Source organism: Castanea sativa, chromosome 2 (assembly GCF_040712315.1).
Source record: "Castanea sativa cultivar Marrone di Chiusa Pesio chromosome 2, ASM4071231v1".
In the NCBI taxonomy this organism is placed as follows: Eukaryota; Viridiplantae; Streptophyta; class Magnoliopsida; order Fagales; family Fagaceae; genus Castanea; species Castanea sativa.
This window is the reverse complement of record NC_134014.1, coordinates 14,991,959-15,064,047: the sequence shown is the minus strand read 5'-3', so window position 1 is coordinate 15,064,047 and position 72,089 is coordinate 14,991,959. Positions and strand designations below refer to the sequence as shown.

The following is a 72,089-nucleotide window of genomic DNA, read 5'->3' as shown; positions in this document are numbered from 1 at the left end:
GATCAAGATTCTAATGAAAATGGAGTGCAAGGCCAATATAAAAACAAAAACATTAAGTGACGAAGGGAAAATTTTAAAACGTAGAAGGGCCAAAATTAAAATAGCCTCAAACTTTAAGGGGCAAAAGTGTACTTTAGGCTAAAATTTAAAGCTCAATTTCTTCCTTCATGTATATATGTATACTCAAATTGACCCTTCATGTATGATGTCCTTGGAATTTTCAGGATCGAAGACGCAGGAGGAGTCAAGCAGGCAATGCAGAGCAAGATTCTCAGAGAGAGAATTCTGACATGGATAGGATTGACAATCCAGATTTGAGATCAAATGGCAGAAGGAACCATCGGGCATAGACAATTTGATTAAGCCAATCACAGAATCTGATGAGAGATATTGGTTGAACGTTGAATCTTGCATTCTTTGAAACTTATAAATTCTTATGCCTGCCCTTGTTGAGATCAAGGGATGGAAACATAAACTAGTGATTGCGGCATGGTTCATATTCTGTTCCTTTTTAATACCTAGATTTAGATGTTGGGAAGAAGATTATTTTGTTTATGAAAGTGGCAAATGTAACAGGACACCCCTGCCACAGGTGGTGTGTACAGGTTTATGGGTATCTTAATTTTTTTTTTCCTTTTTATTCATGCTTTTTTGGGTCATACTCTTAGCTCATTCTAGTTCAGGAAGATTTATCAATGGAAATCCCTTGCTGTGAAGTGAACAATTGGAAGGGAAACAAAAGGCTGATTTAATGATTAAGACTTTGAGAAGTTTTATTTTTACTTGCAGGATACACTCGATACAATTGATCTCTTTCCCCACCCTTTTTTGGTCTGATTACTTTATGGAAAAATATTGGTGGCTTGCCAATTATTTATCCTTTCTAAATGGTTCATAGCATGGTAAAATTGTACTCAATCCTTTCACATTCATAGTAGATTCTATCATAAATTTAATGAACATGAGAGGAAGGAGCCTCATTAAACACCATATTTTGAGAGTAACTAGGAACTACTCTTTATTTGGGTGATGAAATAATTTCTTGATTGAATGGCAAAAGGGAGGTGGTATATTGTGTACCCGGCATATATGCCGGGTACACAATATCATTTTCGAGCAAAAGGAGGCACATTCAGGCCCCAAAACGTGTTTTATATCGGCCTAATATTCTTAGGTTCAATCCAGGAGGATCCAGCTAATTTTAATCACCAAACAACTCAGACAAGCAAACATACACCCCCACAGGCAAAGAAGTGGGACCAAGAAAAAATAAAAGGAACTGCACGGACAAGAATCTTGACTCGTGCCACAAAAGTAAAAAAGAAAATATATTGATATAACACCGACACTTGAAGATGTATTTCTCGTATTTCTTGTGAGTAGGGCATATCAAGATGAGAGAAGTGCTATGTCAGTATTGTTCCTATCAACCTCTCATATGATATTTATCCATTGAGTTTTTTTTTTTTAAATGATTAAATCTATTCAGAAATTGTTACGTGAGTTATTTGGTATACCTGTACTTTTTTCTTTAATAGCCAAAAAAAAAAAAAAAAATTATGTTTATAACATTTTCATAACAGATCATAGATACAAAATCATAAGTAGTCAGTTATTATTCACCTAAATTGTTTTTTTACCAGCTAATAATAGTTGTGGCAGTGTAAGCTTAGCATGGCCTTTGCGTTGGAAGGAAATTAGCCCGTGAAACTTTTTCTGATGAAGTTAAAAGAGAAGCAGGAGAGCAACCAGAACACATTTGCTCGTAGCACAGATGCATGCATGTGAATTATTCTAATGGCCGCTAGAACATCATGTTCCTTTTCATGCCTTCATCATAGTTGTTATAAGTAGCAGATTTAAAACACACATGGCAGAATTAGCATTCCTCTATTTCAGGTGAAATGAAGGGTATTTTATTTAAAATTTTATAAATAACGTGACATCATATACATCTTTAGGTTTGTAAAATTTAATTTAGACTCTGAAATATACTATCTTCAAAGTGGAGAGGATCGTGATCTGTTGTGATGGATCGTTTCATTAAAAATGGTCAATCTACTTTGCTTCTCTTGTATTCCAGTTGATAAAACAAACAACAAAAACATTCAAAAATAACATTTTCCTCCATTTGAAGCAACTGTGAGGATCTTTAGTCCTCCATCCCCTCAAGTGGAAAAGTTTGATGTTCATCATTCAAGTGAGAGAAGTGGACCTCAAGGTTTGCACACAATATTGTTTTCATCTTATCATATCAGATTTACGACTTCAGTTTATTAATAATTTTGAAAGTATCAGAAGGAACTAGATGAACACATACACCCATAATTTTAATACATTAAGGAGTGTGTCAATTGACTCGATTCACTTCACACCATCCTAAATGTCACTTTCTAATTAAGCATTTAAAAGCATGCCTGTTGTCCCCAACATGAAATTTCAATAACATATCAAACAAGAACTGAGAAGCATAGGGAAACCACCGCATACCCTAGGTGCGATGGTCACTCCACAAGTATAAGTTTTTATAAGATGGGGTGGGACACAAGAGCAGGGATTCAAATCTCAAAGAAAGAGCTTCACACATACACACACTTAGATTAGACTAAAGTAAAATTTTATCTTAGATAAAATAAAAAATAATAACAAAAAAAGGGACAGGATGCAGCATGATTCTCATAACTGCCTAGCAAAAATACACAACAGTTATATTTTTTTGGGGAATCAAATACACAACAGTTGAAACAAATATGTTAATGCTATTGCATTCCTAAAAAAAAGCCATAGAGCAATAAATCACCCATAGCAGTTCAATAAGCTAATGCTCTCAACAATCAAATCATCACGTGTAAAATGATTACATAGATTACAAACATAAATCTGGTAGGCTATTGATGACTAAAAGGTACACAAAATGGTACATGATCTAAAACACCCTGTTTACAAAACAAATTTCAATAATATATCCTGCAAGGAAGATTAGGTTGTCAGGAAGAATTCACAAGCGCTGCGGTGTTTCACTTGGGGGACCAGATCGAGGGTTCAATAGAGGCTGTAGAGCTTTAACTACAATGCTCATATTTGGCCGAAAATCAGCTTCATATTGCACACACAAGGCAGCAACAGCAGCCATCTGTTTCCAGCATATACCAAAATAGAAAATGTGACTTTTAGAGAATGTGAAGTATGAAATCAGCTACAAGTTGTCACCAAAGTGAAGACATTTCTTCAGAGAGTGACTCAACATACTTTATCAGATATTCTAAAAATATTAAAAAAAGAGAAGGGTTGCAATATGCCGATAGTTTTTTTCTTTTTTTCATCTGTCATTTACAAATTAAAATACAAAAAATTCAAATAGCAAATAGTAGTTTAGCATTTTGCAATTCCAGAATATAGCCTTTATTACCTTTGCAACTGCCTTGGGAGGGTATTCCGCATTGAGTCTAGCATCAACACATTGCTTCACCTTATCTTCACTGAGTTTTGGTGTTGCCTAATTTAATCCAGAATTGTAAAAGAATCAGGTTGAATAAAACCTGCAAGCCTATAACCTAGCAAATCTTTCTCTCTCCAAGCAAAAACAAGACAAAAAAAGAGCAAAAGCACCAGATATAAATTACTAGCATAACTAAGGTTTAGTACCCATGTCACAAGGCTCTGCTGTCCACGTGGCAGTGTATGATCAACAGGTTTACGACCAGTCAAGAGTTCCAGTAGGACGACTCCAAAACTGTAAACATCACTCTTTGAACTCAGCTGCCCAGTCATTGCATATCTGCCATTCAAAGTCAGAAAACTTAGGCTTGATGTATTTTGGAAAGGTGTCTACTTCAAAGTGACAATTAGAAGTGAGACAACATGCCCAATGAAGTATTCGGTAAGCCACAATGACCATTTATTATTCAGGTTGAATGAGTTCATACTGACTCTTGACCCGTCTGGCATTTTCTTTTCCTCTTTCCAGTAATTTCATTATAATAAATGGGTCATGTTTACAAGTGCCCTTAGGGAAATTGTTAATAAATCATTTTAAGAAAGTTTTGACATCACTTTTATGGGAAATATAAAAAGTCGGTAAAACAATTTTTTTTTTTTTCTTTTCCCGTAAAAAGTTTCTATAATTGCTTCCTAAACCAATGCTCTTAGGGCATTTGTTAACATTTCCCATAATTAATTAACACATTATTTCTCCTTGTTCAATAAGATGAAGACTGCGATTTTATATTATGTTTTTCATTGTAATTAAACACAAAAAAGATGAGAAGCGTCCATCTGAAACACCCAGGAAAATCTTACTCTGGAGCATGATAACCAAAGGTGCCGAGTACACGAGTGGAATGAAGGCGTGCTGCATTATCAGGGGCTTCGTTTGACAAATCAAAATCAGCAATCTTTGCGACATCATCATCAAAAAGCAGTATATTGCTGGACTTGATATCACGATGGACAATATGAGGTTGTGCCTTCTCGTGTAGATATTCAAGCCCTTTTGCTGCCCCAACAGCAATTTTAACTCTTTGTGCCCATGACAGAACTGGGCCTGGCTGTGCTCCTTTGACACCTTTTCGTCCTGTATTTACAAATTGAAAAACATTTTCTGTATCAGAAAGGTTATAAGATATCTTGTTACTCATTCATTAAAAGATAGGAACCCACAAAATTTGACTCTGACACTAATGAGTTGCCTGCCTACCAATAGATGTTAACTCTCCTTGAGTGGATTTTACAACATGGTCAAAGAGTCCTTTGAGTCAACTCAAATTAAATCATTTTCTCAAATTAGTCTAAAACCACAAGAGTCAATAACTAATATCCATTATAAAATAAATAGTTCAGCAACCAATAAGAAAATGCTATACACACAAGTTCAACAACAACAACAACCAAGCCTTAGTCTCAAAAATTTTGGGGATGGCTATGAATCCTCAACACAGAACCTTAGCTGTTTTTCTATCCTATCCAAAGTCATACTCTCTGTTACCTCCTTCGTTGGCATGTCCTTTTTTACTATTTCTATTGATGTTATTTTAGGTCTTCCTTTACCTTTTTCCATTCTCTGTAATTGAATCACTCATCTTCCTCAAACTACATATGACCAAATCATCTCAAGCAAGACCCCATCATCTTTTCATCAATAGAGGTCACCCCTATCTCAATGGGGATTTTCTCATTTTGGATTCTATCTTTTCATATATTTTCACTTATTCATCTTAACATTCTCATTTCAATTAATTTTGAATCCTATCTTTCCTTTTATTTCCACTTGTCCATCTTAACATTTATCATTTCTACTACACTCATTTTATGAACATTTTGCTACTTCACACCCCAAAAATCAGTACCATAGGGCATAGCCAATCTTATAGCAGTTTTATAAATTTTCTTTATAACTTAATAGGTATTCTATGATCACAAAATACTCCTAACACGCTTCTCCATTTCATCCATCCTACTCAAATCTTATTTAATCTCTCCATTCTTATAATTATTGATCCAATATATCAAAATTTCTCTCTCACTCTCTTAACCATCAAGTTTACAACTCCTTCAACTTTGTTTCTACTTTTACTAAACTTACATTTCGCGTACTCTGTTTTTGTCTTACTTAGCCTACTCAGCAAAAAGCCTTTAGATTCTAAAACATCTCTCCAAATTTCCAACTTGACATTAACTTAATGTCTGGTTTCATCCGCTAAAACTCTATCATTTGGAAAAAGCATAGGCCAAAGGACTACATCTTGAATCAATCTAGTGAGCTCATCCATTACTAGTGCAAAGAGATACAAACTTAATGTTGATCATTGATGCAAACCTATAGTGAATAGAAACTTGTAATGCTTTCATTTGCTCTCACGCTAGTTACATATGCTTAATCAACTTAATATACATCAGAGGAACTCCTTTCTTTTATAAAACTCACTAGTAAACCTCTCTTGTTATATATATTCACTCGGCTAAAAACACTGGCCTTTATTTCTATAGCCATTCCGAAATTTAAAAACAATAAAAAATTCATCAATCATTAATTATATTGGTGGATACACATTCTTTTAAAAACAGAAGAATAAAATATTACTTACCATGAAGAATATCATGAAGAGACCCATTGGGTGCATACTCATACGCAAGGACACGAAGAGAGCCATCAACGCAATAACCAACAAGCTCGACAACATTTTCATTTTTTAGTCTTGATACCATGGAGACCTGTGAAGTTTTACATCAACTTTCTAAGCAAAAAAGAACACAGATAGGAGAAAAGTACCCGTTACGAGCATAATGAACTCTTGTAGTACCTTTGCTAGAAATTCTTGATCAGGCTGTTTACTGGAGTCTAACTTTTTAATGGCTGCAGTCTGCCCACCATTCAGGACACCATGATACACTCTTCCATATGAGCCCTCACCAATTAAAGCCTTTGTACCAAAATTATCCGTTATATCCTTCAACTCCTCTACTGGAATGGCAGGGACAGCAATAGGTTGCATAGTTACAGTCTGTTTATCTTTTGGCACAGCTTCTTTGGCAGCATATCCTCCATTATTTCCTGCAGGATTCATGTTGACTTAGGTTCATGGAAACAAATCAGCAGCCATAAAAGGCAGATTAGAAATCAAATCACAATCAAAAAGCACCGACAAAATGATAACACATGATAATGGCTAGCTATAATTACACATTGTATAGCTTCCCCCCAAAAAAAGATTGGTAAATACACAAGCAAGGAGACGGCACAAACAAATCACACAAAACAAGCATGGTTAAAATAAAAGAAAAAATAACAACAAACAAGTTGCTCTAGCTGATTTCAAAGCAGAAGTTAAGGAATATCAACTACAAACTCCAATGAAAAGGAACCATGCTTATACATTTTCCACCCAATTTTTTTGAAAAAAAGAAAAGAAAAAGAAAAACTCAACCAATTTGAGTGTAAAGGAGTAGGTTGGTCCAACCAAAAGAAGGAAAACATAAGCATGGTTTAGGAATATTGAATCACCTGCTGAATTATTTGCCACAAATGGTCCAGTATCAGCAGCTTTATGGATATCATTTTCTTCACAACAACCGAAGCAGCTCATTGTCCTTTCTCCTAAAAATAGATCTCAATTTTGCTTTTCTGAGCATCCAAAGGAAAGAAACATGGAACATAAGTAAGCAAACCAAGCAAGTTTAAGCATTTCAAACAAAATATTCCTCAAAGGAAAATGCCTCCAACAGAAAATTTAATCATTTTGAGATGTATTGCTATAATGAAATAAAAACTTTACTATAGGTGCTCCATACCCTGGAGCCCAAACATAATATATTCTCAGGTCCAAAAAGAAACAAGCGCCTTAATATGTGGTGGATTGTTAGGTTGTCAAAAAAGGGGAAAATAGAAGAAGAACAACAGCAACAAAAAATAAAAATTGAAAATTAAAAACAAACGGGGAGAAAGAAAAGAACACTGATACTCTGATTTCAAAATTGAGAACAAAAGCCAAAGGACCACACCTTTTCTAATCTCTTTCAAACACACAAATGACCTACTTATGCAAGTGTGGGAACTGTGGCAAATAATGACATATAATATTGATTAGAAAAGCAGTCCAGTAACTGATATCATATGCTACCCTGGTTATCAGAGTTTAGCCTCAATGGCATAAAAATTATCAACTTTAAATAAAAAAGGTAATTCGATGTCACATGACAATAGCCCTCTAACCAAAGATATTGACATAAATAGAAATGGATAAAAAACTAGTCTTACTAGTTTGTTATCATATAGACATATAGGATGAGTTTCTTAGGCCAGAAAAAGGGCTTCTTTTGTATTTTCATCAAGTGGTTGTTCCTATTTTCATTAAAAAGAAAAAATTTACAAGGCATCCAACAACAACAACACAACCAAGTCTTAGAGCCAAAATTTTGGGGTTGGATATGGACCCTCAATAGACTAGTAACAGTTCTATTCTATCCGAAGTCAATACTCTTTGTTATAACCTTAATCAAAACATAAAAAAAAAAATTTAAGGCAAGTAGAGATGACATAATTAGCGATAAATATCAAAAGCAAGTATTCTAATGTCACCATCATCGATGAAAGTCAATGCCTAATATCCCACCTAATTACCTATCTACCAAATGAATGGAATTCAAGAGCAAAAAAGAAATTGCATAGTACAAGCAATCAGCAAACGCCAATAAAACTCACATCTACACACCAATCCCACAACAAATCATCCCATTATACTACACTTAAGAGAATTTAACACATACAAATGCAAGATTTTATGAGCCATCACACAAAATCCATTTGCTACATACAAGAACCACATAACATAAAATTCTAAACTTTTCCCCTCCACAATCAAAAGAGAAATGGCCCCAAAAACCAAAAACACCACAAACTAATCAAAACACAAATGAAACATAGTTCCAAGAACTGAAAAAGAAGTGATGGGTAACACAAATTAAAGGGCTTTGAGGAAAATTCAACATAGACCCAGGAATCTACAGTCAACAAAAGACTCACCTTCTTTGGAGTATAAGCAGATATGCTTGAAAGTTGTATTCACTATTCACTAAAATCCTTTATAAATGTTACTCAAAATTCTCAGTATATACTGTAAAGTACGTAATTGAAAGTGATAAAATAAAGCCGACTAAAGATGCAAAGACAGGAGAGAGATAGAAATTACACTTGCATGGAAATTTAGGAAGTTGGGAAATTGAAAGTGATGGGTGTTCTTGTCCTACGTTTACCTATTTCTTTTTTGACTAGTGTCTGGACTTTAAAGATTGGATATTTGCAAAGTGAGCGGTTCTGTTTTTTTTAAGGCAGTTAATGTCCTGCTTTGTATTGCCACCCCGGTCTTTGGGCTTCTGCCAATTTCTTTGTCATAACAAGCCTCCAAAAGGACGTTTTAAACTTGTACTAATAATTTAATGTAAGAATTAATTTTTTTTTTTTTTTTCGCTAGGAGAATTTAATACTATTCTCACCAAAAAAAAAAGAGGAAAATTATTTATTCTGATGGAGTGTACAATACCATCAATTTAATTTGGTTGAAGTGATCGTTTATATGCTACGAGAGAGTAATACGTCACTGTATTTCAAAAGTGTTGTGTTGAATAATTGACACAACCATTTTTATATCTATTGATATGGATTTATTGGGATTGATACAATAAAAATAGTGTTAGTGATAAAAAAAAATATTTAAAATAATGTTATTGTAAGCGTGTCGATATTTATGAAAAAAGAAGCTGTAACCTGCTCTTTAAAAATATCTTCCTATATGATCGTTGGAGTCTTTTGGCTAAAAATTGCAAAAAACGAAGTTTATTATTGTTATAGGTACTGTTCAAAGTTATTTGGTAAAATGAGAAGAGAGACTGAATTTCGGCAACTGTATTGCCGAAATTGCAAGAAAAAGTAGAATGTGTCAGGGGAGAGAGAAAATTGAATTTCAGTAATGACATTACCGAAATTTTTGTCCTGCCCTGCCTGCCCGTGAAGTGCCCAAAATACTGAAATGGAAAACCAATTATGGCAATGGCATTGCCGAAAATGGGAGGAAAAAAAAAATTGTGGCAACCAAGTTGCCAAAAATTGAGGGAAAAAAAAAAAAATGTTACGTCCACAATATTTTTCACAATAAATTACAAGTGGTTAGTTGTTATTGGTTCAAATTTGAACCTAACACTAAGATAACTTTTTTGCCCCAATAATAACAATAAGTAACAACTTGTTATTTATGATTTGTTGTAAAAATATTATGAAAATATTGTGGATGTATCATTTCAAAAAAAATCGTGGAGCTGAAATAGAAGGAAAAGAAAAAAAAAAAAAAAAGTGGCAATGTGGCAATGCCATTGCCGAAATAGAGGGGGAAAAAAAATTCCCTCTATTTCGGCAATGGCATTGGCACATTGCCACTTTTTTTTTTTTTTTCTTTTCTTTTCCTTCTATTTCGGCTCCACAATTTTTTTTTAAAATGATACGTTCACAACATTTTCACAATATTTTTACAAGAAATCATAAATGATAAGTTGTTACTTATTGTTATTATTGGAGCAAAAAGTTATCTTAGTGTTAGGTTTAAATTTGAACCAATAACAACTAACCACCTGTAATTTGTTGTGAAAAATGTTGTGGATGTAGAATTGTTTTTCCCCCTCCATTTTCGGCAACTTGGTTGCCACAATTTTTTTTTTTCCCCTCCCATTTTCGGCAATACCATTGCCACAATTGGTTTTTCATTTCAGCATTTTGGGCACTTCACAGGCAGGCTCGCGAGTAAGGACAGGACAAGAATTTCGGTAATCTCATTACCGAAATTCAATTTTCCTCTCTCCCCTGACACATTTTACTTTTTCTTGCAATTTCGGCAATACCATTGCCGAAATTCAATCTCTCTCCTCATTTTGCTAAATAACTTAGAACAGTACCTATAACAATAATAGATTCCGTTTTTTATAATTTTTAGCCAAAAGACTCCGATACGTTGGGTTTTAGATTTTTTTTTTTTAAAATTTTTAATTTACAATTTATCTCACAATAAGTTTTTGACTCCAGATCTCTATGGACCAAAACCTATTTCAAGTTTCAACTAGTAAAACGTTTTATTGTACTAATTAGTCCTTTGCTTTCTTTATTACCCCCACCGGTTCCTTTCCTTGGGTGGGCACTTTTTATTTAAAGAATACTGTTTGCCCTTAAATGTATCATATGACTTTTCTTTTTTCTTTTTCTGGATGATCTAATTAGGGTTCATCACAAAATTAGACAATACATTGTAAACTTTAAAAAAAAGAAATGGAGACCATGTATTGTATTTGTAGCAAATAAATAAATATTGGGTTATTCAATTACAATTTAAAATTGCTCATTAGAAGGCAGTGAGGAACTTGACAGTGATGGATGAACACGGGACACCCTGAGAAAGGTATAAAAGGAAGATAGCTGGAAGCCAAAACCTTTTTCAGCCATTGGAGTGACCTAATGTGAACTTCAACTTCATTTAAGGTGCTTCTTTGCTGGAATTGGTTGGCATTTGGAAATGTCCCACTTGGCACAATTATTGCCCCTTTGAATATAACTCCATATTAAAAGTAATGAAACCATTTTTTTATGCTAAATCCTTATCTTCATGTACTAAAGTATATCTGTCTCTGAATAAGCCTATATCAAGCACCCCAAGAAGCAATAATTATGAGACTCATTTAAAAACTTGAGTTATATGTGTAAAGTTTTCATAATTCATATTGCAATTTATTCTTTTTTTTTTCTTTAAATAATCGAAAAAACAGGGAAACAAAATGCAGAGGAATTTACTTTTCTTTTTTAGTTTTTTTTTTTTAAATTTTAATTTTAATAAGACTTTTGTTTGAGAGTGGTTTGATGGTTGGGCTACATAACACCTACCCCAATCTCATACCCCAGCCTCCTTTATTACCTTGAAGGTTCATAGGCCTGGTTTTTGGATCTTTGGGCTGAGCTCTAGTGGGCCTTTAGACTTGGTAAGTGGCATTCATTGGGATCTATATTTTAAAGCCCAAGGCTCCCTCAAGAACCAAATGGTATGTAAATAATCCATACCATTTGTATTGTAAATTTGTAGCACCTAAATTGAATTACCAATATATTTTCAGTGACTTTAAATGAATCAAACGTTTATTTAGGGTATAAAAGTGGATAACTTAAAGAGCGGATGGCAATCTTGATAGCATCTAAGTTCAGAAAAATAAGAACTTATTATGTCATCTACCGTGAAAAGCCTTATAAGTTATAATTTAACTTATTAACACCTCTAAGTATTTTCAACGAAAATATTTATATTTGTTTTCTTCCCTGTTATAAATATTAAATTATAAATAAATAATTAAAAAAAAAAACTTCATGCCATCTTCTCAACTCGATCATATTTATAACCATGATACTTTTTTTTTTTAGAGAGAGCTTCAACCTATGGTGTTCTCTTCTGATGATAGCTCTTTATCATCAAACCAAGACATCAATTAGTTTTGGTGTAGACGGGAATTGAACTTCAAATATCTTATTCAACCATCAGAGACTTTACCAGTTGAGCTAGCTGGAACTTACTATTACCATGATACTTAGTTCCACTGTTAGGCACCTAAAATAACTTATCTTGGGAAAATCCATAAAAATTGAGAATGACCTTACTTAGCCTACCCAAAAATTGAGCAATCTGTTTATTAATCACATATTAATTATAGTTTTAAGTTATGACTATAATCTCATATTAACTATACCAGTAAAGATTCAAAAAAATGATCCTCCAAAGTGCCATAAAAATTCTTTATAAAAGGGATGGAAAGAGGAGAATGAAGTTATGCATTCAAATTATTAGAGAGTAAAATCTTCTCTCCTACAATAAAATATTTACTATAGCTTAAGCATCGGGTGATGGCCAAAACCAAGTTGATATCCCTTTTATCATCTTTAGTTGCACGTGTCCAATGTCCATGTCAAATGCACAATCAATTTGTTTATCACTCATGATAGAGCTAATACTACTTTAAAAGTAATTTTATATATTACTAAAAAAAAATCTATTTTAAAACCCTAGTGGGGAAGCCTATTCTTGTCCCTCCAATTTTATAAGCCCAATGGCATAGATAGGATAATAGTGTATATATTTATAAAATCCAGGTTCAAGAATCTGGCTATGACAGAAATTTTACGTACTATAATGGCAAACTACATTTTTCACACTATAATGGCATAAATTATTCTTTATATTCGATGTATCATGCCTTCTTTTAATATAAAAAAAATTCTAAGTCTATAACATTTTTACAATAAATACTAGGTTGTAAATTATTATTTGTAGATAAAAAATTAAGTCATTAGTGGGCTCAAATTATAACCGATAATAATTCATCATCTAAAATTTATTGTGAAAATATTGTAAAAGTGTCATAAATTTATTTTTACTCAATAAATTCTCTACCCACTATGGGTAAGTAGTTAGTGTGGGCCTAAGCAATATGGGCTCATATATAGCTAAATGCTGACACTGGATTTTAGTCACACAAACCCTCTGCCAAGAAAAAGACACTTCCAATTTTTTATTCTCTAATGCCATTGTGAAACATGACTCTTGAAAAAGGAAAATTCATCATTACCCGTGAAAGAAATGGGCAAATAAAAAGGCTATATGAATCTGCTTTTGATTGATTTGGTCTTTATTAATTAATAGTTTCACATTTGTTTATTTGGCATTAATTTGTGGGACTCAAAAACTATAGATAAAGCCTCTCTGCATACATGATTCCTTATAGTCCTCGCACAAAATTATGGGAATACATTAAAAAACCAAAAAAAGTAGTCTCCAAGCCCAAGGTCAAATTCAGATGTGCCAAGAAATGTTGGAAAAGTCGGTGACTGGTTCAATGTAAAATGCAAGGGAATACACAAAATATTCACGAAACTGACTTTTTGTACACTATATTTGGGTTTGGGACCATTTTATTTATTGGGTTAAGTAGCTAAAAAGCATTTTATTTGTTGGGACAGGTGACAAATTCTCCTACTCTACTACTGCCCTGCACAAGATAGACCTCTCTACAAATCCAACACGGTTTGAGCATTTCTAAAAGTTCAAATGCCATCATATTTGCTTTATATATACACATAGAAGAAAGTCAATTGCAACTATTCATGATTTGATTCATGATGATGTAGATATTTACAATGCGCTTATTAAAAAAAAAAAAGATATTTACAATGCACAACCTAAATCAATCACTCACTAAAATGTATTAAGGGTTACTTTTTGTTTAATTGTACTTCTTAAATTATAGTAAAACCTTTCAATCAACATTAATTTGCAATATATTTAGCTTCTTATTAACCTTTTTTTTTGCTAAATAAGATTTAGTTAACATAACTAGCAAAATCCCTTGTTATTAAAGAAAGGACCTAGGATTAAATCTTATGTATATCTAAAAAAGAAATCCATTGATGTTTAGTTGATAAATATCAATTATCATGGAATGAATTCTATAAGTCAAAATCTTATTGTATCCATAAAATAATTGCAATATCCAATTCCAACTAATTAGAATCATTTTATCAAATTTTTTTTTTTAATATTGGACTAATTCAGACATATTGACAAATCTACTAATTTTGATAGATTAGTGCACTCCTTTTTCAATCTTAACATAACTTTTTATGTAGGATAAAAATTAAAAATTAATCTCAAATCATATATTAATTGTATATTTATAGTCTAGGTGTACATATAGGAAATGGTCCCATGGTTTAGGTATATAATTGTATTTAACACAATGGTAGAGCCAGGATTTGACTCCCGGGGCAACATGTATATACAATTATATACATGTATGCAAGTGCATGCACTGATGCACAAACGTGTGTGTGTGTGTAAATATATATATATATATATATATATATATATATATATATATATATATATATATATTATTTGAGACCAGTATAAAAGACATAATAGTGTTGTGGGGACTAAAAGGATCTAAGTATTTGGGCCTTGGGCTTTGTTGATGGGCGCTAGTTTGTTTTAGACTAAAAGCCTCTTAGAACTGTAGCTCGGCCCATGATGACCCTGGGATTCGCCAAAAAGATCAAGGTAGAGTTCTGGAAAAACCGTTGGTTAAGAGGGGGATTTAAGCACCCTCCAGACGCAGCGGTGTGAGGGAAATATATTAGAAAAAGGCTGCTACCTCCACATTAAAGGCTCTACACCTACCTCCCTGGCCGCATTAATGGGGGGAGTGACCCCTGAATAGTAGAAGTCAGCCTTCTTGCTATAATTTAAAGACTTCCAGAGGGTGGTGGATGGGACAAGTGTCTAAAATGGTGATTTGTGCGACACGTGGATAAAGAAGGAAGGAGAAGAAGTATTTAAGGAGGAAAGAGGGCAAAGAAAAAAAAGGGAGATATATATGAAGAACTGTGGCCTTTGAGAAAAAGGAAAAGACAAAGAATATATATATACAATTTGTCCTCGACTCAAGTCCGAGGAAGTTTACTTTTCCCCGTTTGTCTTCTATTTGCAAACACTGTAATAGTCCAGCCTGTTCACCAAGTTTCGAATATCACTAAACTAGATTGCGAATCCACACTCTACAAATTTCATTGTTTAAGGCTAATTGGGCCGGAGCCCACGTGTGTTTTGGGGTCCAGGCGCAATTGTGCACTTACAAGTGTATTAACTATTAGTTATAATTATAATTTAAAATGAGTATTGAAAAGGAAAAAATTTATAAATTTATAATATGAGATCTAAAGTGGGGACACCCAAAAGGCAAAAATGGTTTTACCGTTTTGCTCTCCTTTCCTTATTTTTCACTCTTAAGTTTATGTTTTGCTCATTTGGATAGCTAAGAGCATTCTTATCAAGGATTGCAAAAATGTTAAAACTTAAATTTTAGCATCTAAAATCCAAAAAACCCACTCCATCAAAACTTGCATATGCTAAAAAATTTGAGATCTTGCTATAGTGCGCTCTCATTTTTGAGAATGCATTGTAGCAAGATGTTATCATTTTTTATTAATTTCTTTCTTTCTCTCTTTCGTGCCTCCTTCTCAAGTCTCTTCTCTCTCCTCTCTCACTTCTCCTCTGTCACACCATCTCACCCAAGCTTCATCCTCTCCATCTCACAATCTCAGCCAACTCTCACCATCTTCTTCCTAAAAAGCTCACAAAAAACACCCAAACATTCCAACAAGTTACCCAAAAAATCTACGACAAAAACCTCATAGACACCATCAAATTGCCCTTTGTAAATCATACTTGAAACCCAGGAAAAAAAACCCCACTGCAATCACATAGAAACCCAACCAAAAAACTAGAAAATCAGTATTCGGCACAGAAAAATACCAAAAACCTCACTGAAAATACCCATAAAATACAACAACAAAAAAAAACACAGAAAAGTAGCTTCCAAAACCCAAAAAATCAATCCTAAAACTTCCTCTGTACACACCACCAAAAATAGTCCCAAAACCCAGCAGCAAACCACTGAAAACCCCTCAAAATATCCTTGCAAATCCACAGTTGAGATCGTGTGTGGTGGTTTGCATTGGCGTTGGCTGGGTTCCGTGGTGGAACAGGGAGTCTTTGCCTCATTTGGATCGAAGTCTACGCTCTGATCGAGTTTGAATTCGGAGATAAAGCAGATAATGAAGTTGTTTAGTGTCGTGGTTAGAAGTGATGAACTTGAAAAGTTCAGGCCATGGAAGTTTTGAGAGCAGAATATCAGAGAGAGGGAGAAACTTCTAGACAGGGTTGAGAAAGATGGAGAGACAGTGGGAGAGAGAGACAGAGGGAGAGTGAGAAATAATAAAAAAATGAATAACAATATTAAAGAAAGAATATTTAAATGAAGTTGTAAAAAAAAAAAGAATGTTTGATGTTTGGTATATTGTAAAATGAAGTGTTAAAATTGTAAAAGTAGTGTTTTGAGATTGTAAATGCTAAAAAATTTAGAAGTCTTTATACGAATGCTCTAACAGCCAAGCAATGCTATTGCACTTATTACTTGTGACTCTAAGCGAAAGCTGTCCACCCTAAAGAGCCCCCAACTTAGGGTGTATTTTGTATAAAGAGTAATGTAAATTTACTCAGAGCAGTGTGGCCTTTGATTTTTTATAATGGGTCAAGGGGGCAACTGACCCTCTTAACCCCTAGCTCCACCCCTAATTTAACAACGTATAATTTGTATATATAAATCTACTGTTCATTATTTTCAATATTATCCTTACTATTTATATTTAGTTCAAATTGATTTTCTCTTTCAAAAATAATATGGATAAAAGTTTATTAAAATAGTTAAATTGAAAAAAAAATCTATTAATAAATATATATATAAATTCGTAATTCACGTTGTATATGATTATAACTAGGGATGGCATTGAGGAGGAGCAGGGCCGAAGGATAGGGTCATATCCTCACCCCACATGGTTTCATCTTGCTCTATCCACACCCTGCCCATATGAGGGGGAAAAATTTCTTGCCCCATTCTTGTCCCTTGGAGCCTCATTCCACCCTTATAAATTCTATTTCGTGTTAATATAAAACTTGTTTCATTAATATAAATATACTTGAAATTACAGCTAATTATCTCAATCAAGAACTACTTTCAAGCAAGAACTGAATAATATTATCCAAGTGTTTAAAAAGACAATATTGTAACAAAAACAAAAATATTAATACCCATGCATTTAAATAAACTAGTATTGATTTATTTGTTTAAATAGTATGGAATTAGGGTACGTAAAATTTACAGTTATAGCTCTTATTAACGCGGCGCGTGGTGGGGCTAAAGTGTCTAAACACATCCCCTCCCCATCCCATCGCAAGGGCTAAAATCATGCCCCATCCTGCCTCACCACCTATGCTTGTGGGGGGGGGGGGGGGGGACCTCATGCGGAGCAAAGTAGGGAAAGACAAGTCAATGTGAGGTGGGATAAAATTTTCATCCCTAGTTATAACTACCAAAACTTTTAAAACTCTTTTACATTTAGAAAATTAATTATTTTCAATAAAAATCTTTAAGCACATGCTATGCTAGTATTATATTAAAATGTTGTTTGCAATTTTTTATAGCATACTATGGATATTGTAAATGCCCTAAAGATTAGTGCTAATAGCTGTCAATTAATCTATTAATTTACATAGCAATTTAGATGTTGAGGTGGACAACTTTTTTTTTTTGTTCTAAAGAAATAATTACAACATGTTACTAAGCTCGCAACTTGAATTCTTTTCCTCCTAGCTAGACCTCACCACTTTGTACATGAGAATGTGTCAATTCAATTATAAGACCCTTAATTGGTGAGTTGGACAAACTAGACATTGTAAATGAATTCAAATTAGGATGTTGAGTGTGAAATTCTACATTATTACAAGTGTTTACATAACTTAAGGTAAATGCTATAATCAATATTTTTTTTAAAATATATTTTCCTCAATTATGGAAGATGATGCTTAGTTGATCACATGCAACCAACAATTTCCTGCAAAAAGAGGTGAGAATGGATTGATGATGCTATCGCGGGCTAGCCAGTGGGGGAGCCTATGATACCTAAGTTTGTAACATCTTTGAAGTGAAGTGTGCGAAGGAGTTATAGGTGAGAATTTTAGCCTTTGATCATAGTTTCTATGAATGTAGCTAATTCTTCTTTTTCGAGAACACATGGTGAAAGAAGAAATGGTTAAAAATAGTCTAAATGAAATACAAATCTTTTATCCTACTTTATACTCTACTAATCATAGTATAATATGTTAGTTTTTTTTTATAAATAATTTATAAAGAAAGTAAAAACAGTACACTACAAGTGGTGGCCGGAATATAAATTGAAATACAAAAAAGTAGGAAAACGAATTTGTGTTATTCTCATATGAACCAAACTATCATGACTTGTCACAATGTTTTGCAATTTCACTTTGTCATATGCATTTCTACTTAAAATGTAGGGTCCATGGTGTGGTTGCGAGATTAATGCTGTAGTAAAGTAATCCAAGGAAGGATGTTTCCACTTGTCCCACCTTTACTTTTTGGAAGACCACAAAGTTGATTGAAACTCCTAGAAATTATTTTCTTATTTTATTAGAGAGAGAGAAAGAGATTGCATAATAAATTAATAATGAATTGTTGTGTTCACACTACACATGGGTTTTGAAGAAGAAAAAGAAATGGACCAACAGAGGCAAAAATAGATGCTTGTAAAAGCAGAGACGTTACCCATAACGGTCAACATGGCGCCAATCAACCAGCCTGTCAGCTTTGTGTCAAAATGGCATAATCATCCTTATATCATTATTCTCTACGTATTTGGTATTTTATGTATACTATTATTTTGTCACATTTTATTTATAGATATTACACATTTCTTTTAATAGGTATATGTTGGGGAGGTGAGAGGTGGGATTTAATTGTATAAGTCTTATACATGAGTTTATAACTTATAAACACTGGATTCTCCACTCAAAAAAAAAAAAAAAAAAGAAAGAAAGAAAAAAAAAACGAGAGAAAACAATCCTATAAGAGCACATTATTTGTCTCAAAAAAAATAAGAGCACATTATAAATAGTAACCTTAGAATATTTGTTAATGAACTATTTTTAAAAAAATTTGATATAATTTTCATAAAAAATATTAAGAACAGTAAAAAAAAAAGTTAGTTTTTTTTTTCTTTTCCCAAAAAGAGTTTCTAAAAATATTTTATAAACCAATACCATTAGGATAATAAGTTGCAATGGGAGCAACATTATTTTTATATGATATCATTGTTGATACTCTACTTTTGTTACAATTATACATCAAAATCACAATAGATAATGTTAATAATAATTGTTAAAAGAATGGTGAAAAAATTACTATATTTAAAGGGAAAATTCAACAGAATTGATTCCGGCTGTGTTTCCTTGTTCCATGACTTTATAAGATTAAAAAAAATCTATTAGTACGTCGCCAATCGCCACCATTTTTTTTTTAAACTTGTTCGCAGCCTCTCATTAGTTCCCGAGATCATATTCAGATTTTGTGCTCCTCTTCTTTTCTATTGTCATCACATTCGGTTCATGTTTGTTTTCTTTTTTAAATAAAGAATCTTGAACATTTGAAAAATGATTCTTGAGCACTTCCTGGGTTGATATATTACAAATTTTTCATATGTATGAATTAAAATTCCAACAAGATCTTATTAATCTGGAAATTTGGATTTCTGAGAAAACAAATAGACAACTACTTTTTTTTTTTTTTTTTCAAGTAAAATGACAACCTCTTGTTTATTATCCTCTTACTAGGGACGCTCAGGCATTTATGGTACGGTGTAATTAGTTAATTTAATTTGTCTTTTTTGCACCACACCGGTGAGGATGGTGCCCCAATTTCCCCAACTACACCACAACGTAAGATGACTTGGATTGGTAGGTTGATCGTATTAACTTGGCCTAATCAATGCCTTGGTCAAATCAGTTGAGTCGACCGTAATATGATGTCGTTTCACCTTTCAAAGTGATGTCGCTTGTGTAAATACATTATGTTTTTCAATGTGTGTGTGTGTGTGTGTGTGTGTATATATGTGTGTGGTGTAATTTTTTCTTTCCCATTCTAATCACCACGGTCAATTACGGGTGGGTTGGTCAATTTTTTTTCAGCCCGATAAATACCCCTACCTCTTGCTAACAAAAAAGGCCAAACTCTATTTCATCTTTCTCTTTTACACTAGTATTATGGCCTACAAATAAGTCTTATAAAATTCTTTAAAAAATTTAAATATGATAATATTATATTTTTGAAAACCTTATTAAATTAGTAATTAAACTAAAGACGAACATCATTACATTCATGATATCATATTTTTAGGATTCGAAACGACATAATGTTGAAGAAAAGAAAGAAGATTACAAACACAAAACGACACTGTTTTGTAATTCTTATAAGGAAACAAACCAGATGAAGTTGTGCTTTTCAGTTGAAAGGCTTAAACATAAAATGATGTCGCTCCATTTAATTTTAAATCCAGCACAAGACACTCACGTGTTACTTACACCGGTTCAACAATAATGGATTATACATGTTATAATTTCATTGGTGTAGTTAATTGATAGACATTGTAAATTTTTTTCAATTAGTTATAGATATTTTTCTTCTCACTCTCTAAATAACAAAGAATTAGTTGTAAATTCACTTTTCTTACAAAGGCCTTAGTCAATTTCAAATGTTTTATAGCACCAAACTCTTTGGTGAATTTCATTTAAGGATATTTCTAAATTTTCAGTTGGGGTTTATTTCTTAGGCATGTTTGAAGTTCTCAACAAATAGAAAGCTGAAATGAGGTTATAAGAGGCATATGCCATTTATTTTCCAAAATAAAATAATATGATGGCTATTAATTTCTAAAAGACATATTCTTATTGTCTCATTTGATTGTCCTCCACTCCTCTTAGACTCCTCTCAAGTTGCTCAAATATGCATTTAGGAAAAAATATATATCATTTTGGTCCCTACATTTTGGGGTCACTGACACTAAGGTGTTTTCGCCTATGAATTTATCTAAACAGCCACCCAAAATTGAGAACAAGTAAACTTTTTTATTTTTACTTTTTATAGATATTATTAGACCAAAATACTAATTGATCTTTAATGTAAATTGTGTTCAAACTTAAGATATCTTATTCAATAAATAAGAGACTTTATTAGTTGAATTAACTGACGATCTGACACCTACAATAAGTCAGTGAACTTAATCTGTAAAGAAATGTAAAAAAGGAACGCAGAATTTCCTACTAAATTGACAAATCATTATACTCTTTGTCTATATGATTTTAATTATTCTTCAATGAGGTGAAATTACAACCGTTGGAAGTGTAGAATATGACACTAAATCAAGAGAATAAATATATTTTTCTTCTCTTTAATTAATACTTTTTGCTTGTGGAAAATGGTAGAGCCTTTGATGACTCAATTATCTTTGAACTTAGGTGACGTGTAATATAAAATGGTTGGCTGATAAAAGAGAGCCCATTCTTTAACTTTTGCGATAGAACTTTCGAATTATCAAATCATAATTTTCAAGTTTGTCCTATTTCATTTTTTTTATAAATAGGATAAGATTTGAATATGACTTTCATTTAAAGAAAAGTACTTTTTATCATCAAATCAAATCAAGATCAAGATGTTCATAAATTTATTTTCATTCTAGGCAAGATTTGAGACCCAAATTTTTTATTAAACAACAAATTTTTTTTTGTTAGTTGAACTAATTGAAATATATAATCTCTTAATTGATTGGTCATTTGCTACAACAAATAACAATATGTACTACGCTAGTCCATTTTGGGTGCAAACCAGCTGGATCAACTATCAAGCACCTAAGATAAGAATCATGAAGTACTCTCTCGCAAGTTGACAATAGACACCTTCAACTTCAAATCTTTTCCATAGTTGCTAATATCTTTTCAAGGCCAAATCAAGAGGTCCCATATCCGGAGAAAATTACCACATTTTCCCACCATGTCAAGGAAATCATGGAATGGTCAATGGGAAAGGAAAGAAAGAAAGGTTCCCTATGAGGAAAATCTGTAAAAGCAAAATCATGTGCTTGCTTTGCTAGTTTAAACTTTAAACAATCCCATATTGTCTATAATGTGTGTCTACTTCTGTCTTCTCTTTCTCTATAACATGTCGATGGGTCCTTTTTGTTTCAACAAAAAATATACTATAAAATTACTGCAACTAGGCAACGTGTTAAATTACTCTAACCCCACACAAATCATTAGTGCTTATTTGGTTATAGTTTTTTTCCCCATTTTTTTTTCTTTTTCTTACAACAAGTAGGAAATTTGAATCTAATTCTCTCTCTTTTCATTTTTAAATTTTATTCTTATTATTTAGTAGTTAGGAAATGAGAATTGAATTCTAAATGTTTCTATTGGAAATATAAAGAATATGTGTCATGGAGACAAGGACCCCTAATCCAATTTAGTTAGTCGGTTAATTTCAAGGATACACCTTGGACCTCGGGAAGGAGGACCGGTTGTGCGGGGTATACGGAGTTGGGACTCCACGAGGAAGAGGCAGCAGACTGGGCATGAAACACGAGGAATAGGAAGAAAGAGAAGTGTAGAAGCTGTCCCCTCCGCATTGAATGCATAAAAACCACCACTCTGGCTGCATTAATGAGGAAATAACCGTGAACAGTGGTGGCACAACTAAGGCAATAGGGCAAATCAAGTTAGCATGCTTCGGATGAGACAGAAACTTAGGGACTGCGATCTCAACCCTCCAAGTGTAAGACTTAGATGAATTGCAGTTGGATATAAAGGCAAGAGGACAGTAAAATAGGAGGGATCTTTTTTTCATAACTATAATTTCATCCTCGGACCAGACCCAAGGACAAACACTTGTATTTTTCTGTTGAACCAGCTCTTGAACTATGGATTATTAGAAGGAGTTTTGGTTTTTCCCTTCCATGTCTTTGCCATAACTCTCTCATCCTTGTGTACTGGATATCATAAATAGATTTGACATCGCATTTCTAAACAAGTTTATTGTGATAGCAAACAACAACAACCTTGATTAAGTTGATAATCTCGATTTTTCGTTGTTACAGGTGTCAACTAGTTGATTTATAAGACTCTTAACAAATCCAAGTTTTCCACTCTAAGAGAATTGCAAAATATCATTTTACTATTAGGTTTTTGAAAACTTATTTTCATTAGTTTATTTGATTTAGAAAATAAGCTAGACAAAAATATAATTGTATTTTTAAGAAATACAACTTTGAAAAAAAAAATGTACGTACATAGACCAAATAAATGGAATAAATTGGGAAAAGAAAAAGCTTACACCAAATACCAGAAGTCTTTTCTCCAAAAAAAAAAAAAAACAGAAGACTTAAATACATGAACGCTTAGGTGAGAAGATCAAGGGCCCGTTTGGTACATCATCTTAAATACTTGTTTTTAGTTTTTAAACAATATTACACGTATTTTTATACACTTTTTCATCCATATGTATTTAAACACGCATATCAAACGGACTCCAATTTGCTTCCACCTAATTTGGAGGAAATTATTTGTCCACATGTTTTGAAAAAATAGATACATATTTTATTCATGAAAACGATGCTCTCGCTTTCTCTGATGGCTCCATTTCACTACCTTATTGTTAAGATCATCAGGCCTTTCACATGTTTCTAAGGAGTTGAAAGCTCTATTCAGAGGTAGCAAGGGGTTCAACTCAGAAATTGCTATTTGAGATTCACATTTTCCCTGGAAACAAATATATGATGTGTAATGAAAATGATTTTAGGGTGGGGTGAAATATTATAACTATTACAAAAGGTTGCTGTGCAACTTCCTAGCATGTTTATCCTTAGCTTTTATTTTTTGTTCACCATATATATATTCTAGACCATGTGCAGTCAGTGCCGGCTCAACGGATTTGGGGGCCCTAGGCGAGAGCTTTATACGGGGCCTTTTATTATATGTAATTATATATATATATTTTTTTTTTTCAATTAAAATTTATTTTTCTTGCTTTTTGAGAGGCAAAATTACTAATTAAATTTTTACATTCAAGTTCCGCTAACATTTCCTTTTCAATTGATAATATAGCTAATCCACTTAATCTTTCTTGTGACATAGTTGATCTTAAATAGGATTTTATTAATTTTAATTTTGAAAAACTTTTCTCGGTATGCAACGAATGTATAGTTAGTAATATTCTTAAGCAATACATGCATTCGGAAAAGATTCTAACCTCTTTATATAATTTAGTACATTAATTGGAGAGTTTTCATTTGTTTGCAAAACTTCTCTTAAAATTTTTAGTTCTGAATATAAATCTAAGCCATCAATATCGGAATAAGTTTCATGTGTGAGAGAACATTCAAGATTAAGACAATTTTTTTTCAAACTATCATCATCTAGTGATTTTAGTTTTTCAAAATTAAATAAAAAACCAAAAATATTTTCATATATTTGAAATTGTTCAAACCTACTTTCAATTGAAGAAATAGCTTGATCTACTATATATAAAAAATAATTAATTCTAAAATATTCTTCAGCGGATTGTGTTGTCTTATCATTGACATTCTCATCAAACTGTTTCTTCCTACGAATTATACGTTTTTCACGAAATATGGGCTCTATTTCCATTTTGGTTGCAATTTCTTTAGATGAATTCATAGCAGATGTAAATCCATCTTCTCTATATTTTTTTAAAAAAGACATGAGACCTTTTAATTGATCTATAGCAACATCAATATGCATGTCTTTCGATTGTAAATTTTTACTAACAGAGTTAACAGCAAATAATATGTCATACCAAATAGTCATAGCTAGCAAAAACTCAAAACTTTCAATCTCATATGTTGCTAAACAATCAGCTTCACTTTTTGTTTTGGGATCTTCACTTGTTTCTGCCAGTTGTAACAAAGCATCTCTTATTTCTAGAATTTGAAATTTTATTGCTTTCACACTTTCAATTCGACTTTCCCAACGTGTTTGTGACAATGGCTTAAGAGTTAAACCTGTCACATTATCTTGTAAAATTTTCCATCGCTTTGTGGAAGAAGAAAATAGTGTGTATATACGTTGTACTACGCCAAAAAAAGATATAGCTTTAGGACAAGAATTAGCCATATCACATAGGACAAGGTTGAGATTATGACAACCACATGGTGTGTAAAATGCTTTAGAATTTATATCAAGAATTCTTTTTTGTACCCCTTGTTTTTTCCCTTTCATATTAGACCCATTATCATATCCTTGTCCACGGACATCATTAATATCAAGTTCAAGATTTTTTATTGCATTTATAATTTCATTGAAAAGACCTTTTCCAGAAGTATTATCTACCTTTAAAAATTCCACAAAATGTTCATCTATTTTTATCGGACTTATTGAAATATCCACACATCTTAGTATGAGAGTCATTTGTTCTTGATGACTTACATCAGGGGTACAATCAAGTATAATTGAAAAGTATTTTGCTTCTTTAATCTTTTTTATAATTTTACTTTTAATTTCATTTGCTAATAATTGTATCACTTCATTTTGTATATTATGTCCAAGATAATGATTATGGATTGCACCATGTTGAATACGCATTACTGGATCAAATTCTGCAATCATTTCAATTATACTTAAAAAATTTCCGTTATTTTCTTGATAGATCTTTTCGTTTTTTCCTCGGAATGCCAAATTATTTTTACCAAGATTTTTTACCACCGCTATTATTCTTAATAACACTTTTTTCCAATGATCTTTCTCTTTCTTAATTTGTTCTTGGACATTTCTATCAATTGTTTTATTCTTCAATAATCTTAGTTCTAAATCAATCCAAGTATTCATATTAGTAATATGCTCATTGGTTGTTTCGTGATTTTTAAGAATAGAACTAATATTTTTCCAATCCTTAGTTCCTCCATTAGCTAGTTGATTTGTATTAGATTTTGAATTAAACAACTTGCAACAAAAACAAAATACTTTATCTAGGTCTTTTGAATACACTAACCATTTTCTATCATGTTTCTCCCCATTTGGCAATTTTCGAATATAATGCGTAGTAGAAAAATGTCTAGAGTTCTTATCTATAGGAAAGTTTAGATCATCAACTCTTATTGGACCATTTTCTACTAACAAATCTCTTAATTTTATATCAATAGTTTTCCATTGACTTGGATCAAAAATATTTGTAGGAATATAGTTAGGTTGATCATTAATATTTTCTCTCTCCTCTAAATTATTTTGAGCTTCATTATCAAGAATGGTGACATTACATGTTTGAACATTATCATGGCCACCTTCGTTATTATCATTTTGTTGTATATTTTCATTATCTTCTAACTCTTTTTGATGAATTTCTTGTTCATTTATAAAACCTTCACTCAAATTTTCTGCAAGATTTTGTTTTTTACTAGTAATAAATTTGTCCATAGCTCCTTTTTGAGATTCAATTAGTTCTTCTCTTTGCCTTTTTTTTTTTAGTTTTTCATATCCAGATAGATATTTTCTAGTAGACATTTGTAATTAAAAACTATTTATGAATAAATGAAGCACAATTTATAATTAAAAAAATTACAATTTAATTAGAATAATATAAATTTAATGTATAAAACAATAGAACCTGGTTTATCAAAAGCACAATTGTAGCTTTACTTAATATGATCACTTTACACTTTAAACCTGCACAAAAAATTAAAATTAATATTAATACAAAGTAAATAAGCAATTTATTCTAAGTAGCAGTAAACCCTTTTTTTTTTTTTTAAGCAAGAGTCAACTTGAACCACAAAGCTAAGACCAGCCCACTAAATCTGATTTCCTAAAAAAAAAAAAAAAGAAAAAAAAAAAAGAAAAAGAAAACAAAAGAAAACGTGTAAGAGGAGTTCTAGAGAAATCTAAAGAGTAAAGACTAAAGCCTTTGACTCTTAAGTGGACCCACTGACCAATGACTATTCTATAGCATTCTAGAGAAATAACTTAAGAGAACAAACCAAAAAAACAATAGAAGCAGTCAAGCAGCAAACTCCTCTTCAAAAAAAACCCAGCAGGCAGCGGCAGCGGCAGCAGCAGCAAACTCCTCTTCCAAAAAAAAAAAAAAAAAAAAACCAGACACCCAACAACAAACTGCAAACCATGAAGAAGACAAAGAGGCAAAGGAAGAGAAAATAATAAACGAACCTGAAATGAAGATCTGTGAACACACCAAATTTATTGTCAACACCAATTGATGAGTAAGTCAAGGGTTTTTTTTTTTTTTTAAGAATGAAGGAAGATGGAGAGTCAGAACTCAGAAAGTGAAGAGTATTTTTTTTCTGCCTTTTCTTATTTGTATCTTCTTTCAATTTTTTGCCTTTTGTAATTTTTTCCTATGCAAGCTATCTTTTGTAATCTTTTCTCCTGCAAGCTAGAGATTTTGTGATAGGATTAGCTTGCCTTTCATGTCACTTCAGAGGCAGAGCAACGGGATTTTTTTTTTTTTTTTTCTTCAGATGAGAACTGCAAGCTAGAGTCTAGAGATTTGGTGATGGTGGGGTGATCTTCACGTCACTTCAGTCTTTTTGGGTTTGTGAGAAACGGTTTTTTTTTTTTTTTTTTTTTTTTTTTTTTTTTTTTTCAGATGAAAAACTAATACTATATAATATATTATTATTTTGGGGCCCCTGTTACAAGTGGGGGCCTTAGGCGGGGGCCTAAACTGCCTATAGCTTCAGCCGGCCCTGTGTGCAGTCATGGAGGCAAATTAATGTTCATGTTTGAGAACCTCAACTTTTTTTTTTTTTGAAAAAAAAAAAAAAAACTAGAACAAAAAATAAAAGTTGTAGGACATGTATATTGGTCCACGTTAAGGGTTAAGCTCCATCCTCCATGACATGCACATGAGGAGCCAAACATTTGGTCTGGGACCGCACCAAATGCACGGTGTTTTTGCCTTCTCAGATGGAAAGGTCTAGTTCCAGAGTACTGACCCTATATAGGGCATATTATTGGTCCCAGAAAAGGATGGTGATCCCTTGAGGATGATGATCACATAGGGTAGAAAGTTTGTAGGGAGATAGAATAGCCTGAATGTTCTAAGACCCTAGTATTTATAGAAAGAGTTTCCACCATTTCATAAAATATATATAACCCTAAATAGGGTTGTATCTCTAATGTATTACCATTTACAAGTTGGATTTTGCTAATGTGTGCCCTAAGGGCACACAATAATTATTCAATTAAAAAAAAAAATTTTCAAAAATTAAAAAAGTATTGACAATTTTTTTAATTTTCGAAATTTTTTTAACCATGAATAGCTTAACCAGGTCTTATAACTTTACAACCATTCTCAAAACAATATAAATCTTTGTTTTAAAAACTATTATTATGTGAAAATAATGATAAAGTACACATGAGGGTGCATGGGATTCTAGAGTCAATCACAATCTTCTTAATAGCCGTGTTGACCTTTTCTTTTTGACCATTGAAAATGAATAGATTGCTTAGGACATGAGTGACGTCATGATGCTTAATTTAAATTAAAAAATTATAAGACCACAATTTATACTATAATTGTCCAAGTAGTAGATTATAAATGGTTGAAAAAAGTGATGAGTCCACGGAAAAAAAAAAAAAAAAAACCAGTCACAGTCTAACACGTAAAATAATTATAATAAAAATTGTGGTAATTTATGCGGTACTATAACTCAATGTCCTTAGAGCAAGAATGCACAGCAGCATTCGGATTGGATTCTAATCTCATCGCTCTTATCTTACTTTAGAGGCATATATATCATATATCCTGTTTGATAGATGGAGTTACAGTTCTTTTCATTTTTTTTCAAGTTCCATGAGGAACTTGCACAGTTGCACTGAGTTATCATTATCTTCATGATGTTGTTGATGGGTTGAGAGATGAGGTTGGAGTAGGTTTTAGATTCGAAACTCACTCAATAAAGAATAAGAATCCATAACATATTTTATGTATTTCCTGAATAAAGTAAACAAGAAATTAGCTTCATCAAAATTTCTTTATTTTTATTTTACCTATAGGTTAATTTAAATATTTTGTCAAAGGTGATCTAGAATCTAGACAGTTTGGTGGTATATCTAAGCCTTGAACTCATCAATTCACATATTTTAGTGAGTATCACAAAAAAGACTACACGCAACCTCTCCTTGAATTGGACTAAATTAAATTTTTTAGGGGAACTCACCCACTCTAAGCGTGGGGATGTGATTTGGTTGGTTCAATTTGGTTCAACACGTTTCTTTCTAACTTTTTTTTCCTTAAAATAATGCATTTGAATACTTAATCCCAATACAACATAACAATTTACCAAGCTCCTGAAAATATATTTCTAGAAGTAATTATCCTAAACACATCTTAACCAAAATTTTAAACTTCTTTTTTTTTATAGTTAAATTTCTTAGCCAACGTAGCTAAATCAATTTTTTAATAAATTTAAACTAGTTACTAAAAAAAAATCACAACATTTTTACTAAACTTAATTTTAAGTGCTTAAAACCTATTATTTTATAAATTAATAACACATTATGATAAAGTGAATGGATCTTATAGGTTCAAATCATACTTTATATATTGGGAAAAAAAATATGTACCTACATTTATTTGGTCAAGTTTGAAACTTTGAAGTTTGAATAAAGTATTCATTTAATATGATAATAAACAAAGCTAAAACTCTTGTAATTGGTGTTTTTAATTAAGACATCCAGAATTCAAATTTTCAAATCTCTACTCAATTGTTGATGTATAAATCTAATAAGCTCCATAATTTTTTAACTGTCGTACAATTATAATAAAAAACTGAAAAAACTGAATCAAACATGAAACAACCTCACATTAATGGGTTCGATTGAAGCTTTGGATACATGAGATGAGAACCATCTCCCAGCCCTAGCTAGTACTCTTAGAGTCGTACTATTTTATTAAATATGTTCATGACCAATACTAGCCAACTCTCTCCAGTAGTCCAATTTGATTTTGACAAAGAGAAGAACTAAAACTCACTTTAAACCTAAAGTTTCCTTAATTATTTCTGTGATGTGTGTCTATCATCCTCTTTTTTCTTATGCCAAAACAGGACAAATTTTCTGACAAGTCCATCAATTGCCATTATGCACGTTTCCAGCCCCAAGTCTGCGTTTGAAAAAGTGAGACCCACGACTATAGTACACGGACCAGCTAACTTGCACAAAACGTGTGAACAGTATTTTGTCCATTAAAAAAATATTTTGTTACAGTATTTTTAACAATAAATTTTCAACTTTCAGCAAATAAGCAGTATCTAAACACACTATATATATTGATGAAAATTAGTATAACAGGTTTGGGGTAAATCTGCAGCAAAATTGCATTATAATATACTGGAGTCAACTTCGAGGAATTTTAAATGCATTTTAGAACTGGTTACAGGTAAGACACCTTGAAATGAAATTCTAGAGTATGCTATATATGGTATACATTAGTAATATATCATTTGAATATCTCGAAAAAGCTGACTTACCATTACACACGTTCATTATTTTTATAGGCTTATTATGATCAAATGAGACTTATTCATATATATATAGGAAAAACCAGGATGTTGAAATATTTACGCAATATACGAATGACTTTATACCATACGTACCTTGGCGTGTTGAAACTGAACATTTCATTGATATTTCAGTTACATATATAAGTCTGAGTCGTGGTGATCATCATCACAGACGTAAAGCCTTATGTTTACAAAGAGAATAAAATTAAATTATGTCTTAATGCAAATGAGGGTCCAATTACTTATAGGCAAAGCATGTATACCCCTTAGAAAGAAAATGCTTGTTAATGAACGATACATCTACGCATGAAGCAATATCATCCACTGATTAGGGTTATTGTATGTGTGAGGATGCACCACATAATGGTGTGATTAGTTGATTATTTATCACAACTATACATTAGTAGGTTATGAATTCTTAACATATTACTTAGGGTTAGACATATGTATTGTTGTTATTATTATTATTATTATTTTTTAAAATATATAAATACACACTAAATCAATTCTTTTGCTATTATGTGAGTTTTCACGACGACGATGACAACAACAATAAGCCTTAATCTCCATTTTTGGGATTGGTTATGGATCCTCAATAGATTATTTAAGATTAGTCATATGTTCTTTTCCTCCATTCTATTATATCCGAAGTTTTTTTTTTGTACAACTTCTATTTTATGTACACAAGTTATCTCTCTACTTTTTTTTTTTTAAAATTTTTATTTTATAAATTTAAAATTTCTTCAACTTAGATTAACTCATTTTTTCTTATCAGTGCATTAATCTATTTTCTTTGAAAATATCCAACTTATTTCAAGTGACTTTTTCTCATCTTTTCATCGATAGAAGTTGCCCCTATTTAATTTTAAGCGGATAATTTCATTTTGGATCCTATATTTCCGTACATTTCCACTTATCTATCTATTACGGTGAATTTCCAATAATATATTAAAAAAAAAACACGCCAACATATAAATTAATTGAAGCTCCTCTGAAAAGGAACTCTCATCGTCTAATTTGGAACCATTGTAGAAAACAGAATATATATATATATATATATATATATATATATATATATATATATATATATGTAACTGTGATTATATTTTATAACAAAGTCATGCAATCATAGATTCACAATACGTACTCATCATCATGAATCAGAAAGCAGGGATGACATAGCAACACAAGCACCAGAAACAAACCGACTCTCATTTGTCTCCTGTAATAAAGGCTGATCGACATGCATGCGTTAGCTATGGCTTATATAGCTTGTGATCGTTTCTTTCAAATTAATGATGAATTAATTGTCATGTTGTGACAGCTTCAACTAACCTTTTTTTTTTTCGAGAAACTGCTTCAACAAACCTTGGAAAATCTTTATGCATCATTTTTTATTTTATTTTTTACTTCTTTGCATGTTAGCAGAGAAGACCTTTTTTATTTCCATGCTTTTCCCCCTGTTTTATTGTGTTGTTTGAATGTAGCAATGATTAGCAAATATTTTCATTCACGTAGTAACAAAGATATTTTGTAGCGGAAAATATAAATACGTACAACATTTGCAATTTCAAACCATGTAGCATATCTTAATAGTGGAATGTAACTTATTCGATCATGTTTATGTTTTGTTAGTAGTGAAGATTTACTAAAAAATAATGTTATAAACATAATAATTATCACAAATGTGTTGGTGTACTAACATATGGGTAGCTACCCACAAGATTTTTATCAATAGCTACCAATAAGATTTTTAAGTAAAAATTGTTAATTCGATCAATTGTTAAAAATCAATAGCTACCCACAAGATTTACTAGTTTTCATTTGAATTCGTTACTTGTTAACATTTAGGATTTATTATTTATCAATTTGACAATTGTTAATTTTTTTATAAAAATTGTTATAGCACAAGACGTTTCAGTACACCAAACGAGTGGTCATGCCTTGGATTCTTCCATGATGCTGCCTAACCAATTGAGGGTGTAGCTACGTACCATGCATGTGCACATCACTCTATCCCTGTAATTTTACCCCAAAAAGTAAAAACAAATCCATCGCCTTCAGATGAGTTGTGCTTGTACGAAGCCAAATTAAAAAAAGATTTAAAAAAAAAAAAAAGTCCTTTTTTTTTTTTTTCACATTTTAATTACAGCGAAAGATTTTAGCAAAAAGCAAAAACAACAAAATGATACATATATATACTGAGATTCTTGTCTTATAAGCTTGCGCATGAGCTTATAACACGTGTCGGAAAATCGTGTCATGTCAAAATCATTGTAAGTCAAAAAGAACTAAGTATTGATCATTTTAGCCAATGAACGAACGACACGTAACAGATCTTTCATGAGATTGATCTTTTCTGATTGGTTAATGAACACATTACCAATCTAGTACTTTTTTTTTTTACAGTGAGAGAGAGAGAGAGAGAGAGAGAGCGAAGGACACGGTGTGGGCCTAGATTCCTAAACATAAAAGTTTTACTGACTCTCTCTCTCTCTCTCCCCACTGAAATGGCATTTATTTCACACACTTTCCTAACTTGTGCCTAATTTTCCCTTGCTGTATTCTCTGTCTCTCTCTGTTGATCTCCAAGGTGGTACAAGCTTGAGGGCTCCAACAAGACCAGCTTGATATCTATCGGCAAGTTTCTGTTACTTTAATCATGGGTTTGTACTGTTAAACTTGTTTTGAGTTATAGTTGTTATGATTGAGTTTTGTTAATGATGTAAAATTTGAGAACTTTATTAGTTTGATGGAATTGTGGGATTGTTGTGATTGTGAGTACGGTGGTGTTTTTGTTGATGATTTTGAAGGAATAAGTGGGTGATTGAAAGGTTTTGAGCATGTGGGTAGCTATTGTTTTTTATCCATGAATGTGTTGGTGTACTATATGTGGAGTTCTGGGGGGATAGAGAGGATAAAGACAAAGACTTTTTATTTTTGGGGGGCTTGAGTTTAATTTTTGAGGGGTTTTTATGTTAGTAATTTCTAGCTGGAATTGAACGTTGACCTTTTAAGTTTTATTGGGTTTTTGTTCAATTGGGTAGCTAATTTTGCTAGAATTGGAATCTGGGTGTTTTGACTTTTTCTGGGTTTTTGGAAATTTTTATAAATGGAGGCTCAATTTGGAGGTAAGGCTAATCAATTCTTTGGTCCTGTGGTGCCGGATTTGAAGGCGGTTGGGAAAAAGAGTTTGGAATGGGATTTGAATGACTGGAAATGGGATGGCGACCTTTTTAGAGCTTGTCCATTAAATTCTGCTCCATCTGATTGTAGGAGTAGGCAGTTATTTCCAGTTGGGACAGAAATTCCAGAAAATGTTGTTTTGTCCAACAGTTTGTCTTCTGGTTCGGATGATGTTAATCCGGCGAATGGTGTGGGAAGGAGGGAATTGGAGAAGAGGAGGAGGGATGTGGCTGTTGAAGATGAAGAGTTAAATGATGAAGATGGGTCCCTTAACCTAAAGCTTGGTGGACAAGTTTACCCTATCATGGAAGGGGAGTTAAAGAATGGGAAGAAGACAAAGATAGTTGGGAATTCTTCAAACCGCGCGGTTTGTCAGGTGCAGGATTGTAGGGCTGATCTCAGCAATGCCAAGGATTACCACCGCCGACATAAGGTTTGTGATGTGCATTCCAAGGCCAGCAAAGCACTGGTGGGAAACATTATGCAGCGGTTCTGTCAGCAGTGTAGCAGGTTAGTTTGGTTATATTATTATCTTTATTTTGAGGAAACATTTTCATTACTTTTGGTCATTACTAGAATAGTTGCTGGGGCATTTTTTTACAAAAAAAAAAAAAAAAATGATGGAATATCAGAGTGTGGTTGTGTGGAGCCTTTAGTTTTGCTCTTATAGTCTTTCAATATGTGTCCAATGTTGTTATATGTCTATGTTTGGTACAAGTCATTTTGCAAAACAATTTGGTTTTCCAATCAGATGCAACTTGGTTTTATACTTTTTGGCAGGTTTCATGCTCTTCAAGAGTTTGATGAGGGAAAGAGAAGTTGTCGTAGAAGGTTGGCTGGTCATAATAGGAGGAGGAGGAAAACACATCCTGACACTGTGGTTAATGGAGGCTCTCTGAATGCTGAAAGGGGTAGCAGTTATCTATTGATAAGTTTGCTGAGGATTCTCTCTAATTTGCACTGTAGGTCCTTTTATTAGTATTTACCGCAAATTTATTTACTTGGCTGCTTTAAAAAGGCACTGCTATGCAGCAGTTTGTTGTGTGTATGATACTGGGCAGAAAGCTATTGGCAGAATTCAGTTTTGTTGTGATTTTATGCTTAAAAAAATTGTTGTGATTTATGCTTTAATTACAACTTATAACTTTATTGAAGGTGGTTAAGAAATGACTTCTAAATCATCTTGCCAAGGAACGATAAATTTAATTTATGTTGTAAGTGTTGGGTAAACTAGTATGGGCAAACCAAAAATGTTTTATCAATGCAAGAAATTGTTACAATATAAAGTTGATAACTTGTTATCTGTGATGCCATGGTAGATGAGTTGATAGGGCATAACCTTACCTTGCTAATCTTTCTGTGCAAATGAAAACATGTTTAAATTTATCATTGAATTGATAAAGATCTGGAATTTTGTTTTGGGCATGAGAAGAGTTCGCAATTATTTATAGGGATGGATGGACAATCATCTGCAGAAAAAGGTTCATGGTGCTCACTTCAGATTCTATGATCTGTGCATTTAAGGCATTGAATATTTGAAGGCAACAATGCTAAATTTCTTAATTTCTATGTCTTGACATATATATGATAATATCCAATTGTCTCTCAGTTGAATGGATAGTCAATTACTGTAGCAAAGCAAGGTCCTTATTTTGGCACTGAAAACACTAGCCTATTATTTTGTGAAAATAATTCTATACTGTGAAAGTGAAATCTTAAAAGCTGGGTGAAGTAAAAGTCAATGCTTAGAGGCATAATGCATATTAAGAATCTGGGAGTCTTGGTTGCATGGCACTTTTCTGGTTGCTTTTGCTGGTCTTTTATATGACTATTCTTGTGTGGTTTTGTTTTTTTAATGTGCAAATTCTTCTTGGCTTTTGTCGCTGACTGCTACTGTGGTGCTAAGATTGTTTAAAATGCAATGTATGTAAGTTCATAGAAGTTAGCAGCTTTGCTGGCCAATTTACTGTTATTTGCCTGAACCTTGACCATCACTGCTTACATCTATCTGTAGGTGCAGCTGCTATGTTTTTGTTTTCATTGTGCTGCTTTAACTTTTTGGGCCCATTTATATTAGATATTTACAATGCTTGAAAGGGCAAACTGTCCAAGAGAATGCTGTTCTAAAAGTATTACATATCATTGATCTGATCATTGAAATTTTCTTTTTTGTATCTGTTTTTTTTTTCCTTTCCTTGGGTGTCATGATTGGCATACTTATTTGACTCCACAGATTATGCCTTCTATAAATTGCAGCAAATGGCTCAGATCAAAACAAGGACCAGGATCTGTTATCTCATCTGTTGAAGAACCTGGCCAGTCTAGCTGGTACAGTTGATGGAAGGAATATATCTGCATTATTGGAGGGATCTCAAGGTTTGCTTAATGCTGGGACATCTAATGGGGCTCCACAAAAGGTGACAGATGTTACTCCAAATGGTTCAGAACCCTCTAGGCCTTTTAGTTCAGCCTTAAAGATGGATGATTGCATCAACCTTCATGACCATCCTAGGCCTATGGGACAATGCGTGACAGTATCTGCATCTGATGTAGCTCAGAAAAGAATATATTCAGATGATGCTGGGGGTAGACATGTACAAGCTCTATCGGGTCTACAGCACATGAATCCACCTCCTTCAAAGGATGGCCTTCCATCCAAATCAATATCAGAGACTACAAATGGGAGGATCAAATTTAATAACATTGATTTGAATAATCTATGTGATGATTCAGAGGGCCATGTGGAGAATACAGGGAAGTCTCAAGCCCCTGTAAATTCTGGGACTGGGCTTCTTGGCCATCCGTTTTGGGTACAGCATGACTCTCTCAAGTCTAGCCCACCTCAGACTAGTGGCAACTCAGATTCAACTTCTTCACAGTCACCATCTAGTTCCAGCGGAGAGGCTCAGGTATAATCTTGTTGTGATGGAAACTTGTTCCCTTTAAAACTTCTGGCGAGACTATTATAACTGGTCGAGTCTACTAAAATTAATCTGGTTCTCCTTTTCAGTGGTCAACAGATTTATTGAGTGACTTTAATTTTCTATTGATCATTTTAGACTTTTGGGTCAATGCCTGTATTTTGGGTTGAGGTTTAGTTAAGTTGAGTTGAAAATGTCTTTTGTTTGTCATAGTTGTTAGTTCTTCTGTTCAAGGTCCTCATTAGCCCAATAAATTGACAATTGTGGTTACGTACTTACATAGTATATTGTTTCTTTTGGTGTTTGGGTCCTGTGGTTCATTAGTCTTTGTTAATTGATTGACTTATTGATTGCAAATTGGAAAACTGGTTATCTGCTGCGGCTTCAGGAGCTGAAGTATTACTTTCAATGATGTTAAAATTAAGATGAATCATAATCTATCTTTAACTGGGGGTTTAGCAGTGAGACATTGTGGCTGTCTGTTCAATGTATATGGTTCAAGTAGGGCTGTTAGAGAACTGTGCCTGCTTTTTATGAGTAAAAATATAAATATGTACCTTTTTTGCGGCCTTAGTGGATATTTCTCTAAACTACTCTTTTACTACAAATCTTCAGGTTCGCACGGATCGAATAGTTTTCAAACTCTTTGGGAAAGACCCGAATGATTTTCCTCTTGCTCTCCGAACCCAGGTATATACTAAGACATGAAATTGCTTCTTTGCAACGTTTCTTGGCATGTTTTGTTCCATATATATTTGATTTTTTGTTATATATTTTACATCTCCAGATTCTCGACTGGTTATCCCACAGTCCTACTGACATTGAGAGCTATATAAGGCCAGGCTGTATCATATTAACTATATACCTCCGTCTAGAAAAATCCACATGGGAGGAGGTACGCTTCTGTACTGATGCAGGAAATGTTGAATTGCTAAACCCAGTATCAGGAACAGAATTTTTAAATTCTTAATTACATTTTCTACGTACAGCTCTGCTGTGATCTGGGATCCTATCTAAGAGAGCTACTTGATGCATCCAATGACTCTTTCTGGAGAACAGGATGGGTGTATACTCGGGTGCGACATTCTGTAGCATTTATGTATAATGGTTTGCTCTCTCTCTCTCTCTCTCTCTCTATATATATATATATATATATATATTTATTTATTTATGCTTGGTGTAATTCTTTGCGATAATATACCACTTAATAACTTAAAGTAAATTAATATCAAGTCTACAGTTAGATTACTTTTCCTTCATTTGCTTGTCATGCATGCAAAACTCATTTATCTTCAAATCCAAAACTTATTTTATCTAGTAGATTTTTAGAATATATTAAATCATAGGGTATATCCAGAATGGAGGGAGAGGGGAAGAAAAGAGAGGTGAAGGGTAGCTGGTATCGACTAATATTAGTATATTCCAGCCACCCTTGCTCTTTCCTCTTTGTACATATCCCCCCATTCAAACATAGGGATAAGTTTGAACATATTTTTAGATGAGGCGGTTTTTAATTTCTGATTCTCTTGATGTTTGATATCCATGGTGAGTGTGTGAAGGTCATTTAATTTAATGGAGATTTGGCAAAATATTGATCCTATGAGAAACTATGGTGAATGTGGTCTAACATTGTAAAAGAATAACACCAGGCATAATATGTAAGTACATTCATTTGCTGTCTGCTTATCTATGTTTTGGGCCAAAGTTTTTTACAGTTTCTTTTCATGCTCTATCATGCACTGATAAATGTAGGTTAAATAACATTTCTTTGAGGAGTAATTTTATTTGTTATATCTGCCCTGCAGGTCAGGTTGTCTTAGACACACCCTTACCTCTTAAAAACCAGAAAAGTTGTAGAATTTCAAGCATCAAGCCTATTGCTGTTTCTGTATCTGAGAGAGTTCAGTTTGTCGTAAAAGGCTGTAACCTATTCCGGTCCAGTGCTAGGTATTCTTTAGCTTTTCTATGTATGCTGGAACACATGTTCATCTCCCTCTCATTTTTCAAATTTTGTTTCAGACTTGATCAACACATCATGATTACTGCATAGATATTAAGTCACGCATTTGGTTTCAGGTTACTCTGTGCTCTAGAAGGCAAGTATCTGATCCAGGAAACTTGTAATGAGTTGATGGACAGTGCTGATACAGCCATTGAGCACAATGAACTCCAGTGCCTCAGCTTCCCCTGTTCTATACCAAATGTTACCGGGAGAGGATTCATTGAGGTAGGGTTATCCTGAATTTAAGAATTTATTTTGTTGCAATCAAGTGAGCTCAACTATGGGTGTATGTGGCATAAATTCTGGTTTATATATGGTAAATTATTTAAAAATGTGTGAAGCTTGCAAAGCTCACAAAAGTTGGATCCTATGCATGGGATGTCCATTTTATAAAAACTTTTTCTTTGATTTGACATGGTTAGTGCTGCTGTGCATTCAATCACTTCTAATGTCTTAGACAACTTTTATTTGATCTTCATTCCCACTGAAGTAGTTTCTATTTTAAAAGTTCATTGTGTTAAAAACTCTCATGACATGTGCTTCAGGTTTGTTGTAGTCCATTGAATTCTGTGGCAGTCTCTATCTGTTAAAAGTTACTTGAAAGTCCAGAGCAGTAAAGCTTGGTTTCTCTGGACTGCCCTCTTTTACTTGCTGTTATTGACCAAGGGAATTAAATCAAAATATGTCAAAAATCCAACACCCCTCCCTCCCCTTCCTTTTTCCTTTGATCCAAACTGTGAAAGTTATTGGCTTTTTTAATTAAATCTTATGTAGTTTGAGCAAGCCGTCTTTCATGAACTAGGATGGATGAAATACAGTTGCCTTTCCATCATATAAATTCAAAGCAAGTAGCCTTTAAAAAAAAAAAAAAAAAATATTGAAGTATAAGTTCACTTGAAGGCAGAATGATGGGTGGGGGTGGTTAACAGGAGGAGAAAACTCTGCATAAATGATGTTCTATCTTTATAGCATGCATAAGAACTTTCAGAAGTAAATTCTGGGAGGGCTAGAAGGGAAAACAGTGTGAAATGCTTATAAGAAGAGACAAGACAGGGCCAGGTGCATTAACAGGAGGAGAAAACTCTGCATAAATGATGTTCTGTCTTTATAGTATGCATAAGAATATTTCCATTTCTGATTTTAGAACGTACATATTTTGATCTTATCAGGTTGAAGATCATGGTCTCAGCAGCAGCTTCTTTCCATTTATAGTTGCTGAGCAAGAAGTGTGTTCTGAGATCTGTATGCTGGAGGGTGCAATTGAGGTGGTTGAAACCGCTGATGACATTCAGAGAGTACCTGCACTGCTGGAAGCAAAGACTCAAGCCCTGGACTTTATACATGAAATGGGTTGGCTGCTTCATAGAAGTCATGTGAAATTCAGGCTAGGTCACATGGATCCAAACCAGGATCTCTTCCCCTTCAAGCGGTTCAAGTGGCTCATGGAATTCTCCATGGACCATGACTGGTGTGCTGTAGTGAAGAAACTCTTGGGAATTCTGTTTGAGGGTGCAGTTGGTACGGGAGAGCATCCTTCTGTTGAGCTTGCTTTGTTGGATTTGGGTCTCCTCCACAGAGCTGTCCGGCGAAACTGCAGGCCTATGGTGGAACTCCTGTTAAGATTTGTTCCAGATAAAGTTTTGGATAAAACAGGATCTCAGGGGAAGCAACAGGATGACAAGGGCATCAATGGCTTCTTATTTAAACCTGATTTATTAGGGCCTGCAGGGCTTACTCCACTTCACATTGCAGCTAGCAAGGATGGCTCTGAGAATGTGTTGGATGCCTTAACTGATGATCCTGGATTGGTAAGTCCTTGTCTATTAGTATTCATCAGTATTGTGGTTCTAAGTCCATATAGGGAGAATACACTAAGGTGCTGTTTGGATAAGTTGGCGTTTGCGTTTTGATGAAAAAATCTTGCGTTTTTTTTTTTTTTTTCTTCTGCTGATGCACGATTCAGGGGACAGCGGTTACTGTTCATGCTACTGTGCATGAACAGTAGCCGCATTTGCTGACTTTTCAGCACTTCTGTGGGTCCCGTGTACTGTTCACGGGACCCACAAACTTCACTTTTCAGATTTTTTAAAATTAAAAATGGGACCCACGGTACTATTCACACATTTAAAAATTATTTTGGTACAGTGTTTTCAGTTTTCAGTTTTCAGTTTTCAGCAATAAGCTGTATCCAAACGGACCCTAAATTGGTTCATATATCCATCCCTAGCACACATTTTCCCGATCACTCACATAATTAAACTGTATCTTTGTGCTAGACTATCCTCAGTTTTGTGGATGGGCTATGAGCTAAAACTGCTCTTATTATTCTAAATGTTTTAAAAATCTCTCTCTCTCTCTCTCTCTCTCTCTCCCCTTTTGATGTTCTGCTTCCACACAGGTGAGCTTACTGAGGGATTTTCTAAATCATCTAGCAATTTAGAGTATATCATCATTAAAAAATTTACTTCTAATACAAGGATGATCTTCTGATAGAAAATGAATTTCAAAAATTTGAGCTACTGTTTTATTTAGCAGGTTAAGATGCTTGTTGAGAACCTTTTCTCTTATTTCGCTGGTCATCTTATGATGTATTATTGCTATGTTATTACATTTTCATGCTGATATTGGTCTGCGTTGTTCAGGTTGGAATTAAAGCATGGAAGAGTGCTCGTGATAGTACGGGTTTGACACCCAATGATTATGCATGCCTGAGAGGCTACTACTCCTATATCCATCTTGTGCAGAAGAAAATCAGCAACAAATCAGAAAACAGTCATGTGGTGCTTGATATCCCTGGTGCTCTCCTGGACTGTAACACCAAACGGAAGCAATCAGATAGACATAAGTTGTCGAAAGTTGCCAGCTTGCAAACTGAGAAGGTTGAAATGGGAGTAAGTTGTCGACATTGCAAGGTATGTGAGCAGAAGCCGGCTTATGGCAATATGAGAAGATCACTAGTATACAAGCCGGCAATGCTCTCAATGGTCACTATTGCGGCTGTTTGTGTTTGTGTGGCTTTACTCTTCAAAAGCTCACCTGAAGTTCTTTACGTGTTCCGGCCCTTTAGGTGGGAATTGTTGAAGTACGGGTCAAGCTAAGGTGGTTAATCTGTATCATTTATAGATTGTAGGCTAAATTTCTTTTTTCTTCCTCTCCCCCCTCTTTTCCATCCTAATTTCAAAAGAGCAATGTAAAATCCCTAATGATATTTGTGGGTTTAGATATCAGTGGAAAATACTGTATATGTATTACTGACAGTTCATTTTAAATATATATAGGGAAAATTTTCAATTAGAAAGGACCATTAATTCATTATCCAGAATTGAACACCCCTTTCCAGGATGGAGATTGAATACCCTCAAAGCTCTCTGAGGGATTCTGTAGAGTATCATGAGTATGCTCCCTTTTTCTTTACATCATGAATACGTTGAAAGACATAATAATCCCAAGGTCCTATGGCACTTAATGGATATTTGAGGCCTTGGTTGGCAGGTTGAAATGGAAGTGGAAGTCATTGTGAAGTTTTGTACAGAGTTATGAAGATTCTTCCCAAGTTTCAATTTTGCAGCAGCTTGAGCTTTTCTAATCCACAGATGTGATCAAATGACTGGCCAAACTTCCATTTACTAAGATTCTGGCTAGTTGCAACAAAAATTGCCACTCTCATGTAACATGTTACACTTACAAATAGTTCTTTAGGCTAAATTTTTTTTTTTAGTCCTAGTTCTAATGTTGGTGCTGCAATGCTGCTCTCATTTTGGTTTTTGAAGTTTTAAAAATTTACAATTAACCCTTGAGCTTTGAATTGTTGTCATTTTGATCCCTCAAGTTTATTATCCCCTGTAAGTTTTAAGACAAAACATCATTTGGGGATATTTAATTGTCAGTTAATACTGAATAAAATTTGATGGGAAGGCCAATTTGATAGCATCTACCTAATGTTCCGCGTGATACGTGTGTACATTATAGGTTCATCTTAAATATTTTGTCTTGTGAAATTACAATTAGATTATATGTAATTAAAAAGAGAGTAAATTTAAATTTTTAAGTTTAATATAATTAATTAAGAATATTAATGTATTGTTTGAGGGAATTCACAAATATTTATTTTAATTTTTTTTTCTAACAAGTGCATAATTAATTTTTAGACTAAAATCCAATTATACCCTTAAAATAAAACTGTCATTTCCGTTCCTAAAGTCTATTTTTTTAATCATTATTGTGTTTAAACTTTAACATTTTTATCAAGTTGCCATTTATGATTTGCGGTGTCATTTTACTAGACTTAACAATAATTTTTCTATATATAAAATATTTTATGGTAAAGATTGAACTTTTCACATATTTAAAAATGCATGAAAAAAAAAAAAATTTTCACCGTACAGTTGCCCGTCTCCCATTAAAAAGAGAAACAAAGAATGCCAAATAAGCTTACATCCCAATTGACAACTATTTTTGACTTCATGTGCTACGAGTTCTACTACTCTCTCTCCCCTTCTAGTCTCATTCACCCAAAAAGAGAAAAAAAAACTTAGTGTTTTTATATAAATAATAGTACGATAGGATTTGAATTAATGACATTTTTTTTATGATAATTTTTTTTTTTTTTTTGGATTGTGTGTGGAAGTTTAATGACAAGAAACAATATTTAATTGAAAAAACTTTCACTAACTATGGTTAGAGTTTGGTTAAAGATTTTTTTTTCAAAATTTGGGATATTGTATTACTAATATTATGAAAGAACTAATGTGTTCTTCAAATCTTAAAGGAAGAAATTGTTATTTAAGTTTGGACTTTGGTAATAGTTTTATTCTCTCAAATTTTATTTGAGGTTTGTGTAGTTTAATTTAACTATATATATATATATATAATATTGGAGAGAGAGAGAGAGAGAGAGAGAGAGAGAATTGGACATGAAGAATTGAAGATAAGGCCAAAGAAGTCATTTGGATGCCCCTCCTAAAACCCACAAACCCACCACTTTCATCAGGGAAAAATCAGAGAGGCAGTAGACAGTTAGTCATGGCTTCAATCTCTCTCTCATTCTCATCTTCACTCATCAACAACACCTCTTTCCCCACCACCAACCTCAGACCCCATCACCCAAAACCATCTGCCTTCATCCACTGTGCATTTGCACCACCACCACCCAAAACCACCAACACCACTTCATCATCATCTTCAGTGGCCAAAAAGAAGCACTGGAAGCAAGGTGAGTTCCCTGGGTTTTCAGAAACCTCAATATATGGCACTTCAAAGAGGAAGACACCTCTGAAGAATGTGAAGAAGAAATTGGACCGCAAGAACAACGCCAAGGCCTGGGCTAACACTGTCACTGAAACCTTGTCTGAACTTATCCAGAAGAAACAATGGCTCCAAGCCCTTCAGGTTTGACCCTTTACTCTCTTTTTTGTTCTTTGTTTTTGCTGCTAGGCTAATAAGGCTGGTTTTGGTTTCTGGGTATTTGAATATTGATGTGAATAGAACAATAAAATTCTTATCACTCAATCTTGCTTAGACTTTATCCTAGCAATGCTCTCACTATTTCTTTCAAGTAACTAGTGCTTTTGTGCTGTCAACTAAGGAAACTAGTGGATTTGCTTCATTAACTTGCTTAGCACAAAAAATTAGAAGAAAAAAAAAAATTTGGAGCCCAATTGGTCTTGTGCCCGTTTGGCATTGCTGTATGAATTAAAGCTTTACCAGTGAAGCTGAAAGTTTGGTAAATTCTAGTGAATAGAATTGTAAAGTTTTGTCAGGTGCTTAATTTATTTCAATTAGTATTGAATAAATAATGATAGAGACAGGTTTTATTTATTCAAAAACTTAGTTTTGATTAGGATTAGTTAGGATTACAAATTAGTTTGATTGATAGATTATAGAGAGTTAGTATATATTTTTATCTATTTAGAAGACTGTTTTGTATAAATTCATATGTTAACAGTGAATAAAGAACCGTCTTGAATTTCTAAGTTACAAATTTTTAGATAGTCTAACATGGAGGTCTGGACTCCCTCTCAAAGTAGGAGGTCTTGGTTCCCTAGAAGCAATAACAAGTTTTTTCTGAAAAGATCTGGAATTCTGCTATATCCGGATTTATGAAAAAAAGCTTAATGGAACTTAACCACTTTTTCTCGACCCCTTTTTTCTTCCAAAAAGCTTTTGAGGGCTCTTAAATCTCTTTTCTGGTTGATTAGCTCTAAGTTCACATGGCTAAACACAACCAGAAAAGAGTTTTGAGAGCTCTAAAGCTCTTTGGGTGTGTCTCATGGTATGTTAAGTGCTTTGAGAGCTTTAAAGCTCTTTTAGCAGAAATTTTGAGACATTTGCCAATTTTGTTAAAGAGCTTTAAAGGGGTCCTTAAAGCTGAAAAACAACTTTGCTAAAGCTGATATTTGGAGCTTTTAGTTAAAAGCTCTACAATTCACTGCTCATTATTTATAAATCTAGAACTTCAAAATACTATTTACTGTAATTTGCAAAACACTAAAAACACCAAAGCCTCCACTTTCGACGGCAATGCCAAATGAGCTCTAAGTAGTTAGTGGTGATATGTGCGTATAAGTGCCTATCTACCTTAGATGTTGGAGTAATTTTTTTTTTGGGGTGGGTTTGAGCTAATGCTTATAAGCTTCATCCACTCATCTCCTTCTTCACTTGCTTAGCTAAAAAAATAAACGGTAGCTTTTATCAAGTTTCAAACTTGCAAGTATTTTCTTGTGAAAAAGTGTTTTAAATGCTTATTATATTGGCTCTGCTGGAATGTGAATTTTACCAGAACATAGCCTTTTGGTCTTCCACCTCTTGTTTATAAACTATAAAGAAGCATTCCCACATTTTGATGTTTACTATCTTATAAGTTGTATAACTATGTCCTATCAGTAGGTTCAAATCAAAATCTGGTTGTTTTAGCTCTTATGTGCAGCAGTGGTTACTTTGACTGTTCAGGTTTTTGAGATGCTCAGAGAACAACCCTTTTATCAACCTAAAGAAGGGACTTACATGAAGCTCCTTGTTTTGCTTGGAAAATCTGGCGAACCCCATCGTGCAAGACAACTTTTTGATGAAATGGTTGAAGAAGGATTGGAACCTACTTCTGAACTTTACACAGCTTTACTTGCGGCATATTGTCGGAAAAATCAAATTGACGAGGCATTCTCAATTCTTAATCAAATGAAGACGCTCCCCCATTGTCAACCTGATGTTTTTACTTACAGTACCTTGATAAAACCTTGTGTGGATGCTTGTCAATTTGAACTAGTTGAGTCCTTGTACGAAGAAATGGCTGAAAGGTTAATAACTCCGAACACAGTCACACAGAACATTGTGTTAAATGGTTATGGTAAGGCGGGGAAATTTGACCAAATGGAAAAGGTGCTATCAGGGATGCTGGAGAGCAGAGCATGTAAACCTGATGTCTGGACAATGAACACTATCCTTAGTGTGTTTGGTAACAAGGGTCAGCTTGATATGATGGAGAAATGGTATGAGAAATTTCGCAATTTTGGGATTGAGCCAGAAACACGCACTTTTAATATTCTGATTGGTGCTTATGGGAAAAAACGAATGTATGACAAAATGTCATCTGTGATGGAATACATGAGGAAGCTTCAATTTCCATGGACAACATCTACTTACAACAATGTGATTGAGGCTTTTGCAGATGCTGGGGATGCAAAGCACATGGAGTACACATTTGATCAGATGCGTGCTGAGGGTATGAAAGCAGACACCAAGACTTTCTGCTGTCTTATTAATGGATATGCCAATGCAGGTCTCTTCAATAAGGTGATTAGCAGTGCACAGTTAGCTGGGAAGTTTGAGATTCCTGAGAATGCCTCTTTTTATAATGCGGTTATATCAGCTTGTGCAAAGGCAAATGATTTGATGGAAATGGAGAGAGTTTTTACGCGGATGAAAGATAAGCAATGTCAACCAAATTCCACAACATACTCTATCATGGTTGAGGCATATAGAAAGGAAGGTATGAATGACAAGATCTATGATTTGGAGCAGGAGATGATGGCAGATGTTCATAAAAGTGATGATGCTGTTGAAATTGACTCTATGGTTGACATTGGTTGAAAAATTTAACACAACTGCTTGTTTTTTATGTTCTACCTTTTTGTGGGTCTAGCTGAATTGTTCCTATGATGAGGCACCGGGCACTACCAGCGGGTTACTGATTGATCAGCTTTGGATGGATAGCAACAATTGCTGTTTGTCTGCAAGTCTTTCTGAAGTACTGTATAACCCTTTAAACATCCCTGATATTTGAGGGGGAATAATCTTGGTACCTTTTGTACATAGTTGATGTGTTGATAGACATGATTAGTTCCTCTTTGCAAACTTAAGGTGATTCTTTAATTGTTTTGAAATTCCAACTCTTATTTTTTTTTCATCTAAAATGCCAAATTTGTGGTTATTTCCTTTGTTCTTTGGCTTAAAATGGAATTATTCTTATTGTGTTATAGTTGATGTACACGGCTTTCTTGTGTGTCCTATCAATGCATCTTCGTTTGATATTTGCTTGTTGGCGGATGTGGGTAAGTTCCATTTGATATTATTTTGACTGATGCAAAGTTGTGGGTTTCAGATAGATGAACTGGTAAAATTTTGTCTTTGCATGAAAATTCTAGATTCAGATCTCGTCTTATTTTATTCAATAACAATTACAATGCCTTAATCCCAATTTGTTAACTTATTTATACAAAAAAAAAAAACCCTAGGATGCAAGATTTTCCAAATATAAGAAAGAACTTATGCTCGGTTTTATATGTCTAATTAATTTGCTTAGACACAACAAGCACGCAGACCAATTTATTATTATTATTTTTAACGTTCACATATTTATATAAAAAATCTGTAATGATTTATTTTAATTTGAATCTACTATTGAAATTATTTTTTTGTTCACCAATAACAGTTAATAATAATATGCCACTTAAAATTTGTTGTGAAAGTGTTGTTGAGATTTGCTTGTAATTATTTATGTGTCTTCCTGGCTAGTAGACGTTATATTTGAAATTGAGGAAGTTAAGAAGAGAGTTGAGTTTTTAATTAATAAGAAAATTGAGCAAAGACTACCCACTACACTCTTCAATTTTTTTTTATTAATATATATATATTTGGGTCACTTCTCTCCTGTCATATAAATACAAAAAACAATAATACCAAGATTTAGTCTAATTTTTTTGGATTTGTTATGAATTTTTAACGTACTAATTATTGTTATTTCATTCTATTTTATCCCATAAAAAAAATTATCCCATAAAATAAAAAAGAGTGAATGTGTCAGCCGTTTGAAGTAAAAAAAAAAAAAAAAACTTTTTATGTTATTTATTAATATCAAGGTAATGGCAGAAGGATTTGCACTTGGACTGTATTATTTCACGTCATTTTTATTAAGATACAAGCAACGGCAAAACGGTTTTACACTTGCACGAGATATATATATATATATATATATTATATTTTTTATCATAATGTGACACCATCCTCACATACAAAGTTTAATGTATAAGATAACACATAGTATTTGTTGGTAATAAATATTATTGCCTACATTCATTCTCATATTATATGCATTTAAAATGTGAAATATAGTCAGTTGTAAAATCTTGTCACCAGATAAGAGATTTGAGTTCAATCCCATCTTACACAAAAAATCAATTGATATCTTAATTAAAAGATAAAGAACAATCAACATGGAATGGATGCCATAGGTTTGAAACACTATCCTAACTAAAAAAAAAAAAGTGAAATATATTACATGTTATAGAAACAGTATGTTGTTGAAAATCAATCGCAAATTTAATGCATAGGATAATATGTTCTGCATATTGCCAATATTGGGCCTCACTCAAAAGAATAAAATGTTGCCAACTAAGGTTAAGCACAACACGCGATCAATAAGGTTATGATGTCTTTGATGAGTTTTATTGTGTGTTAACTGTTTGTCAAATTGCCCCCAATGGCCTATCTAGCATTAAAAAAATTTCTTTATCCTGTGCTGTCCCATGCCCTTCCATTAATTAAGCAACATATTCCCTATCTTGAGCTTTCCGAATGTCAAATTGCATTTTTGTTGAGTGTATAAACAGGATGCTGATAATGTTCTAATTCCTTGACTGTCTTTCTTTGAGAGCTCAGTTACAACAACCCAAGTCAGATGTAGATTCTATTCACACTCTTATTTATAGCTTTGTTGTTAACACTTGTATGGGGCCCACTTTTTCAAGAGGCATGGGATCAACACATTGGAGTTTGGTCTATGAACTGTGATCACCTTTTTGTTAGAAGCTTTGTGGATTGGAATTATTTAAACCACTTTTAAAAAATAAATGTGACATGCTTGCGTGTGATCTTTCCAGATTTCTGCCATAGAACTGTTGAATTCTATGGAAGTTTGCATGCATGATTGTTGTCTACATTTTAAAAAGTAATTAGACATGGTTCATGGCGCTGAACCTAATATTATTCAAATAGTCCATGAACATGAAAACCTTGGTCCATGTCAAAGATGTGCTTATCATACTTTGGTTGGAAGAAGTCAATGGAATCAATTCTTCCATATACAAAGATTTAATGGTCTAGCAGTTACTGAATGAAGCATGCTGTTTTGTACATGGATATACTGTTTTTGTCTATGTTTTGTTCTATACCTTCCTTTTCCTTGTGAATCTTAATCCTATCTGAAAAATTATTTGATATTTAATTAAAGTATTTGGAGGAAAAGGTGTGAATCAAATGATGCTTTTTTCCTTACACATATTAGTCATGTCTATAAATGGCCTGTTCAACAGCAATCAACTTCCTGACATAATACATTACTACATTGCACTTTGCATTTTGTGTTTCTCTCTCATATTTCTCGTTATATATGTATGAGTTTGACGGTTTTCAGCTTATCCAATAATGGCTCAGCTGGGAGGACCAGGTGAGATAGAGGCTCTGCGAGTTGAGTTAGCAGAGATTGGAAGAAGTATAAGGTCTTCATTTAGAAGCCATGCCAGTTTTGGGAGCAGTTCTGTTGTAAAGTCTGAACATGATATTGATGACAATGATGAATATGAGTTACAATGGGCTTCAATTCAGAGACTACCCACTTTTGAGAGAATTACTTCAGCTTTGTTTGATGTTTATGGTGGCACAGGTGCAGATGAAGATGCTAAAGGGAAACACATGGTTGATGTTACCAAACTTGGAGCTCAAGAAAGGCATATTTTTGTAGAGAAGCTTATCAAACACATCGAAAATGATAACCTCCTGTTATTGCAAAAGCTTAGAAGGAGAATTGACAAGTAACCTTTTTTTTTTCACATTATATTCATGTATCTATTAACATATATTGCACAAACATACACATGTTTGTAAATTAATATGAATGTGCATGCCATGTACATCTATTTTGTTGTGCATAATATATTCTAAAATATGTGGTTAAGTTTGCTTCTTATTGGATGTCTGATTGTTTCCAGAAAAGTTGTCTCTAGAGTGGAATCAAATCTCCTTGTCTTGATGAGCTTAAATTTAATGCTGCATCTATAATAGTCTGGAAATTCATTGTTTATGGTTAATTATTGATTTACAGAGTTGGAGTAAAATTGCCTACTGTTGAAGTGAGATATGAGAATCTGTGTGTAGATGCAGAGTGTGAGGTAGTTCATGGCAGGCCCCTCCCCACTCTATGGAACACCCTAAAAAGCATGATTTCAGTAAGTATCTTGACTTGTAGGAGTGACTTCCATATTTAATTTAGTGGCCGACCCTCTGGATTCTCAAATGGAGACGTGAGAGTGAAAACAAATATTCGACATGCATATTATATCCTGTGGTAGTCATTACATTAGGTACTTGCAAAATGATCTTTGGTCTTATGTTGTGAATACCTTAATGCTTGATGGCCGTTTTTTATTTGTCATATTCACTGATTCATCTTTTGGATAAGCATGGAAATGGATCTGTACTGCTTGACTCTAAGAGCTCAAAACAAATTGTCCACTAGAGTCTTTTATTTATAAAATTTTAAGGCATTGGAGCTTTCTGTTTGTGGCAGGGCCTTGCCAAGCTTCCAGGTTCAAAAACTCAACAAGCCAAGATAAGCATCATCAAAGATGTCTGTGGCATTATTAAGCCAGGAAGGTATTTAGTAAAATTTAGCACTCAAAAAAAAAAAAACCTTTCAATAAATGAAAGGATATTGTCCATGAGTTCATATTTCTTTTTTCTTTTTGAGAAGTAACTATTGGCCCCAAGGGGACGATGAAGGGGATATTCAAACTTCCATGAGTTCATATTTCTTTTTGTTGATGAAATAGACTTTTTAGAATTCAGTTACAAAAGACCATGTTTCTAAAGCTCTGTTTGTTGCAATGAGTTTGAAAATATGGATATATATGACTCCTTCAGATTTAAACATGACATGATTTAGTTTGGGTCAAATATCCTTTCAAATTAGATTTTGTCCAATTTGGTAGGCTGATAATACACACAAAAAGGTGATGAACAAAACCATGAGTTCTAGTCTCCATGAAAAGAAACATATAGGTACTTCTACAGTTTACTTAGTCCATATGATATCTTTGGCTTATGCATGCTGATTGTTGTTGCCAATGATTTTTGGTCTATTTATAGATTTTATTATATAAATTTCCAAAGTTAATGGAAATCACTAACTGGAGGGGATGCTTTCACTTTTTGAGATTGTAATTGACCCACGTTCTTGAGACCTCAGTACAAAGCTACTGATTGCAGAATTAATCAGTTGTACCTATTGCACGTATCACACATTTTTCTATCTGTCCTTAGAGAGATCATCTGATTTCTTATATTCCTCATCACTGACTGATATCTTCCTCCAATTGGTTCACATACCTTCTAAAAAATTCCTATGGAGTGAAAAATGGAAGAGTTTCATATTATCACTTTTTTGGTGCTCCTTAAGAAGGAAAGAATAGAAGTTTAAGAAAGGTGAAATTTGACTAACTTTGGCTTATCTTTGCTGCAGGATGACTTTATTGCTTGGTCCTCCAGGATGTGGCAAAACTACACTGTTGTTGGCTCTGTCAGGAAAGCTAAGTCATTCTCTAAAGGTTCAGTCTGTAAATCTTTTTGATAGCTTTGCAAGGTCCTAGAAAAACAATGCATTGGCTTTCTTTAGAGAATTGGAGCTCAATAAAATAGCTTTTGAACTTTTAAAGACTCATTCAAGCTATCTCATAATAATTCATCCTGTAATTTCCAAGGAAATTGCATTCGAATAATTGGTGTTTACATCAGATCCTATAAAAACATGATTATATGCATTAGACTATTCAGTTAATTTATACTTATCTTCACTTGATCAGTATTCGATATGAATTGCATCTTTAAATTCTTCTTGAATGAATGCATTCTTAACAACCTACGTGTAAACAAAATAAAATGTCATTATTGGGCTGTTTGTAACTCTTTCTGTTCTTTCTATCTACATCAGTATTAACACTTATAGCATTATCTCAGATCTGTGTGCCTTTAAATTTTATTTGGACTTTTTTCATGGTTTTTCTTTGATCAGGTTAGTGGGGAAATATCTTACAATGGCTATTTGCTGGAAGAATTTGTTCCTCAGAAAACGGCGGCATACGTAAGCCAACATGACCTGCATATTCCAGAGATGACTGTAAGGGAAACACTTGATTTCTCTGCATGCTGTCAGGGTGTAGGAAGCCGAGTTGGTAAGAACTTCTTGGCTGAGCAAAAATGGTGATTTTAACGCAAGATTTTTATCAAGCAGGTTTCAAATTGATATTGATGGGTAGTTTTTATTTATGCATGAAAGACATTATCAAGGAAGTCACACAAAGGGAGAAGCAGGAAGAGATTATCCCAGATCCTGATGTAGATGCTTACATGAAGGTACCATATAGCATACATAAAACTTCCTCATCATGTGTAAATAGTTTCTCACTATGCTTCTCAACTTCAGCAAAGCCAAAATATTAAGTAGAAATAGTTTATAGGACATTGATGTGGTTGAACAATTTTGTTTCTTTCTTATGTAAGAGTACAGTTTATCCTGTTGCTTCATTTTTTTCCTTGAAAGAATGAAAGGAAAGTAAATTAAAGTAAATATTTCAAATGCTTAAGAGGGAAACCATAAGTTAGAAGTTTTGTTTCCTCTCTATTATCCTCAAAGACAGCCTTAGATCCTGATTCCTAGGGGTTGGCTACATAAATTGATTTTTGCTATTCAGCTCTAAATAAGGTTGGACTCAGTTAGATCATCATTACAGAAAACATTTATACAATAAGAAGTTTATTTTAGTAAGCTAATCAATGTGGCATTCATACAGAATGTAATTTTTTTTTATATCCTTAAAATGCTTAATGCAATGTTCTCTATTCCAATGGTTCAGGCAATATCAGTTAAGGGATTGAAAACTTCCCTTCAGACAGACTACATCCTAAAGGTATAGTTTTCTAGGCTGCTTGTGCAGAGCTCAATATCATGTCTTCTTTATCTCTTTTTTGGTGAACCGCTCTCAATCCTTTTTTTTTTTTTGTTGGTATTAATGTGTCTTACAGATCCTTGGTATTGATATCTGCGCAGACACTTTGGTTGGAGATCATGTAAGAAGAGGCATATCTGGTGGTCAAAAGAAAAGGTTGACCATAGGTAGTGTGGAGATTATGCAAAATTTGTAGATGATGAATCTTTGTAGCATAGGCTTAAATTAATGTTATATGTAATATTCTATTCCTGAATAAGTTGTGCTTTTAAATTTCAAGGGATTGAATCAATATGATTGTTGATATATTTTGCATTATCTAGGTGAGATGCTTGTGGGACCAACAAAAGCCCTATTTATGGATGAAATATCAAATGGCTTAGACAGTTCCACTACTTTCCAGATTGTTTCTTGCCTTCAGCATTTGGTGCATATCATTGATGCCACTGCATTGATTTCACTTCTTCAGCCTGCACCAGAGACCTTTGATCTCTTTGATGACATTATCTTGATGGCAGAAGGGAAGATTGTGTATCATGGTCCACGCACTTGTGTTCTCAAATTCTTTGAGGACTGTGGGTTTAAGTGTCCAGACAGGAAAGGTGCTGCTGACTTCCTTCAGGAGGTAGATTTGTCGTTCATATTTGCATATCCAACTATTTCTCATCATACAATCGTAACTGGTTTCTATATTCTTTTGCTTCAGGTTATCTCTACTAAAGATCAAGCACAGTATTGGCACAAAACAGATCAACCCTACAGTTATGTTTCTGTTGATCAGTTTGCTAAATTATTCAAAGATTCCCATCTCGGCCACAAGTTAGATGAGGAGCTCTCTAAGCCATTTGATAAGTCTCACAGCCACACGAACGCTCTATCCTCTAGACCATACTCATTAACTAAATGGGGACTTTTTAAAGCTTGTACAAGGAGGGAATTTCTTCTCATGAGAAGGAATTCTTTTATTTATGTATTCAAATCAACACAGGTAGCTCTTTTTGTTTGAATGTTTCTGTGTCAATTTTATTTAGCTTCCACTCTGACCCCTCTTATTCAATTTTTTTTGCTTCTTTTGGTATTCTTCTACCTGCAGTTAATCATCATTGCGTCAATAACAATGACTGTTTTCCTTCGAACTGAAATGGCTGTTGACACAATCCATGCAAATTATTATATGGGGTCATTATTCTATGCGCTCCTCATTCTTCTTGTCGATGGATTTCCAGAACTTCCCATGACTGTCTCAAGACTTGCAGTTTTCTACAAACAAAAAGATTTGTTCTTTTATCCTGCTTGGGCTTATGCAATTCCTTCTGCCATCCTAAAAGTTCCATTATCATTCTTGGAAGCTTTTGTCTGGACAGCTCTTACATACTATGTCATTGGGTACAGCCCTGAGGTTGGAAGGTAAGCTCTAGGTGAAAAGTTCATCTATCAAAAAAGAAAGAAATGTTCCATTCTGACTGAGATGAAACCTTGAACGATATACTGTTAAATTGAGGGCAAAACTTTATATGATTACTTCCATGCTCGTTGGTTTGGTAAAGCTACTAGAAATTTTTAAGAAACTTAGATAATTCTGAATAATATATTTGTATTAATGCTTGTTAATATTGATGTATGAGATCTTATACCTAGACAACATTCTATGGTGGCTTTTGCTTTCTCCTAGGTTGTACATTGAATATTAAATATGTTTCTGGTTGAGAACAAGATGTAGATGGTGAGTGCTGCTGTTTCTTCTTATTAGATACTCTTGAGTATAATTTTTTATTATTCATAATTATCTCAATTTTTACATCTGTCTATCCGTGTTTCTTAGGTTCTTCCGCCAGTTCCTTCTACTCTTGACTGTGCATCTAACGTCAATATCCATGTTCCGATTTATCGCCTCACTCTTCCAAACTGTGGTTGCTTCTATGACAGCTGGTAGCCTGTCCATAATAGTTGTTTTATTATTTGGTGGCTTTGTTATCCCAAAATGTACGATTTTTCTAACCTTTTCTCATATTCAAGCCAATGAAATTTATTCAGATGGTTGTGCTTAGCATATTTTTGGTTGCAGCCTCTATGCCTGCTTGGTTGGAGTGGGGATTTTGGATTTCTCCTTTGTCATATGGGGAGATAGCCCTCACTGTGAATGAATTCCTTTCTCCTCGATGGGAAAAGGTGAAATTTAATCACTTTCATTGTTGTGCTATAACGAAGACAAAAAGAAAAAAAATGCAAGAGTGATGCAATTTTTTTGGTTGGGCCAATAGGAAAGTTACAAGGCTCAAATTTATGATTTTCATTTGGTTTACATGGATTTGTTTGATTTCATGGAAAGTTCTTGGAAGAACTTTTGGCAATTGAAGTTTTCCTGTTTGGCTTCATTTTATTGTAATAATGAAAACCTTAAAGTTCTGCCTTTTTCTTGGGAAAGTTTCCTTGTAAATATTTTCTCTCTTAAAAATCCCTTCGGATGTTTGAAAGAGCAAGGTAAAGGAAAGGAAATACTAATAATGCTTAAAAAGGGTATCTTTTTTTTAGCATTCTAAAGACTTTCCCTTTCATTTTCCTCATTCTTTTTGAATGAGCCTTTTCCTATTCAAATTGGAAACCTGCAAAAAAGTCTATTATACTTTTCTTACAAATATGTGAAGCTGTTCATCCATCAACTACTGATTCTTTGCTCCTTTTTCTTTTTCACAGAAGCTGTCTGTAAACACTACTCTTAGGCAACAAGTACTAGAAAGTCATGGATTAAACTTTGATGGTTATTTTTATTGGATATCAATCGCTGCCTTAACTGGGTTCACAGTACTATTTAATGTTGGGTTTACCTTGGCATTAACTTTCTTAAAGTGTAAGAGCATCTCCTTTGCTTAGATGGACACTGAAAGAAACAAAATATTCAAGCATTTATGTTAACCTTCACTTTAATTTACATTCAGCTCCAGGAAAGTCTCGTGCTCTTATTTCTTATGAAAAACACTCTCAACTTCAAGGAAAAAATGACTGCCACAACAATTTAAATAGAGACCAGACACCAACTGGTGCTTCTCCTAAAACTACTGTAGAACCTAGAAAGGGTGAGAAAGTCTTTCTGTCCTGATTATTCCATTTTATTCTATATAATATTAGATCAGTAAGTTATGTCTATTCATTCTACATCTTCTGTCAAGTTAAGATATGTTTTTTTTTTCCACATCTATGAAATTTTATTGTCCTCAAAATTTCAGGAAAGATGATTCTACCTTTTGAGCCCTTAACTGTAACATTTCATGACGTGCAGTATTATGTTGATACCCCTTTGGTAATTATACTAGAGCTAGTTTTACTACATATCCTTAGTTATAAAACACAAGGACTAGGAGTGAGAGTCATCTAAAATGAAATAAATTATTATGACATCATTTTGGTCTCAGGAAATGCGAAGGCATGGTTTTACGCAGAAAAAGCTCCAGCTTCTTTCTGACATTACAGGTGCATTCAGACCAGGCATTTTGACAGCTTTGATGGGTGTCAGTGGAGCGGGGAAAACAACTCTTATGGATGTTCTTTCTGGAAGAAAAACCAGTGGTACCATTGAAGGAGAGATTAGAATTGGTGGGTACCAAAAGGTTCAAGACACATTTGCTAGGATATCGGGTTACTGTGAGCAAACAGATATACATTCTCCACAAATTACTGTAGAAGAATCAGTGGTATATTCTGCTTGGCTGCGGCTCTCATCTCAGATTGATTCATATATAAAAGCTGTATGGTATCTGTTTTTCTGAATAATCAAATATTTTGTCTCAGAATTGTTCATTTAAATGAATTTCACTGAAATTTCTTTTTGCAATTTCCCCCAGGAATTCATAAATGAAGTACTTGAAACTATTGAGCTTGATGGGATCAAGGATTCTTTAGTAGGAATTCCAGGTGTTAGTGGTTTATCAACTGAGCAGCGTAAACGGCTGACTATAGCTGTGGAGCTTGTGGCCAATCCTTCTATCATATTCATGGACGAACCAACTTCAGGTTTAGATGCAAGGGCAGCTGCAATTGTTATTAGAGCAGTCAAGAATATTGTTGAAACAGGACGAACAGTTGTGTGCACCATCCACCAACCAAGTATTGATATCTTTGAGGCATTTGATGAGGTAAAAAATGTTCATAACCTAATTTCATAATGCAATGAAGTGAGGAAATTTGAATATGTTTCCTAGCATGTTTCCCTTGGTATAACTTGTATATAAATTATTTATGGTTCAGTTGTAAATGTCCCATGTTTTACATAATTGCTTGACAAAAGTCTTCTAGCTCAACTGGTTAGCACCTCTTGGTATTTTCAATGGAGACATTCAGGATTCAAATTCCCCCTCTCTCGTTGTAGCTATCAAAAAAATGTTTTACATAATTGCTTGAAATATCTTCATATTATAAGAAAAAAGAAATTATCAACTTCAAATATTTTATAGATTATAATCTTCTTTAAGTTTCATCTCAGCTTGGAAGAGTTAATCCCTTTTTATGACACTTTGACCTAATTATCATTTGGTGCAATTTTCACATCTTGTTAAGAGGAGTGCACAAAAACAAGTTGATATACTCATCCAAGCTTGTTCAGTAAGATTGAAGATTTGCAGGTGTGCCACTTGCATCATTCATGGACAGATAACTCAGTGCTTCATTGTTAGTGTACATCTCTTTCCAAAGAGACATGTTATGCATGATATTGCATCCTTTGAACTCTTTTGTTGAAAATTCTTATAAAGAGGTTTTACAATCTTCAAAGATTGGGATCTTACAATTCAATATTCTAAGTTTAATCCAGTTATATTTATTTAATCTTTACCAATTTACATTTATATGTTCAGTTTTACTTCCCCCCCCAAAAAAAAAACTATTTGCTGTTTCAGAAAATATTATCATGTTTTGAATTTTTTTTTATCATCCTTATTAATATGGATGTGATATGATAACATTGATTCATATCTAAGTCTAACTATACTGCAGTTGATCCTAATGAAAAATGGAGGCCACATAATTTATTTTGGTCCACTAGGGCAGCACTCAAGTCAGGTTATTGAGTACTTTGAGGTCAGTTAATTATGCAGCTTTTACATTTCATGTTAATTTTTTATTGTTGTCAATCAAATACAATATCATGCCTGTGACAAAATTAGTCCGGATTCTTCTCCATGGCAATTTTTCTGTAGGGTATCCCTGGGGTGCCTGCTATTAAAGACAATTATAATCCAGCAACATGGATGCTAGAAGTTACTTCAAAATCTGCTGAAGCTGAACTTGGTGTAGATTTTGCACAAATTTATAGGGGGTCCACCTTATATGAGTAAGTACACCATTTTATAAGCCACTGCATAAAAGCATCTTTATCACTGTTACCTACCATACCGAGTTTCTTGATGCATCCTAATTGGGTAGCATGTTTACATGTATATGTGTCTACAATTGTGTATGTAGAGTATACTGCATTCTTTGCAAAGAACATAAATCATGATCAATGGATACTATAGATAAGAATTATATATATATATATATATTTTTTTTTTAACAATGTATATGATTTTTACATAAAATTTAGTTAATGCAAAAACTTTAGAGCATGTCTTAAATATGAATCTTGCTTTTCTGACTGTAGGCAAAACAAAGAGTTGGTTAAGCAATTGAGTTCACCATCCACTGGTTCAAGGGAATTACATTTTCCTACCCGCTTTCCACAAACTGGTTGGGAGCAGTTCAAAGCGTGCTTATGGAAGCAGCACTTGTCCTATTGGCGAAGTCCTTCATACAATTTGATGCGCTTTATTTTGCTGTCTGCTTCATCTCTTCTGTTTGGAATACTGTTCTGGAAGAAAGGAGTGAAAATGTTAGTTGGGAAAATTGCATTTATGTTTTCATACGCCATTCGAACAATATAAAATTGATCCAAGTCCACTCAGAAACTAAATCTGCTTCCCACTCCTTTATCAGCCCTTGCTCATTGCAAGCTATAATCTAAGTTACTTCATTGATGCATTAGATAATTATTATGAATATTTTACAACCTTTATCATACTATTGACTTTTTCCTGGATGATGATGAAGAGTATGATTCTCAAACTTTTTTGATTTTCATATATAAATTTATGCTTTACATTGCTACTATGTGAAGCTGAAGTAGGAAATCATTGTGAAATAAATGACTTAACACTTTGTTTCTCTTTTTGGTAGAAACACCCAGCAGGACATCTTCAATGTCCTTGGTTCAATGTTCACTGCAATTGTCTTCTTTGGCATAAACAATTGCTCAACGGTTCTACCTCTCGTTGCAACAGAGCGGACTGTTTTGTACCGAGAAAAATTTGCAGGAATGTACTCTTCATGGGCCTATTCATTGGCACAGGTTCAAAGCTCTCATGAAAATTGATTAAACTAAATTCTTGATAAAGTACAATTAAGTTTTTTTTTTTGGTATATTGGAATGTTAAAGTTAAGCAGAGAATGGGTCTCAAACCTTTAAAAATGGCTTTAATGAAGATATTTCATAAATTGTTTTAGAGAATGGATGAAACTAATTCAGCTCATAATCTCCCTTGTTAAATTCTGAATATTTTGATGTACCTAGAAATATTTTAATTCAAGTAACTTGGATTGATTTTTTTTAGGTGTTAATTGAGGTTCCCTACTTGTTCACTCAAGCAGTTCTCTACGTGATCATCACATATCCTATGATTGGTTTATACTGGTCAGCCTATAAGATATTCTGGTCATTCTACAGCATGTTCTGTACGCTGCTATACTTCAATTACCTAGGAATGCTTCTGGTCTCATTGACACCAAATGTTCAGGTGGCTTCCATTGTGGCTTCATCTTCCTACACAATGCTGAATTTGTTCTCTGGGTTCATTGTACCAAGACCTGTAAGTTATGACTCATCAACCCAAAATCTTTAAAGTCTTTACGTTTGAGATCAACTAAGTATGTCAACTACTTGCTTTTTTATATTTTCTTGAAGTGGAATTTTATTGTTGTATATACACTCACAATAAAAATAATGTAAACTTATGTCAAATTATAACTTGCATGTGGATGGTGAGATTTGAATATGTCAAGCATCAAAAGTAACTCAAAAATGTTGTTCCTCCGTTGTTGCAGCATATTCCAAAGTGGTGGCTTTGGTTGTATTATTTATGTCCCACATCTTGGGCACTGAATGGTATGCTGACTTCGCAATATGGAGATACAGACAAAGAAATATCAGCATTTGGAGAGACAACAACAGTTTCTGCTTTCTTAGAGGACTACTTTGGGTTTCATCACAATCTTTTAGGTGTTGTTGCTGTTGTTCTTATTATCTTCCCCATTGTCTTTGCCTCTCTTTTTGCATACTGTATTGGGAAACTGAACTTCCAAAGGAGGTAAATATTGTCAAGATGTATTCTTATTCCACACATTTGGATGTTACAATTGTTGTTATGAGTTATTTTCAAGAAAATATATTTTCACATCTATCATGTTCATATCATGTTGAACCATCAACATAAATCATAGTACTCATTGTCATGGAGATTCTCTATTTGGAATAGGCAAACCCTCTGTACTCACTACTCAATGCAAATTAATCCTAATTGTGAATTAATTTGAAATTCATATTATTATTTTTTGACTGAGCAAGTAATACAAGGGAAAAAATACAAAAAAATGCCACCACCTTTTAACTGGATCATAATCCTCTGCATTCACTTTTGAGATAGAAAGTATCCATTTCAAGGTGAAGATTTAACATGAGAAAGGGATGCTGTTTAAAAGAAGTTGGTCTCTAGTCATTGCATGATCCAGCATAAGGATTATTTCCGCTAATATTCGAGCAAGCAATACATCATATCAATATAATTCCTCCATATAGGCAAACGTGTCAATTCAAATGTTGGTCACAAATGGGATTCCAAGCCTCCATCTGAAATCCATATATGAAGCAAATAATACCTTTGCATGGCCCAAGAAAGGTTATTTCTGTACTTGTATAAGATCATAAGTGCTGAATCATAGAAAGTTTGCACCAAAAGAGATTATAGATGATTTAGTCAAATAAGAAGGTGCATAGAACCTGGCTGGATTGTGGCTGGGGTAGTGGCTCCTATTCCTAATCAGTTCCGAAAGGTTTGCTCATGCTGGAGGGAGCATCCCCCTTGGTGATTGGTCTGCTAGTTCATGCAAATCCGAATAAGTTATCACAGGCAAGCCACATGCATTGATTCAATTCAAGATTCTTCCAATTTTGGTGTTTGACTAAGTGAGCATCCCCCTTGGTGATTGGTCTGCTAGTTCATGCAAATCCGAATAAGTTATCACAGGTGAGCCACATGCATTGATTCAATTCAAGATTCTTCCAATTTTGGTGTTTGACTAAGTGGTTAGATATAATGATACAAATTGGTCGATAGATTTTTTCAATGAGAATGTAGTGTGGAATGACAATGTTTGAAATGAAATATTCTGATTCACATTGTTTTTGAGGTTGGGGGATGCAGTAGTTCTAAAAGTAATCGTTCTCTAGGACATGCCATGGTATCTATATTGCAGGTGCTATATTATAAGTGTCAAATATCTATATTTCTGCCATACATATGCGCATATGCATAAATACGTTTATTTGAAACCATGTTCCCACTCTATGATCTAATAACTCATGTTGTAAAATGATTGATACCTTGTTCTACATAAGTCAGAATCAATTTGTAGTTCCTTTCTACCTCCGTTGAAAATTTAGTTTCCCAGTGAAATAGGCAAACAGGGAAGCATAAACAATTGGATAGGCAATGAGAACAAAAGCCACCAGGCCTAAACGATCTTGTTGAAAGCCATAATAATCTTCAAGAAAGGAACCGACTATCTTGAGCTCCCCAAAGATCAGTATCTCCTTCTTCATATCTCCATATTGTGAAGCAAGCAGGCCATTTAAGATGTAGGGCAGATCCGATAGCACCAAGTCCACCACTTAGGAATTTTCTGCATATAATGTAACAGTTATTATGTTTAGCTTGACTGTACCCAGTCCTAGTGCTAACTAGTAAAAGCAGTTCTACACCATGGAACTACTTTCTTTAGGATCCATTTAGGTAGTAGAACATTTTAAAGACTATTAGCAAATCCTAAGAACCCATGCAGACATGTAAGGAGAGAGAGAGAAAAGGGTCTTACTATCTCTCCAAAAAGCTGTGCATAATATGCTTTATACAGGTGCAAAAGATAGGTTCAAAAGTTTAGCAAGAATCCTTCTTCTAACAGAACTCAGATTGCAAAGCCGAGTGTCTGTCGAGTGAACTACTGGTGGAATTTCTGTCTAGATTATTGTTTCTCTCGAGTGAATCTCAGTTTCACTTTAGCAAGATTCATTTTGCTCAAGCAAAACTTGATTTCGTTTATCAAAAAATCTGTTCTTCCATTTTTTTCAACAGCAGCACTTGAAATACTTTTAAACTAAACCAAAAGCACAATTAATTCAAAACATTTGACACCAGTTTTGTCATAGAATTAACCAACACTAAAAACCTGAAAAACCCTTGTTGGTCATAATGGTGTGGATGGTAATCCCATTAAGGTGGGAATCACCAACATAACCATAGAGAGAAAAATCTAACATACTAAATAAATGAGGAATCCCTAAATTTATAGACTCCTTCAGGTCATGATTTCCACCCTAATCGGATTAGGGTGTGGCTTGTGTCCAGTGGAAGTTTCCACTGGACACGTTGGATGGTGGACACGTGTCCTAATCCGAACATGTCCAGTGAAAATTTCCACTGGACACAAGCCTTACCCATCGGATTACCATACACAACATTATGACCAACAATCCCCCCTGGCTATTCCATGATTCTCAATACATACTTGAGTAATACATGTAAGTCAAAAAAATCACATACAAATATTAGACTTACAGCTTATCACTAGAGACACAATAAAAATTCTAAACATAACCTGTCTTTAGTGAAAAATACATCCTTCATTTCTAAGTAAATAAATATCTTAATTTAATTATAATTCAAATTCTTAATTTGATCCATCTAATCCTTATTTAATTACTATACTACACGTCAGAGAAAACATTTATATATACTAAAAAAAAGGTAGCAATGTGTATTAAAAAATAAATAAATTAAGAAATGTGTATTATAAAAAAAAAATGCAGCAACATAATGTAATCTAATCCTTCTCAAATTCTTCATCTAATCCATCTAATCATGATATAAAAAAAAAAAAATTAGCAACGTGTATTATAAAAAAAAAAAAAAGTGTTGAATTCAGTTCTTTTTTCATGCATATACACAAACATATAATGTGATTTTTACTTTCAATTTTTACTTTTGATTATATAATTGTAATTCATCTAGCTATTATTTTTTTAATACGTTTTATGAGTTTATACTCACAGGACTTAAACTTCAAGTTTCAGTATCTTCTCTCATGCTTTTAAGGACAAAAATTAAATTCTCATGTGAGTTTTTCTACTTCAAAAATTTAAATATTTAGTAATTTAGATTGTTCTTAATTATTAAACTGAGGTTTCCACTTAAATGTGACTAGTAAATTACCCGTGCGATGCACGGATAATGTTATAATGTTTTTATGTAAGATGATTTTGAAGAATGTTGTACATGTATTATAACATAATTGTTATAAAACTTTATTAATAATGAGTTTATCATAAAAAGCAATAATTATAAATTGCATACATATATCTGTTATAATTATTGAATTGAAATAATGAGAAATAAAAAATAAATTTAATATATAAAAAAAACACTCCTATTTCAACGTCAATGTTTAATCAAATCCTATTAAAGTTCAAAATTAAAACTAAAATTCTAGTGAGTGCAGTTAGTGCCAAATTTGCCAAGTTTAGATTTGAAAACACTCTTTTATTTTTTGTAAGTATCCCAAGCTAATATCAACATGACCATTTGCTTTATGCAGTAATTTGAAAGTCATAAACCACAATGGTTAAAAAGTAATTACAATATATAAATTTGGATGATCCCTTAAAACTTTCAAATCTTCAATCCTTCATCATGCATAGAAAACTTCATTAATTTTGCATGCCTTAAAATTATAAATTATTATTAATTAAAAAAGAAAAGTTCCTTCTAGTTGAAAACATTAAAAATAACATCCCAAAGGAAACAACGGGGTAAAATAAAACTGGCCTCAAAGGAATACTCCAATTCTGATGATACATTTATGATTTTGGCAAATGTGCAAACTGTGGAGAGAGAGCCATTGGATATGATTGGATCCTTTGCAGACCGGCGACAACATGGCGTGGGTGACAATGGTGGAGATTTGGGCTGTCTGGTGGCGGTGGTAGGTGGTTTAGGATTTCAATTTGGCTAAATGGTGGCTTTTGGGTTTTTAGTTTCTACTGTGAAATTTTTTTAGTTTGGCTCAAGGGATGATGGTGAAGTTGTAGATTTGTTTGGCGATGGTAATGAAGATATGGTGGTGATGTTGCAGAGTGAAGAGGAGAGGCAAGAGAGATGAAAAAATTATAGAAATTGTTGAGATTTTTGTTAAGACTCAAGGCTGGAAGTATGGTAAAGCCTAAAATGTAACTTGGATAATTGCAAGGGGTAGGCAAATGAAGGGTAGATGCAGGGATGAATTAATGGTATACTGGAAAGTTTAAACGTTAGAGGAGTGAGGAGTAATAACAGATGAGGTGTAAAAACTTGAAACAAAAAAAAAAAAAAAAACCAAAAAAACCAACGGAGACAACATTAAAAGAAAATATATAGAGTGCCACATAACAGGACAGTAAAAAGAAGTTACTATGATCTTTATAAGGTTTTGTCTACTTTTAAAAGGTAGTTTATTTTATAGTGAATTAATTTTGGTCTAATGGGTCTAATTGTCAAGAACAACCCATATTTTATATAATAGTAAAAAGAAGTTACTATGATCAATTGGGTAACAGTAAAAAAAAACTTAATAAAAAGAGGTAAAAAATGCTAAATTTATATAATAGTAAAAATAAGTTACTATGATCTATTGGATAATGGTTAAAAAAACTTAATGAAAAAAGGTTAAATGCAATATTAGAGTGCTACGTAGCAGGACAGTAAAAAGAAGTTACTATAATTTATTGGATAACAGTAAAAAAACTTAATAAAAAGAGGTAAAAAATGCTAAATTTATATAATAGTAAAAATAAGTTACTATGATCTATTGAGTAATGATTAAAAAAAACTTAATAAAAAAAAGGTAAAAAAGGTAAAGCGCCACTTGGCAGAACCTCATGCTTTCTCGCATGAGGTCTCTGCTTTTATATATATATTGATTTCAATTGTTGCTTTCGATAGTTTTTAATTATTAAATTCAAGGTTTATCCATTTAAATACATGTGATTAATTGAGCTTTAAAGTTCAATGTATTATTGAAAATCATTTTATATATTTTTTTTAGGTATTTCTACCATCTTCCATTCAATTATATATATATATATATATATATATATATATATATATATATATATATATATATATATATATAATGATACCTTAAGTATCACACAATATACATTCATTATATAACTTAAAAAGTAAATATTCATCTTGTGGGGGCAGAAGGGTCAGAATCTGTTTTTGGGCCTTGGGCTAGATTTGAAGGTATTAATCTGTTCGATGAGGGTTTAATGGGAATAACCATGTCGAACTTAAAAGCCCACAGGCCCACTATTATTAATAAGGTTGATGAGAAATGGTCCGAGGAGGGGCGTATCCTTAGCTAAGTCAAGTGAAGGTCATATGATACGCCATGATGTATGGAAGGAAATTCTGGAAGGTCTGGTGGATGAAGATGTGTTCCATCAGGGCATAGAGAGGAAGAACGAATGAGAAATATCTTAGAAAAAATTGTTACCACCACATTAAAAACTCTGCACCTACCTTTCTAGCCGCATTAATGGGGAAATGACATCTGAACAGTGGTGATCAGCCTTACAGCTATTGTTTGAAGATTTCTAGAGGGCGGTGGATGGGACAAATATCTGGGTCGCTAATCTGATCCATAAGTGGAAGATGGAGGGAAAGATGAGAATGATATAAAAAGAACAGAAAGGCATTCTAAGGGGGGGATCGAAAAAGAAAGAAAAATATACTGTACACATCATCGATAATTGTATTTTATTTTTAGAACCAAGAAAGGCAATACAAGTGGTCCTCGGCTAATGTCCGAGGAGAGATTCTTCGGTATAAGCAGTTTGTAGCATGTGAATTGCTGGTATAATTCATCATCTTTGTTATCCAATATCCATAAAACCTAGGTTTCAAGCCCACACTTTACAAATTTCATTGTATTGGGCGTTTTGGACTTGCTCCCTTCACACTGTTGGGTTCAGGTGCGAATTGTGGCTTTACACATCTATTTTTATTATCTACTTTTAAGTAAATTAATAAAAAAAAATTATTTACATAAGAATTTTGATTAAACCGTACATCGCACGGGTATAATGTTAGCTCGTATACTAAAGAGAGGTCATGACCAATAATATATTTTTTTCTTTTACTAAATTTCTAATGTGGATATTCCTTTGTGAATGGATTCGATTTCAGTTAGAGCTTGTCTATTATAGTTTATACAAAGAGTATCTATCCAAAAAGCCATCTCATTTTTTCTAATAATTTAAGATTTCACTGATATTCAAAAGCATCACGTCAAGTCACTTTAAAGGATTCATCCAACAAAATTTATGTGAAAACATGATGAAATGGGTTTAACAGATTGACCAAGGGTTTGTATCTTATATACTTTTAGTTTTAATAAAGAAAAATTAGTTTGAAATTGATATATGTGTGTGTGTTGTTAAATTAGGAGATAATTTAGGAAATATCAATTAAATAATATTATTTAACTATATATATATTAAAAATTTTATTTTATTTTTAAATTTATTCTTCTTACTTTTTTATATGCAATAGTGTGATGCAACAATAGATAAGAATTGCTCAATAGGGACGGGATCGACAAAAAAAAGAACAACTATTCGATGCTAATATGACAGCCAAATGGGGTATTCTAGCTAGGTTGGTTACTTCATGGTGATTCCACTTCATTGGTTGATGTGTTTACACAAGCAAGTGGAGATATGGTTGATTTTCATACCTCTCCAATATTTCAAGCTCTTCATTCTGAAATGCTTTTCCTAGGTATCTAAGTAGTTTGTATTGAAAGAACATGATCCTATCCATTTCGTCTATTGCATAAAATGAGAGGATCTTTTTCCTACATAAATCCTTACTTATTTGAGTTTTGTCAGTTTTGAATATAGGATAATTTAGTTAGGAAGATGATACATTGAAATATTGAATCAACCATAAGTTGATATATCTACATAAGAGAACTAGAAAAGGCTAGTGCATAACTGCATAGGAAAGCCTATTGAAGAAATCAGTATCTAAGGTGAATATGGAGACAAGTCAAGTAGAACCTAGCAAGCACCTAAACGGATATGGTGCGGTGCGGTGCGGCGATAAGACAATTTTTAGAAAAGTAGGACACGGTGCTGCGGGATACATTTATTAATTACTTATTAAATATATTTTTATTTTTATTCTCTATATATTTCTAAGAATTTTTTTAATATAATGATAAATATATATCAATTTAAGAGCATAATAAAGTGAACACATATTAGTATTATTATTTAGTAATTAATATAATAATTTAGTATTATTGTGTACTTAAAACAATCATAATATTTATAAATAAATAAAAAACATGACAAGTTTACAACTAAATATATTTTTCTTTTCACAATTATCAAATGTTGTTTGAAATTTGAATTGTCATAATTGACTTCACGTAGGTGGCTTGTCTGGGCACATTGCCGCAAACAAAAAGTTTCACTTAAGTAACTTAAGTCTAAAGACTTTAAAGTCTGAAGTCTAATAACAAAATTTATAAGAAAATGAAGGAGGAGCAGAGGTCATTGTGTACTTAGTGTGGACAAAGAAAATGACAAAGAAGAAGGGGAGGGGGAATAATCAGCAGCACAGTCTCATGGCCAGAATAGTGGCGGTGGTAACTTTTGCTAATTTTTTATTGTTTGCTTCGTTTTTCTTTTGTATTTTCTTTATTTCACCCGATTTTCACTTTCCAGCCAAAATTCAATTTTTTTCCCAGCTATATCGGATAAAAAAAAAAAATTGTGTGGAACGCATGTGCAGCCGCATCCAAGCTGCACCTGTGCTTCTTAGAGCAGAATCAATTGAAAATTGAGGATGCCTTGATAGAGTATGTGCACTCACAAAATTGTGTTTTAATAGATATTATTACTTATCAATATATGTGTGTATGTGTGAGAGAGTGAAAGAGAGTGTGAGAGAGAGATAGTAAAACTTGATAAACAAAGTTTCGTGGGACTTCAATAGTACACTTAATTTAGGCAATCGATCAAACTTGGATTAGTTGTTCTTCAATAAAATTGAAATTTAATACTTATTCTTCTCATAAAAGGGAAGGGCAATATTTTCAAACCACATTTGTTGAACTGGGAACATCCTAAAGTACAAAAATAAGTAGTGAGATGTTAAATCATTGATATTTTAAACATTATATGTAATCATGAATGAAGTCATTACAAGAGAAGGACTTATTGCAACGAAATATTTTGTTGCAATAAACTTGAAATTGTTGCAATAAACCTCTATTGCAATGAAAAAATCTTGTTACCCATCATTGCAATAAAGACTGTGGCAATAAACTATTGCAACAAAAATTTTGCAACAATAGAGTTTTGTTGCAAAAATTTGTTGTACTAAAATATTATTATTATTAAAAATACTTTATTGCAACAAAAAAAAAAAATGCAACAAACAAAAAATGGGTAATGAAAAATTGGGAAAAATAAAAGGCAAGGGGGATTAGTCTATTGCGACAAAGTTTTTGTAAGATATTGCAACAAATAAAATATTGATGCAATATAATAGTATTTTTAAGTCCCTATTGCAACAAAAAATAATACAAGCATATGTCTATGTTTCTTGCAACTATAATTAGTTTTGTTGTAAATTAGATTTTTTCTTGTATTGATTGTAACTTACAAATACATAATTAAATTTTTTTCACCCTGAATATTCTTGTAAAATTATTTTATTAATGTACATTTTTTTTAATCAATTAGAAACAAAGTACATTTATAACTCAAAAGTTTTTCTATATCATCATTTCCCAATAGCATCATCTCAAAAGTCAAAATCTTTGTAAGTTTTTTAATCATTCAAATAATTCTAAACACTCGAGTCTCTTTACAAAATTACACTATGCATCATATTCATACAAGAGCTACTCATTGATTATTGTTTCCATCTTGGTCACCTCCACCTCTAATGCAAAGCATGGATCTTTCTCCTCAGTGGATGTTACTCCATTCAACACTTGAGTCAATGAGACTGAAATATTAATAAGGATCAAGTGTATATTGTGCCAAGAATAAAATATGTTAATCATCACCGTTTTTTCTTCCCAAGTCCTCCTATTCCGAAAAGGTATACAATAATTCCAAAAAGATAATAGTATTGTATAGTCTATATTTTGTCATTCTCTCTTGCTTTGATTGTCATACATTCTATAGCTAGGGATAAGAGGATTTGAAATATGAATGTTTCTACTGGAAATATCAGAAGGTGTCAACTAGTTGAGTTACAAAACTCTTTACAGAAGAATTTAATAGGTATAAAGTCACAACATTTGCATTTCAAGGGGAAATGCCATATTAATTTTTCTTCAAACCACACTATTTATGTTTAAAACTCATTGCTAAAATCACCTACAATTATAGTAGAAACTTCAGAGCGTGTAGGCATATTTTGCTACCTACCATCAGTTGATTATAAACCAATTAATTGCAAGCATACATTATGCATATCAAACTCCTTGAACCTATCCTTTGTCATACAAAATGTCTAACTAAGGCTATGCTGTTGAAATGCGTAGTGTTCTCAAAAGAAAAAATAGTGAGCTAATTCCACATTGGAAAATGAGTGTGAGTTAAAGAGATTTAAAACTTATGCTGTGTATTCAAGAGTTAGACCCTTTTTGAATATACATCACTGTCAATTTCTTTAAAAGCTTCTCCCCTCTCCCCATGTGTGTTAAAATACTTGGTATAAGGTTGCATGGTGATTCATGTCTAGGCAAAGCAACAAACTCACTTTGATATTATCAAGCCTCTCGAGGACAGTCGTACATGATACTTGAACGATAAAATAAATAAAGCAAGCAGTTTCAATGATAGTTGAGCTAGACATGATTTAGCATATTTAACAAATTTTAAACAAAGGCGTACCAGAATAATATATTTAACAATTTTTTAAAATACCATTTTAAGTTAATATAGATCTTAGGCTAACCTTCAAATAATGGAGACACCACATAATTTTTTTTGCCTACTTAGTTCTTAATTTGTACCTTTGCAGTTCTCATTGTTTCTTTCTTTGTTCTTATTTTTAACAATTGAGTTTCTGTAATTTTAGTAGGACATAGAATATGTGTAGATTGTGGTGATTATTTTAAAACTTTGCTTCCAAATAATACTTAACCCCTCTATAGGTAAAAGAAAATTATTCACCCAAAAATAATAACAAATTTCTAACCCGTAGTTAAGTTAATATGTTTCACTCATGTCAATTATATAGTCTGCTATATCATATAACCAAATAAAAATTATAAATTTTTTGTCAAGCATTTTATCAAACACTATGGATTCAAAATAATATACACACACACACACACTCCCTTCGTCCCAATTTGTTTGTTTTGTTTGAAAAGTCAAACTTTTTAAAGGAACATCATTTATTGTCTTGTCTATTTTATAAAAATGAATAAGATCACAAAATTACCCTTAAATAAATTTATCACCTTTTTTTTAAGAGTTATTCTTAATGAGGCAACCAAAAATGTGCTCCAATTAGATTAATTTTTTAAATATTTGTTAGTTTTCTTTTCAAATAATTTTGAAAATAAAGTAGGGGTATAATAAGAATATTATAAAATTAATTAATTTTATTTTTAAAAACAGGACAATATTTTGGGACATCCCAAAATGAAATAAAGAACAAACAAATTGAGACGGGGGGAGTATATAATTACTCTTGGGCTCTTAGCACTTCGAATCCCACAAAAGTTTTGCCTCAATTGATGTTTTGAATGTGACCCAATCTATATAGATACATGGGTATGTGCTCTGACTACATGTGGCATGGAGGAGCTTGATTTCTTGATTAAGCTTCTTCCTCATTGATCTTTCTACCTGCCCAACAAAACCAGATTATTTACACTTATCTTTGCCTTAGGGTGTAAATGGTACCCAATTCAACTAATTTTCTTAATCACATCCTCGTGTAACAAATTTAAATCACTCACCAAAAGCCAAATCATAAATTACAAAAACGGTGAGGCTTAATAAAAATCTCAAATAGTAAATAGTTCAAATGAAAAGAAACAAACCACCATTTAGTTCGATTATCAAAAACCCATTACCTCTTAGATACTGATGTAGAGTTTTAGTATTTTGTACCTTTTAGATACTGAATAAGGGTTTGATAAATTTGAAGCTTCAATCTCCCTGAGTCCGTCTTCCTTCAAACATTGCAAACCTCGGTACCTCAAATAAAAAAAATTTGAAAAAAAAAATGAAAGAAAGAAACAAAGAGAGAGAGTCGGCAATGTTTATTTATTTCCAGACACTGAGAAAGGAGTTTTTGTCCATGAACTCGGAGAGGATCATCAATAAAAGGAAGATCCATCAATATATAATTTTCAAAAGAAACAGGTACATTAGTGTGCGATTAAATTGAAGAGTTAGGAGAGAGAGAGAGAGAGAGAGAGAGAGAGAGAGAGAGAGAGAGAGGGGGGGGGAGAGAGAGAGAATGAGTGAAATTAAAAAATAAAAAAAATTA

The 72,089-nt window shown here is 33.1% G+C and overlaps 5 protein-coding genes and 1 pseudogene across 18 annotated transcripts in view; 4 read left to right on the top strand and 2 right to left on the bottom strand.

Moving 5' to 3' along the window:
• The window catches only part of LOC142624165 (putative receptor-like protein kinase At5g18500), a 4,900-nt gene extending 4,118 nt beyond the window's left edge, over positions 1–782 (top strand). The window contains exon 8 of the mRNA XM_075797685.1: positions 225–782. Within this exon, the coding sequence (XP_075653800.1) occupies positions 225–350 (126 nt within the window). The 3' untranslated portion in view covers positions 351–782. The remainder of the gene's footprint in view (positions 1–224) is intronic.
• Positions 783–2,739: 1,957 nt separating this feature from the next.
• LOC142624166 (pto-interacting protein 1) lies at positions 2,740–8,874 on the bottom strand. 14 transcript variants are annotated; one of them, XM_075797694.1, is made up of 8 exons: positions 8,685–8,874; positions 7,001–7,120; positions 6,300–6,550; positions 6,084–6,210; positions 4,300–4,573; positions 3,646–3,778; positions 3,410–3,496; positions 2,740–3,133 (listed from the first exon to the last, which is right to left on the bottom strand). In XM_075797694.1, the coding sequence occupies exons 2-8, from the start codon at positions 7,080–7,082 to the stop codon at positions 2,999–3,001; spliced, it is 1,089 nt and encodes a 362-aa protein (XP_075653809.1). In that variant the 5' UTR covers positions 7,083–7,120; positions 8,685–8,874; the 3' UTR covers positions 2,740–2,998. The 14 variants fall into 14 exon arrangements, with proteins under 14 accessions (XP_075653809.1, XP_075653813.1, XP_075653802.1 ...); XM_075797698.1 differs by having other exon boundaries at positions 8,691–8,867; XM_075797687.1 differs by having other exon boundaries at positions 6,300–6,568; positions 8,685–8,819.
• A 15,153-nt stretch (positions 8,875–24,027) lies between these two features.
• On the bottom strand, positions 24,028–26,605 carry LOC142624940 (uncharacterized; annotated as a pseudogene).
• Positions 26,606–33,061: 6,456 nt separating this feature from the next.
• On the top strand, positions 33,062–41,966 carry LOC142624125 (squamosa promoter-binding-like protein 1). Its single transcript, XM_075797633.1, has 10 exons — positions 33,062–34,255; positions 34,526–34,707; positions 36,002–36,654; positions 37,282–37,356; positions 37,454–37,561; positions 37,656–37,773; positions 38,472–38,613; positions 38,743–38,893; positions 39,838–40,476; positions 41,311–41,966. The coding sequence occupies exons 1-10, from the start codon at positions 33,672–33,674 to the stop codon at positions 41,764–41,766; spliced, it is 3,108 nt and encodes a 1,035-aa protein (XP_075653748.1). The 5' UTR covers positions 33,062–33,671; the 3' UTR covers positions 41,767–41,966.
• Positions 41,967–43,564: 1,598 nt separating this feature from the next.
• On the top strand, positions 43,565–47,101 carry LOC142624768 (pentatricopeptide repeat-containing protein At3g06430, chloroplastic). Its single transcript, XM_075798526.1, has 2 exons — positions 43,565–44,056; positions 45,617–47,101. The coding sequence occupies exons 1-2, from the start codon at positions 43,619–43,621 to the stop codon at positions 46,751–46,753; spliced, it is 1,575 nt and encodes a 524-aa protein (XP_075654641.1). The 5' UTR covers positions 43,565–43,618; the 3' UTR covers positions 46,754–47,101.
• Positions 47,102–49,585: 2,484 nt separating this feature from the next.
• LOC142624769 (pleiotropic drug resistance protein 3-like) lies at positions 49,586–60,727 on the top strand. Its single transcript, XM_075798528.1, has 24 exons — positions 49,586–49,971; positions 50,262–50,385; positions 50,727–50,812; positions 51,678–51,762; positions 52,227–52,386; positions 52,491–52,567; positions 53,068–53,121; positions 53,237–53,327; positions 53,484–53,785; positions 53,867–54,148; positions 54,254–54,567; positions 54,983–55,143; positions 55,226–55,329; positions 55,855–56,008; positions 56,097–56,234; positions 56,385–56,458; positions 56,571–56,903; positions 57,000–57,290; positions 58,147–58,230; positions 58,350–58,483; positions 58,793–59,020; positions 59,365–59,536; positions 59,799–60,053; positions 60,289–60,727. The coding sequence occupies exons 1-24, from the start codon at positions 49,586–49,588 to the stop codon at positions 60,553–60,555; spliced, it is 4,356 nt and encodes a 1,451-aa protein (XP_075654643.1). The 3' UTR covers positions 60,556–60,727.
• The last annotated feature ends 11,362 nt before the right edge of the window (positions 60,728–72,089 follow it).

Excerpts from the sequence above, each read along its gene's own strand:
- LOC142624166 (XM_075797687.1), bottom strand. The coding sequence starts at position 7,082 with ATGAGCTGCTTCGGTTGTTGTGAAGAAAATGATATCCATAAAGCTGCT. Across the intron at positions 6,569-7,000 it reads TGTGGCAAATAATTCAGCAG|TCAACATGAATCCTGCAGGA; the intron begins GTGATTCAATAT and ends CATGAACCTAAG. Across the intron at positions 3,497-3,645 it reads AGCAGAGCCTTGTGACATGG|GCAACACCAAAACTCAGTGA; the intron begins GTACTAAACCTT and ends GGATTAAATTAG.
- LOC142624125 (XM_075797633.1), top strand. The coding sequence starts at position 33,672 with ATGGAGGCTCAATTTGGAGGTAAGGCTAATCAATTCTTTGGTCCTGTG. Across the intron at positions 34,708-36,001 it reads GATTCTCTCTAATTTGCACT|CAAATGGCTCAGATCAAAAC; the intron begins GTAGGTCCTTTT and ends TATAAATTGCAG. Across the intron at positions 37,774-38,471 it reads TGTAGCATTTATGTATAATG|GTCAGGTTGTCTTAGACACA; the intron begins GTTTGCTCTCTC and ends TCTGCCCTGCAG.
- LOC142624768 (XM_075798526.1), top strand. The coding sequence starts at position 43,619 with ATGCCCCTCCTAAAACCCACAAACCCACCACTTTCATCAGGGAAAAAT. Across the intron at positions 44,057-45,616 it reads AATGGCTCCAAGCCCTTCAG|GTTTTTGAGATGCTCAGAGA; the intron begins GTTTGACCCTTT and ends TTGACTGTTCAG.
- LOC142624769 (XM_075798528.1), top strand. The coding sequence starts at position 49,586 with ATGGCTCAGCTGGGAGGACCAGGTGAGATAGAGGCTCTGCGAGTTGAG. Across the intron at positions 56,235-56,384 it reads TACTGTAGAACCTAGAAAGG|GAAAGATGATTCTACCTTTT; the intron begins GTGAGAAAGTCT and ends TCAAAATTTCAG. Across the intron at positions 59,021-59,364 it reads TGGAAGAAAGGAGTGAAAAT|AAACACCCAGCAGGACATCT; the intron begins GTTAGTTGGGAA and ends TCTTTTTGGTAG.